At 43.0% G+C, this 72089-nt stretch overlaps 1 protein-coding gene across 1 annotated transcript; it reads left to right on the top strand.

Annotated features, from left to right (window-relative positions):
* The first annotated feature begins 16583 nt into the window (after positions 1-16583).
* Positions 16584-57577, top strand: LOC147462684 (cactus-binding carboxy-terminal, cactin). The gene is made up of 13 exons (XM_086484855.1): positions 16584-16940; positions 52424-52515; positions 52804-52903; positions 53450-53521; positions 53600-53662; positions 54765-54905; positions 55204-55299; positions 55377-55661; positions 55824-55965; positions 56046-56188; positions 56267-56461; positions 56585-56851; positions 56937-57577. The coding sequence occupies exons 1-13, from the start codon at positions 16626-16628 to the stop codon at positions 57054-57056; spliced, it is 2031 nt and encodes a 676-aa protein (XP_086340981.1). The 5' UTR covers positions 16584-16625; the 3' UTR covers positions 57057-57577.
* Positions 57578-72089: the final 14512 nt, after the last annotated feature.

The raw sequence follows: 72089 nt of genomic DNA, 5'->3' as shown, positions 1-72089 counted from the left end.
AAAATTGATTGGTCAAAGAATTTCAAACAATTTGTTAGCAATGAACATTAAATTTCAATGTAATCAAATGCATAAACAGATGTAAAGGTAAAAAATTAAACAAGTCTGGGGTCGCTAATTTGACGGTCGAAAGGCACTAGAGATCGAATATTAATACCATGGGTAAGCTTCTTAATTTTCTGTGGTCAATTAAGTTGTTTAATCGCGAGAGCCAAATATTCATGTTCGAGGGCTGACTAGAGGCTAGATCTAGAAAACCTTGTAGTTAAGCTACCATAAAAGGAATTTCTCATGAAATCATCGCCTGACTGATTACTTTTTCTTTGACCCCCCAAGGTCTTTTCACATTGATTCAATTATGATGTGTGTGCTTATTTTGTATGCCTTGGGTTTTTTGCTTTTCAAGGAAAAGCGCCCACACTGGGAACCTCTAGGGCTCTAGTACCATAGGCAATACATGTGAGTGAAGTACCAAATCAAGCTGAGATTTCTCTTCCAGCTTAAAATTTTACATTGTAGCACTTTGATTTTTTGTTTGTTCATTTTCAGCATTTAAATTTTGTAACTTTGGGGGGTCATATAACACTGATACACTCCCCAGGCTCATCACATTAGTAAACTCCCTTTATAATACTTAAGCTAAAGGTCAATAGGGTTAAGCCCACTAGAAAGCCCTAGTACATTTCACACAATGCTGCCTAAATCGGATTAAGAACCTAAGTAACCATTGCTTATTAGGAAGGCATTCCCCATGGTATTAAGAGAAGATCTCTAACACCTAGCTTGGTCAAACTAGCTTAGTCGGACTGCTTGATTTTTAAACCTAAACAAGTGATTATGACAAAACATTACATTGAATTAAATGTTTGATACTAAACAAATGCACTGAATATTATGCTACCAATCACAATCAAAGCAGACAATCATAGATGCAAAAAGATAACGGCAATGATAATGGACAAGAAACACCTGTTTGTGTTGATGGTCGTGCTTGATTTGAAGGTTCCATGAAGGTCCAAATCCTATCAATAGCAACGCGCTCCTGTACACACTAGGAAACAAAAGGAATACCTCCAGGAGGCACATCATTGGGAAAAATTAAAACTCCTAAAAAACAAACTCAAAACACAATCTAGACCCCTAACCTACCTATCTGTCACCCCTTTTAGAATCAAGGACAGAGGATATTATATAAACCGGGTGGCCACCCTAAGGCTAGGCCTCTATCCTCATCATCTAGATAAATAAAATCGTTGTCCGTGAGGCCATAGTCTTCCTCGGTCTCTATTAGTTCCTCTTCATCATCCTCTTGTGCAAGCATGCTAATCAAGAACCTCGTGATGCGTGGATACTCATCTTGTGCAAAAGAATAAGCATGTGCCATTGGAGACACATTCGCTACTGGGTAGGGATCACTAGTTAGCCATAGACGTATCAGCCATTCTAACTCCTCAAAATTTCTCTCACATGCAAGGCTCTCTATCAAATCCCATTCGCAAGAAAGTATAGGGTAGCATGCGTAGAACACTTGAGGAAAAGACAAAGGGTACCTTTCATCAAAAATAGAAGTGCATGCCTCTGGTGAAGTAGCCATTTCTGACAAGACAGATAGATTTGGTTAGGCCTTTAAAACATAAGAGTTGTTTTTGTGTGTTGCTTGAATTGACACGGTGAATTTGGACTTATATGTAAGATCTGATAGGGTGCTCTCTCATTGCTAGGCGCTCTTGCTCTTTACTATTTTTGTCTTTTTGTGAGTATAAGGCTATATATATACATTCCCTAAGATCGGAGATTGAGAGGTCGGGGAAAAAGGTTGAGAGGGAAACAAATGAATGATGACTGTCAGCCAACACTCCCCCCTTCCTTGGGTAGATCATACCGTTTGAAATGAGCTTGTCACCCTTTGAAACCAATTGTTCCAGTTGGTAATAGGTGAGGATTTTTAACCAATAGTTTTCTATTACCCTATGCGTTTCATCTAGTTGCAAGGGTGGTAAGGTACTCTCCCAGGATCGAACTTGAAGTGGTTCATCAGGTGATTCTTGAACACTGGGAGGTGTGGATTCTTTGGTAGCTTCATGGAGGTCCACTACTATAGATGGAGGCTGTGTAGAAGCTTTTACCTCTATGGATGTATTACATGATGAGCTAGAATCTTCATGGGACTCCCCCCTTCCTGAGCTAGGTGGAACAAATCGTTCTTTCTTTGGTACCCAAACTAGCTCTAGAACGGGTGTGTAACATTCCATGATTTTTTCCTTTCCGCGATTTTTAATTTGTTTTGGAGCCACAGGATTGGGTTTACATGGGCCAGGTGACAGGTAAGAGTACAATCTACGTTTTGGCACCCAGATTTGATCATTTCCTTCATAGTAGCCTTGGGCTTCCAATAGTCGTTTAGGGATCCATCGCAACATTTTCTTACTTTTCTTGGAGCGAGTGGTACGTTTCTTACAAGGCTTCTGTTTTTTAGCACTAGCTATGGTCACTAAAGAAGCTTTAGGGACCCACTTGTATGTTTTCTTCGTTACATTAGGATGAGTCTTGTCGGAAGCGATATGCATTGCTTGTAGCATATTTAAGGGTATATGCATTTCATCCCCCTCAGGTGTTACCCAGGTCGTCCCCCTATTTCCCCAAGTGTCTATGGTTGATGCTAGGTGGACCCAATCCACATTGTCTGATTCCGTCATACCCGGTAACACATCCATGTAAGGAGAATCTTGGCCAATGTCTGTATCCTTCTTACAAGTGTAACAATATTGTAGTGGGGCCGAGTGAACTGTGGTGTCAGAGCGATGATCAATAATGGTTTTACTCCCTAAGGGGTGTACCTTACCAGTCACCAAATCCACTCTAAGGACAGAGTCTTGGAATTGCAAATAGACATGATTTTTAGACCAATCATGAACCATTTGTGCTTCCCTCATGAATGGTCGTCCTAAAATCATTTCATATGACATAAGGTGTTTAGAGAAATCCATTACAATGAACGTATGTCGTACCTTGTGTCCTAGAACTTTGATCTTAAGATCCTTGAGCATGCCCATAGGTTTGGCTATGGTACCATTTGCCATCTTTACCACAATGTTAGTAACACTGAGGCGGGGTTTTCCCATGGATTCCCAACAATCTTTTGTAACGATGCTAACTCCCGCACCACCATCAAGAATTCCCTTTATAGTTAATCCCTTGGTAGTGATGGGTAGGGTCGCATTAGACTCGTCGCCTTCAAAATACTGCCCTAATTCGTTAATAGGTACCTCGATCACAGACTCGTGTCCATCTAAGTCAAGTGATTGCACATGATTTTCCTCATCAATCATAATCGAGTCAGGCCTATTTGGTTGCGCAAACTGCGGTAATCCCGTTCGTAGCTCTCCGTTAAGGAATGCTCGAAGTGCAAGGAATAACTCAGGATCTCCATACAGCTTTGCTATGATCGTGGTTCGGACCTCAGAAGACATGAAGTCCACTAGTTTGGCAACATTCATTGGCGTTTTGCAGGGTGTAGGTCCTTGACTAGGAACTGGTGAGGATGGAATCTCATATTCCTCAATGGGATCAGGTATTCCTTCGTTAAACATCCTTTCCAACAAGAAGGGTGTATGCTCACTTTCTGATGTCCCGTCCTCACTCCCTTCTTGGATGATACTAGATATGGCTAACGGTCTATGGTTCCTGTGGGGTGGATGAACTTGCATGGGAAACACTATGTCATGAATTTTGACATGCATGGGTTCTGGTTCTAGTTTCCTTTGAGTCTTCTCCACTAAACCTCTTAGAAGTTTCACCTGCTCAATCTCATCTACTGGGTTTGGGTACGTCCCAATCTTCTTTTTACGATTCTTCCCTTTTTGCCCCTGCGGTTTATCTTGGGGGTCTTGGATTGGATTTGGAAACACTTGTGGTGTTTTCAGAGGCTCTTTATGGTTTTCTCTTATTCGGTTTTCATTTGGTTCCATGTTACGGTTTTCTTTGTCGGTCTTTCTCTTTGTGGTATTGGTTCTAGTCTCCATTGTCTCGATTGAATCTGAATCATCCTCGAGGTCATTCATATACACGGGGTCATCTCCTGTTCCTATGTTTGTTTTGGAACTTGGCTTTGAATTTTCCGCATTCTGCGACTTCTTCCTTCGTGTCTTCTTTTTCTTTGCTTGGATAACTGACGCGGTATCTCTCTCTTCGAGGATATGGCCTGGCCCTTGAAGCATGGACCGTGTAATCGCATAAGCGGGTGCGACGGGTGGTATTGGCGATGTCACACTAGCAATTTCGACCAAATTTAGGGGTGTGATTTTAGGCGCATTTGGGTTATAGGGGCATTGGGCAATCAAGTGATCTATGCCACAACGATTACATGTGAGTATTGGCATTGCAGACGTGCTCCCTTGATTCATTTGCATATGTGCAGCATTCTTTTGCAGCCTAATAGGGCACTCCGCTGCTCGATGTGGTCCACCACACTCGTAGCATTGAAGAGGTGGCCTCCTAGCCTGGGTGTTGATATTTTGACCTCTGGATGCGAGAGCAACAGCTTGATAAACTGGCTTGACTTGCCCCCAACAATCTTCCATGTAGTATATAGGACACTCTTCCAATGTATCAAGTCCGTAGGCAATACTAGTGTCTATTTCCTCCTCACAGCCATCTGGATAAGCATTTGATGGCTCGCAACCCACTTGATTCATAGGGGCGACTCTTGGATGCGGGGGCTGCGGTCCTAGCACAGGAGGTGGTAGCGGTGTAGCTTGTACAACATTTTGAGATCTAGGGACCATGTGTTGCGGTAGTTGCTCAACAGGTGGAGTAGAAATCAATACAGGAGCTCGAGGCGCATCCGTCCAGGCTACAGGTGGTCTATTTGCCATCATACGTTTGATCATTAAACAATCCTTAGCTTGGTGACCATACCTACCACATGCGTTGCAAGTTCCATTAAATTTTACTCTAAACGTAGGGCACTCACTAGTGCTATGTGGACCTAAGCAAATGGAACACCATTGTTGCTCCCTTCTTGGATACATGTGACTATTTTGAGGGGGTCGATTATCCTTAAGAAACTCTTGGATTGCCTTGGTGAGGTCTGTCAAGAATGTCTCAAATACCTTTGGCTCATTGGCAATGGGCTTTGCAGTCATGGGTTCATACTCAATGGCTTGTGAGCTAGTGGATCTCGTGTCAGTAGACACCCTCATGCCTGCTATCATCAAGTTGTCCTCTAATTGGATTGCATTGGCAGTGACATCTTCCCAGGTTGTGATACCTCTAATCACTAGTCCATTATAGATTCCTTCATTCCTCAACCCTCGAATGAATCGATCAAGCAGTTGGTTATTGTTGAAGCGCTCATTTACAGGGCAACAAGAGTTTAAGTGCTTTAGACGACTAATGAAGTCCCTTACTGACTCTCCTTCCTTACGTTCGGCCTTCTGTAGCTGAGATGCTACACCCCAAAGCACACCTTCTCGTATGTACTCCTTTAGAAACAACCTTCGAAGGGTAGGGTAGATTATTTTCTCGTCCACCCTTAGGGTTCTATACCAATCTCCAGCCTTGCCACTTAATGTCAAGCTTAAGGCATTGCACTTATGTAGTTCGTTGCGTTCCCCTAAGGAATCACATACTTGTTCAAACACTTCAATGTGTTTTCTAGCATTTTCATCCCCATTGAATTTTTGCGTGAGTTTGGCAATTTGTACTACCTTACTTCTAGGCTCTCTATCAGATGCGTGACGCATATTTTCCGCGATAGATCGACCTATGGTTTGAGCAAACGCTGCCAAGTCACCTATGTGAGGAGGCAGGGCCGGTGGAGGTACTCTTGGAATCATATGTGGGAGAGGGACGGGTGCCGGTCTTGGCATATGTGTGGATGATGCAGGATATGGAACATAACCGGGCATAGGTCCACTCGGATAAGGGCTAGGGAGCGGCACTCGAGGAGCATAAGCAAGTGGTACAATTGGAGGTGTGGGGGCCATGTGTGCATAAGGGGCTAGAGGCACATATGGTCGAGGCCCCATATTAGGTACTACGACACTAGGTAGTGGCTCTGCGCTAACCGTAGATGTCATCGGTACATTCTCTGTCAGGCTTATCCCTGGAGTGAGCACTGTGTTTTCCTTGATAGAGGGTTGAGCCAAGTTAGGGAAGCTAAAGTTTTCGCTCGGAGGCTCAGATTGCATAGAGACCCCAGGTGAAATGACGTAAGATGGGTCTATGGGGCTCATTAGAGGAGTCTCCATTTGTGATAGAGTAGGCTGTTGAGCCTTGCTCGTATCCAGAAATCTCATGGGGCCAGTTGAGAGTATATTTACCCCTCGATTTTGCCTTTCTGATTGAATAATGCCATGAATAACATTACAGATCATTTTCTGTTGATCTTCGATGCTCGTGGCACTAGAGGTGGATTGTACAATCTCTATCCATCCTACATGGTAGGCGTGGCCAGAGTGTAAATCCGTCAACACCTCAGTGTGGAGGTCGTATGTCCAATGATCATTAATGAACAATCCTTCTAGAGTCGACGTGTTAACGGTTTCTTGTGAGGTAGAAGCAATGTTGCTCCCCGTGGTTTTACTTGTCACCAACGGTACTCTAGAGGGAACTTCTGAAGGAGGCAGCTCAACAGGGCCTTCTTGGTAAGAAGTTGGCAGGATATCCACATGGACACACTTTGGGGGTGTGGGGTCCACGTGCGATGTGAAAGGAGAGTCCACTTCCCCATCCCCTTCGTGTGCTTCATTTGCATCAGGTTCCGAGCGAGTAGCTCTACTTAATGTTTCCATGAAATGGCTAAACATACTAGTACTAGGCTGTGGAGCTTCGGGAGGTGCATGGCCTTCTCTCTCAGTGTTTTGGGTAGGGTATGCTTCCATGATTTCTGAGTCGGAGGAGGAATCACTAGCGGCTATTTTAGGGTCTTGGGTGGTGCTACCTTGTGTCCCCGCTGAGGGTCTAGAGCTTATCGTGGATGGGTAATGGGTGTCCGTATGAATAGAGGCACCCTCAATATGCTCGTGTTCTAGCACCCGCCCAGAGCGTAAGTGCATGTGCTTTTGATACCCTAAGGTGTCAAAAAGCTACTCTAGGAGGCCTTGTGACTAGTTTTTAGCGTGTTTTTTGTTTGTTTTTTTGCTAGATTTTTTAGAGCGTATTGTGGAATGGGCTGTGTGATAGCTCAAAACGAGCGTATCGGTCAGAGGGTCGTGCCGTGCTTTACAGCCCTCCGTTTGGTCACTCTATGCCCTCGGAATCCCTAAAACTGTCAATTTCCAGTAGGGAACTAGGCCCAAACTAGAAAGTCTAAGGGTGCAAGTGGGAAGAGAAAGGAGGAGAGTGGAGGACTTGTCCCACATGCTCTCATTCTCTCTTGAGGGAGTAGGGTATATATATAAGAGTGAGTCCAGTGTATATCAAAAGACTGAGGACTGAGGCCTGGGCTTGGGCTTGGGGAACCGATCCCGATCTATCTTTTATGCAAACCAACCTGGGCTTGGGCTTGGGGAAATGATCCCGATCCCGATCTATCTTTTATGCAAACCAACCCGTCCGTTTTAAGAGTCCCGTTTCGAAAAATTTAGCCGCCCGCTCACTCGCGTTTTTATTTTTCGAATTTTTTTTTATTTTTTTATTTTTTTTAAATAATTTTTTTTTCAGTTTTTTTTTTCAAAAAAACTTTTTTTTTTGATGCAGAAAATATAGAAATTGAAAACGCAGAAATTGAAAATGCAGAAATGCAGAAAATTGAAAGAACGCAGAAATGCAGAAAATTGAAAAAACGCAGAAATGCAGAAAATTGCAGAAATTGAAAACGCCGAACTTGAAAATGCAAAAATTGCAGAAAATTGAAAAAACGCAAAAATGCAAAAAATTGCAGAAATTGAAAACGCCGAACTTGAAAATGCAGAAATTGAAAAAACGCAGACAATAGCAGAAATTGAAACTTGACAGCAAATGCAGAAAACGCAAAAAAACAGAAATCTCCACACACTCCTTCCTTGCCTTTCCTATGATAGAAATTGCACCACAAGGAAGCGTAAAGTGCTAACCGAGCTTAGTGTAGGGCATATCCCAGGCAGCGGCGCCAAAAATGTGCGCTCCTTGCCGCACTGTCGAAGCAAGGGACTTGCCAATACACCGTGTGTGAGCCACAAGCTCCAAGCACACAACAAGCCTAAACTAGCAAGCTCAAGAGAACAAAGGGTGTGTCACTCACCGCTCTACGCTCGCCTTCGTGGTGGATTCCTCGCCGCGATGAAGAAGAAGCTGCAGTCGTGCCGCGCTCAACCGCTTCGCCGCCGTCGTGCCTTCGTAATGCTCGATTGCACACACACTCTCCCTCTCTCTCTCTCTCTCACACACACACACACACAAGGAGGTGAAGAAGAAGAAGATGGAGATGGAGCAAGAGCACTCTTCTATTGCACAAATGAGAGAATGAGTAAAAATTAGGTTTAGTTGGCTTTTATAGGAGCTCACCCCATTCACACTTGGGCGCCCATGCTTAGCCAACTAACCCTAGCATGTTCGAGTTAGAGTGCGCCTCTCATCGGCGATCACTCTACCTTTCCCTATTGGTCCGACAAGCCCGGTACCTGACTCTAAATAATACAACGTTTATAGATCATAGGGTGTCCGTGTGCCGTGAGGGTTAACACATCCTTTATGTGGCCACTCGCAGCCGCATGCTGTTTCACTATGCCCTTTCTCATTCACCAAATTTTTTGCCTTGTGATTGTGTGTTTTGATAAACGTGGCAGGTTGAAGTTAGCGGAACAACTACATATATATGTTCCTCATACAACTTTGATTCAGAGTGGCATTGTGCAAGAGAATATTTTGTTCTATAAAAAAAACATGAGATGTTTTATGGCAGCCCTGACCGTAGCAGTGTTGGAGTATTCATCTGACAAGACAATGCAAATTAATAAAGTAGGAAAAAAAAAGAGTGACATACTGGAGGGACATACCTTGATGATATTCTGCATTGAAAAATGCGTGTACCTGTTTGTGCATGCATAGAGAGCTATAATTGAAAGAATGATAATTTGGATTAGTGGGTTGCACAAAAATAGAATGCTCGTACAAGCCGGAGAGGGTTGTAACTGTGTTGTTCTCTTTTTGAATGGGAGCAATAGACACATCCAGAGGTTCTCACAGTTGGAGACAAGAGAGTTAGCATACTTAACAAATGAAGTGTTGAGCAAGAGATTAGGTTAGATAGTGGATCGGTACACAAAGAATGCCAGTCGAGAATCTTTTAGAATAGTGTTAGTGGAATATCACCTGAATGTGATAAGTAATACTGTAAAAATAAAAGAAGGGGATTTACAGTGTGATTAGTGAGCTTCCTGACAAATTGTCCTACTTATTAGTGAAATATACATACTTAGGATGATCGACAAACTAGGAAATATAAAGGTTGTTTGAGCGGCAGCCAATGGAGATAGACTATTAAGTAAGTAGGTCATAGGAAAGTCTTGTGAGCAATGAGAACATTTTCAAAGAAAATGGGAAGCATCCTCTAATAAGTGAGGTGCACGAAGAGGGAGAGTTGGTATTCAATTAGTAACCAAAGTGAGAATTAGAGAAGTGTGATACAAAATCCATACCGTGAAGCTCTTTCGGTTCTTACATTGTTGGAGTTAGATTTTCTTACAGTGAATTTCTCAACATTTGAGACAAATTTATGTGTGATAGAAGCAAAGATTTACCTTTGATATGAGTTGATAATGTGAAAACAAAAATTGTATATAATAATTTAAACTAGGACGAGTAGTGGATATCACACAAATAGCCTCGTTATGGTGGTGTATGTAGAGAACAGTGAGGGCCATTTCTAAATATGATGATTTACCTACACAACCATCGTTAGAAGACCAAAAATGTAAGTGGAAAATTAGGGCACAAAGTCAATGGAGTACGTGAGTAAAGACACAGATATATGACGGTTAATGAGGATGTATTCAAACACGTTAAAATTAAGCACATAATGCAAAAGGGGTTGGCATCAAAATCATGCATAGGAACAAGTATCTTGCACTAAAAGGTAGCTATCCACAAAGGAGTAATAAAAGTAATAGGAGACAAGTTATACAGAAGCTAGATTAAGCAAGATGCAGTAATAACTTCAATACTATAACATGGAAGACAACTACAAAGTGCAAAATCCATTAGAGTACATCACTAAAAAGAGATAATTATAAAATCTTATTGCTTGTTGTCGGTAGGGAATTGCTCGAATAGCTACATGAGAATTCTAATAAAAATGGCAAGACTGTTAAGGTAAACTTGTATTAAAACACGGTTATCACGGGGTGTTTGGTATGTGTTGTGTGTTACCACATAAAAATAATTATGTTTATTGGTTGTAGGTGGGGGTCATATCAAATGTGTCGGGTTTCTACTTGTCTGAGCTATGCACGTTGGGTGTTACAACATGATAATCCTGAGTGGGATTTGATTTATAAAGACAATTTAGATCGTCTTAGTGCAACTTTCTGAAGTGAAACATTTAGGGGTATGTGTGTGTTTACAATGTGATGTGATTACGTATATGGCCTGGGCATGATGGCAAGCTACAAGCATACTGATTTGAGACAAACAAAATAAAGGAATTTGTAAAAAATAATAATTTATTTATCCCTTGTAAGTTAGCTTGTTATCGTAACCAAAATAAATTATTATTGTGACCAATTGTGTGTTGTTCCACTAAGTAATAGGGGAAGGGGGGGGGGGGGGGGGGGGGGGGGGGAGGAGAAGAGAGGGAGATAAATGAAAGGAAATGCTATATTAACAGTCTTCAAAATGCCAAAATGAAATATGAGGCCAAACTGATACAATCCTTGTGAATCTAGTCCAAAATCTGGGTACAAAAATAAAATGAAGTAAAGCGAAAGATTGACTAAAATTATCAGAGTAAACCATCATCATCATTGTCACATACCCGATGTTGTCGGAGGAAGTATTGCAATGGTTGCTGCAAAGCTTCGTCGATGTCTGCCGTGGTAAGGAGTCGAATTGGGAGGGGTAAGAGATAAAGAAATGAAATGACTGCTTCCAAAGGCCTATGGGACCAAGTGATACAATCCTTATGGAGCTAATACAATGTTTGGGTACAAAATAATAAACTCTAAAAATGAACATTAGCTGAGGATGGCGGGCTATTCTAGAAAGTGTTGCAGCGATCACTGCACAGAGAGAGAGAGAGAGAGAGAGAGAGAGAGAGAGAGAGAGAGAGAGAGAGAGAGAGAGAGAGAGAGAGAGAGAGAGAGAGAGAGAGAGAGAGAGAGAGAGAGAGAGAGAGATGGTTGGTGGCGCCTGTAGAGAGGGAGGGGGGTTTGTTGAATTGGATGGTGGTGGGCTTCAGTCTCGTTGGTGACCGAGTGAGAGCAGCGGGGGGGTTGCATGAGAACGCGGTAGAGGGAGAGTAGAGAGAGAAATGGGTTGTCTGCGCCGCCTGAGGCTTGTTAGTCCCACTGATCCTAAGAGAAATGGGTTGTCTGCCAGTGCATGGCAGTTGGTGGAAGAAGAGAGAGTTAAAACGAGGGAGAGAAACACACACACACACACACACACACACACACACACACACACACACACAGAGAGAGAGAGAGAGAGAGAGAGAGAGAGAGAGAGAGAGAGAGAGAGAGTTGGTTGACGGGGTTGGTGGGTGGTGAGAAGTGGGGAATTGCTGACCATACAAAATAACGGCTAGTGATCTACTCACCTTGATGTGCATGCGCCCGTTGGATTACATGGTTGTAGTTAGTTAAGCGCAGATTCTGTCGGCATCATAGACACATCTGATCTGGTGGCAAGTTGTACCGCGAATAATGTCCAAGGTGGTGCGGGTGGACCATGGCAAGGTGACCTTGTGCAGCAGATGAGTTACCAGTCAATGTTGTTGTGAGCCCCCCCCCCCCCCCCCCCCCCCCCCCCCCCCCCCCCCCCCCCCCCCCGAGCTCATTCCCACGACAGGCTCCAGATCACGTGAGACTGAGCCATAGGTTGTTGCCCTCAACAATTTGCTCTCTCGAACATCTACATCACAAGTTTTCTTGGGTGTGCTTGCTACAATGTAGGAAGAAATGAGAAAGAGATATGTACGTACGTTTATACATCGTCATCCTATTTAGATTCACACTCAAGTGCACATCTTTGATTCACCCGATGACATTAAAACATCCAATTCTTCTTCTAATTCTAAACTAGCTCAAAAGAGCGTTTTGCAACTCCTTCCCATCATTGTTTTGTGGCCACTCTGTCCTATGAAGTCTCTGCTAAACACTTGTTATGCGTAGTTAGGCTTTTACATCAATCATCTCAGATCTACTATACACGCAATGTCGATGATTCTCAGATATACCAATCATGCTCTACAATGTACACTAATTATGTAGCCATACAATCTTTCTTTATCGGAGAGAAAAAAAAACACGAGTAATTTTCTCTTAATAAGAAAACATTTGCACCATTTAGGAGTAAAATTATCACACAAAGAAAGAGAAAGTAACTTAGCTCAATCCCTTTGAACTCTCCATAAATGTACTTGTATCGTTTGGAACGTAAACCTGAGCTCTGATACCACTGCTACAATTGAAGGCACGGTTGCCTTGCCAAATACCAAAAGAACACGTTGCAATAAATCCATGAAAAGCCAAATCGAATACCTGGCAACCATCTTTGCACATATTCCAAGCAGTACACGATAAGAGAGAGACAGAGAGCGAGATAAAGCGAGAGAGCATGTGCAGATGCACCTCCTAGGGTGGAGTGCTACACCGGCATGACGAGAAAGAAGAGAGTAGGGGAGAGAAGAATAGACACAAGCACTGGGTGCAATCTCCCCCCGTGCAAGAGTCACCATTTTCCTCTTGCACGTATTTGATTTATAGATTTCTTGAATGGCCAAAGTGAGTACAAACTAGCCGGCCCGACATAAACGGCCAAAGCACGTAAAGAGCACTTGAATAATGAAATATACATAAATGTGATAATATCCTTTCGCATAGGCCATAGCTTGACCATGCTTTTTCCACCTATCAGCTACAGTAAATAATAAAATATCAATTTCCATAACATATACCTTCGGGCTAGATAGGTATAAAGTTATCTAGAAGAGGCAAATATTGATATCATGCCTTTAGTCATGTGTTTATGAAGATAAATTAGTGTATGACCTTATTTTGTTCTAAAAAACAATGCTATAATATTATCAATCCTTTCTTGATTTTTTCATGTTCTTGATATGCAGTTATGTCCATGGCATTGTGCAAGGCATACTGCATTCACTTATGACAAGGAGATGTGATTGTGGGATTAGTTTTCAATAGTAGAAAACCCTCTTGTACTTCTGCAATTTGCTCTTAGTAATAAAGAATGACTGAAGGGACTTGCTCGATTATTTCTTTGCTCAAAAATACCCGCTCGTCAATTTGTATAACCCCAATTCTCGATTCTACAGATATAAAAAAAAGTCCAGCGTTGCTTCTTTCGGATCCTGGCCAATTTGGTGAGGTTTCCAAAGCTTTTCCAAAAGGTAAGGTTTTGTAGCTTGATTAAATCAAGCCTTTGATCCCCAGCCACACAAGCTCTAAGGCTAAAGAGATCCAAGATCCATGTTGAATTGGGAGCTCAAGCTCCACCATAGACATGAAGCCACATAGCGGATCTCCTTCACTGGTGGCTCATCAAGAAGGTCATGCATACGTGAGAGGGGGAGGGACCGACCGCAACAGTTCTGATACAAGTTACGAGTACGCGATGTGTGAGTTGAGATGGGAAGGAGAATATGAAGAATAACACACTGTGTGGGGTGGAGTAGAGTGGCAAGAAGCCCTCTCATTTTTCCTTTATGTATATAAAGAATAAGTGAGTAGGTCAGTGAGGTGAGTGGACGACGGGCACTGGACGTCCATCCTAGGGCAAGGCACATTCCGCCTTTACCCCAACTATTATCACTATTACTACTTTTGGACAATTATCAATTTTGCATATGTTTTATTCTCAAAAAACATTCAAAAGAAGCAATGTAAATAGAACTCTCCTTTATCTACTATTCTTAGAGTTAAAGTGAAAAGCAACCACTTTTATTCTTGGATGCATGCATGAAGTATCCCAAAAGTGTGCCTTCACGCACACCACACTTTTTCAGCAAGAATTAGCTTCTTGACTCTTCACAAGGAACACAAGTGCCTCTGAGAGAAAGAGAAATTTGAAATCGTGTCTTCACGTGCACTGCACTTTTTCAGTAGGAATTAGCTTCTTGACTCTTCACGAGGAAGACGAGCACTTCGAGAGCATTCGCAAGTAGGCGACTTGTTGTTTTACTCCCCTTTCAAAGCCAACGGAGCTATAAAAAAATCCATCAAAGCAAAGCTACAGAAGATACTCTTTTTTCCTCTTCTATACTAGTTTTCTCTCTTAATCATGGCATACACTCTCTTGATTGTGTAGCTTTTGCTCTCTTACCTTTCATATGTTTACACTATTATAATTCATGATCCATGAGATAATAAAGAAGTAGAAGGCAATGATTCAATCATCTTGATTGAGGGGGATGGTTGGCACCCAGTGTGGTGTCTGTGTTTTAATTCTTGTTTTTGTTGCTCTCTTTATGTGTTGTGATTATCCAATCAATTGTTCAGCTGAATTTATTTTGATTTAATCAATCAAAGTTGTGTTGAAGATTTCAAAAAGCCGACAGTGGTATCAGAGCTTTGAAAACACTCGATGACAGTGTGTAGAAGAAAAGAAGAATGCTTCTTATGGGCAAATCAAATAAATTTTCGCATGAAGACTCTTAATAAGATTGCTTTTAGAAGGCTCTCTCTTTGCTAAAGATGCAAGAACAACAAGCTTCCTCATCTCAATAGTTCCAATCACAACTACGAGCAACTTACTTTGAAGAAAACGATGCAAGCAAGTGATGAAAAGCAACAAAGACAATTCATGCATCACTTACACTCTCGAGGAGCAATCACAAAATGTTAAAAAATTTGCTTTAAAGTCAATCAAAGTGCTTGCGATCATCAATGAAACAAGAAAATGCTCTCTCAAGTGCTTATATCTGCCGTTTTGAAATGTTCAAAGGCTTTGCATATTCACTGGAGGTCTTCTTGGATTTTTTCTAGCTCGTTCAACATACACAAATTACATTTTTTTAACTTTTTCTCTTTTTTTACACACACACACACACACACACACTTTCACACATCCACACTCTCACAAAGTGGAGCTTCAAAACACTACCTAAGAATTTACTATTGAAAATAGATAATTGTGGAGAAAAATAAATATCATTATTTTGTTGTGTTTTTGTCAATATTGATTGCATGAGTGACATACAAAATGGTTGAATTATATTTTCTTATGGTAGGTCATACAAGTGAAGACATTGATAGACAATGCTTAGCTAAAGGCTCTCTTAGAAGAAATAGGAAGAAAAAAATTGCCATCATGAACTTGCCATGTGGCACTAATGGACAAGCCTTATATGAGGGTCCATATGTTCCCAAAAGTTCATGCTTAAATAAGTCTCTATGCAAGACAAAGAACAATAAAACATTCGATTGTACTCGTATCTCTTTTCTTCACCATGGCTTGGTTTAGAAAGCCAAAAGGAGGGCTACTTTTGAGTGGGTGTGAGCCTTTACTGGAGAAGAGACATAAATATTTCAAAATATAAAGGTGAACCCTTTCAAACCATGCATATGAGGACAGATTATGCAACAATTACCCTTACCAGCCACTTGGTGTCTAAATAAGAATTTTTACTTGCCTCAACCTCTAGAAGAGAATTGCAATGCAAGCACCACACATGGAAAAGGGCTTGAAGTGCAAGAAGTTTGCATAATGTTATTAGTCTCTTCAACTTGTCCTATTGCGATCCTTTAATGTGTAAACATCAAAATATGAGTGCTTGGCCACCAAATCATGAGCACTTTGATGGAATCAATCACCCACTAAGATGTTAGTTGATCTTTAAATAAGAAGCTTTAAGAAAAGTTGAGCAATAATACGACTCGTGTGTATTGTATTTACCAAGAAACTTTAAGAACTAGGAAATAGTACCTAGTATAGCTCCACTCATTTCCACGTGGGCATGCTTGGTGATTTAATCACTTGTTTACATTGGTCTTTTAATAAGTCGGCTTCCAATAGGGCACCCAAATCTAGCTCAAGGGTGTTGGATTTATGGAATTCCAATGGTGACAACCAAACCACATTAGAGAGCTCCCCCATAGACCCTCTATAGGTACTTTTGGAGGGCCCTCCAATCAAGAAAAATTTGTCCCATAGAGTTTTCCCAACGTTTTAGAAGCATCCCTACAAATGTGGCACCTCTAAGGTAGGGGGGCCCTCAATCGACCCCTAGGCCTGAGGTCATCTATACTTTTGACCGTCTATAACAAGTCTGCTTTTGGCTTCAATTGAAAATGCTAGCAGCTGTGTATGCTTTGTAGGTGGTGTACGAGGCCCCTTTACCATCATAAGAGGGCCCCTCCAATTTAGAAGGCCCTCTAATTTAGAGGGCCTATTTGGGGGTGCACATCAAATTCTACTAAAGGTTTAGCTTTTAATTAGTTCCTGCCTAACAGCTTTTATCTGTGAGAATGGCAAAAGAGAGTAAGCGCAAGTCGCGAGAGGAATCAGATACCGATAGGAGAAGTAGACGCAGAAAGAGTAGGAGACACAGCAGCAGCGATGACGATGACGATGACGATGTCGATGACGAAAGCAAACACCGCCGGCATCCGAAGAGATCTAGCTCACACAGGAGCAGTCACCATGGCAAGGGAAGCAGAGATAGTAGTGATGACGAGCCCTCAAATGAGAGTGATGAGGACTCTGAACCTGCAAATCGAGGTCACCGCACACCTGAAGATCACGAAATTATGGAATATCTTGCTAAAAAGGCATACAAGAAGGTGAGAGAGAGAGAGAGAGAGAGAGAGAGAGAGAGAGAGAGAGAGAGAGAGAGATTTTCATTAACGTTTTACACAGTCTGAATTCGGCCTGTTTTAGCAAAGAAAGAGGCTGATTTTTATAAGATCTTTCAGAACCCCTAATGATGCCGATTCTAAGGGCAAGTGCATAACTGTTTACAAAGCGGGATTGAAGGCAACAAACTGGAAACTGGAAAGATTGGATATAACCAGCCACACGGACAAACTGTAAAAACTGAAAGCCAAGGAAAAAAACCTCTCCTAAAGAGAGTAAAAAGTGCCATCGCTAGCGAAGTTGAGAGGATGACAACAGCCTTTGAAAGATAGGCGCTTCCATCAAAACCACGCTCTGCAATTGTGTATTGAAAAATGAAACCACCAAAGGCCACCAACGGTGAAAAGAACAAAGGAGCATGGCAGAGGACATCGGGCGTATGGCCAACTGGTATATATCTGATAGCAAAAGGTAATGGATAAACAGAGACAAAGAGGAGGGAGAAGAAAGAGCTGGCCTCACCAAGAGATTGTACAAGAAAGCCACAAGGGGAGCAACAAAGTGCTACATTGGAGCACACAAGAAGCTGTCTTCCAATATAGAGACGAGTCCACTTGTTGAAGCTGGCTCATGAAGACCAAAGCAATTTCATTAAATAGAAATTACTCAAAATAAGAAAATAGCCCATTTCGTAACCTCATTCTGGCTTCTAAACAGTTATCTACAATTGTAGTGCTTGTACATATCTTTCCAGTATCTTGGGATAAGATGCTAATATCTGCTTGGTCATCCATTGTGTGTCCAAGGTAGAGTAGTTCTTGAACTTCACCTAGTACTGTCATGAGTGCATCAAGAGTTTGCGAGGGATGAGATGGCCACATAGCTAGAAGTGAATGATTGAAACTCTCTGTTCAGTATGAACTAAGTGTTTGATTGATGGATTTGAATTCCCGAAAATGATTACTCACACTGTACTGTGTTTAAGTGTAGATGGAATGATTGACGAAATGACTACGGCAATTCGGTCTCGAGAAATCTATGGACATGATCGCTATATGGGATTAGTTAATCCGACATCAGTGAGGTCCGGCGCGGATCTAGATGCAATTGCTAAATATGTTGCCAGGAATCATGGTCTTAGATCAGAATGGATTCTATGTGATACGATCTGAATGTCATGTGAATGTAATGTGACTGTCGTCTTTGTACAAGTGCAGGATTTGGGTCGTCTAGTGCGTCGGTACTTAGAGTTACTGTCTAGTGAACTAGTTTAAAACTTATGTCTGATTTTGTAGGCGTGATCGAGGGCGGTTACAATTCTTTCAAGAGGAAGGTATGCCACAAAATGATGACGTGGCAATACTGCCCGAACAGAGAAGCAATGACGTGGCAGCAAGTGGTACGAACATGCTCAGAATTTGCGTTGACAAGCTGACGTGGCAAACAATACCGATATCCGCATTATGCGTTGACAGCAACTGACGTGGCAAACTGTATGAAATTCCATAATTTTTAGCGATTGCTTTTGATGACAGATTTTAGACTAGATGCGTCTGGAACAAGTTGCTTTTGAGTTTAATTGCTTCTTGGGCATCCCTTGTAAGAATAAATAGACCCTTTGGGGCCTCACTTTGTACATCTGGACGTTAAGTTTGAGAGTAGAGGTCCCTTGGGTGTTGTACTTTGCTCAAGCATTAATATAAAAATAAATACCGAAAGGGACGCCAGATTTTGGGGCCAATACCTCTGCGCATGGAACTACGCCGGGCCATGTTGACTCTAATTTTAAAATTGTGAAGTAAAGCGATTCTCTCGTCTGTCGTGTCAAATTTTCGACTTGGGTGCCCAAGTCTGTAACATGGTCTGCTCTGTTGTTGCGCAGAGAAGCACCTAAGAAGTGGGTAAAATTTAAGAGAGTTTTCACTTATGTCTTGATAACGGAAGAATATGAAGAAGATGTCATCACGGCTTGACATTATTTGAGAATGACTAAGGATACTTTGGATGACTACTGCCAGAGGTGTTGGGATACCTATTTGCCAGCGTGTTTGTGTGGTGGAAATCTGCTAACGCGGGGAATCTATTGTCTTCTGGGGTCGCCGCGCTGATCTGCTGTACAAAACGCCAGGGCTGATCTGTCTTGCAAAAACGCTAACTTCTTAGTTGGGCTGAAAACGCTAGGTCAGTTGCAGGGGTTGGTCTTGCTGAGAAGTTACCTGTTGAGCAAGTGCTCCTACTGCCTCTTCTGCCAGAAAGTGCTAGCGCTAGGTTTCTATATATACTTGGCTAGTCAAATTGCCCTACCGAGTTCCCAACAAAAATCACCTAAAAATAATAAGTGAAAAATGTCAAAAATAGGGGAAAAAGGTCTATGCAGTATAAAAATGCTCTTGATGGGTTCTGATGGAAATCTGATGATCATGCTGTGTGCAACTAGAGGATATGCATCTAATCTAAGTGTCTGGACATGCACGGTTTGCGAACAGACTCACAAAAGTGCTAGATCACTTCCTAATCTAACTGAACTGAACCCATGTCATGAAGTAGCTTGTCCACGTGCACATAGGGTTAGATGTACACGTGACTTAATTGCTTTTGAGTTAAATGCTTTTGGGGCTCTGCTTTTAGCAACCCTTGTAAACCTTTATAAGTGACCCAAGGGGGCTTACTTCTCAGAGCATCTGCGTCCTCAAAATCTTGACTTGGAGTGTCCAAGTTTGTTACAATGGTATCAGAGCACGATCCCTTTTCTCACGACACCTATGGATTCTAAAAAGAAGCAATTGACCTCTTCTGTAATTGCAGAGGCAGAAGGAGGCAATACGGCGAATTCAAGCGATTTAGACTACTTTGGCCTACACATATGAACTTTTGGAGATGTAACGTCCGCAACAGGTTGATGAGTGCACAAAGCAAATGCTTCAGTTTGCTAAAGATTCCCAATTTGTTGACCCAGCAGTCCATGGCTTGAGTGCATATTCAGTGGCAGAAAGCCATGGAACCACCAATCAAACCGGCAATCAAGAAACCTCCTACTCCGAGTATGTTTACAGAAAGAACTTCAAGAGATGGTTCAGACCCAGACCAGTCAGCTTTTGGACATGAAGAATCAATCGAAAAAGCATTTGAAGAAGCGCAAGAAGGGAACTGACTACTCTAGTTACTTGGGCCCTCAGTCTTCTTTTGCATCTGCAAGGAAGCAAAAGAAGCATGTGCATTTTGAAGGACTATCGAGTTCTTCTTCCTCTTCTTCTGATAGTTCTTCTAGCTCTTCTGACTCGAGCGAGGAGGACAGAAAGGGCAAGAAGCAAAGCAAAAAGCAAAGCTTTGGAAAGAACAAGAAAAAGGCATAGAAACTCATATTCCGACCAATTTGTGATAGCTCTACAGAGGAGTCATTCTATGACAGTTTGGACTTCGACGACTACATGTTTTATGTGAGGAAGAAGCACTTTACAGAGCCAACCAATACGACTTCCTCGAAGATAAGAGCAAGAAGACAAAGGAATTCAAAGAGGGTGGATAGTCAATAAAATTTGAATCCTTTTCTGGATTCCAAGACGCTCCGAGGGCTTTGGCCTTCATCTAGCAGTTTGACATAGCCTTCTCTGGAGGGCATTACTCAGAGCACTCCAAGATCGGAGGGCTACATCATTTTAAAAGGAAATGCTCGAACATGGTGGTCCACTCTTCTTCTGACGAAAGAAGCCCCAGTCATGTGGTTGAAATTCAAACGGCTTTTTATTTCTTCTTGGTTGACTCGGGAGTACGAACGAGATGTAAGAACCGCTTGGAACCATCTTCGAATGACCAAGGGAGATTCTTTGGATGCATATTGCGAGAAGTGTTGGGGTTCTTTTCTACTGACCTCTTCGTTTAAGAAGGTCACCTTTAAGGAACAGATTAAGTAGTTTTGCTGCGGACTCCCTACAGAGATCCGAGATTATTGCTTTGAACAAAAGTCGGACTCTATTCAAGAACTAATGGGTAATGCGAAACGGGGGTTCTCGATACATTCGGGGAATTTGACTTACCCGACTGATGAAATCTTGACTCAGAGAGAGAGAGAGAGAGAGAGAGAGAGAGAGAGAGAGAGAGAGAGAGAGAGAGAGAGAGAGAGAGAGAGAGAGAGAGAGAGAGAGAGAGAGAGAGAGAGAGAGAGAGAGAGAGAGAGAGAGAAATGAAATGTTATATCAACAAAAGGCCATAGTGACCTATGAGACCAGAAAGTTACAAGGTGGTGGATCTGATACAAAGTCAGAGTAACAAAATAACCTAATCAACAGTACAAAACAAAGATATATATATTATGTAATTCTAGATTGGTCGATGTGAGCTAAGCCGAAAACTAAGCAAAAATGGGCGGCTAGTTGGGATAGCTGAATCACAAAAGATCTAGCATCGGTCGCTGGCGAATCTCATCAATTTCCTCCATGGTTAGTAGTCTGACCGGGCGTCGTGCATGCCTGGCCAGCGTGCTCTGAATCTTTTGACGTAGCCTCCGTCGATGCTGTGTAGTCTTGCGCAGTCGTGGGCGCCTGGATTTCCCCAGTTCAGTTGCTCGGTCAATCAATGTGCCTCTGGTGTGAGACGGGGGGGAGCTCTGCTGTGGGAGTGGCTCTTGCGGCTGTCCCGTGTCTGCTCTGAAGAAGTCTGTAATCCGTCTTTGAGACTGGTTAGCCTTGCCATTCATCAGGCTTTCTCTGTGTCTGCGCAGCTCGAGCAAGAACAAACCCAAGCATCTTTGATCTTCGTATCCCATTACTCTTGAGAGTGGTCCAAAACCCTCTCTGAACAAGCAATGGAAGCGGCCTCGTATCTCGTAGTAGACGGGGCAGCGGCATGTATAATGCAACTCTGTCTTAGGTTCCAGGTCACACAAGGGGCATGTCCTGGCCTCTGCTGGTACTCCGCTGTATCTCCCGGTTTCAATCCGCAGCTGGTGAGACGATGTGCGTAACTGGCCAATAGCACACCGTATCCCATGAGACAGGTGGGTATCCATGTATCTGGGTCTCATCACAAAACCATCTTCCGTAAGCTGGAGAAGGTGGTCTCTGTAGAAAGCCATCTACGTGCCCAGTTCTTGTGCTGGTTGTATCCATGTCCTCCTGGTGTCTAGCTGGGTCAGGTCTTGGCGGATGAGCTTGGTGATCTCCGACTGTGTAAGAATGAGAGATGGTGCATCCAATGAGTACTGGAATGGTGGCAGCCAGTCTATGCTGAACCCATGCGCCTGAAACCATGATGTCATCTCCCCATACCAGCATGTTGTATCTCCTTGTATGGCTAACTGTCGGGAGGACTCAAGTGCTATGCAAGCATATCTGTCTCTGGGGAGTTCCCATGTGCGGTTTTTGAAGGAGACTAATTTGGTGAGCGCCTCTACCACTAGTGGGGGGGCCGCCAGCTCTGCTCGGATAATGGCCCGTGGTACTGATGCCTTGGCTCTAATGAGCCGCGAGATCATAGAGACGAGAGGCTTCTCCATGTTCCCCCATCCGTCTGTGCGACCCGGCCTCCCTTGGTGATCCAATGAAGGTCCCCATATCTCAGCCCCATAGAGCAATGCTGAGGCCACCAAGGTGTCAAAGAGCCAAAGCTTCGTCCGGGGTTCCTGAAACTGAACCTGCGAACACATCCTCTCCAATCTACCCAATGCTGCGTCAGTCTGGTCTCTTCTGCTCTTCTGAGAGAGAGAGAGAGAGAGAGAGAGAGAGAGAGAGAGAGAGAGAGAGAGAGAGAGAGAGAGAGGAGAGAGAGAGAGAGAGAGAGAGAGAGAGAGAGAGAGAGAGAGAGAGAGAGAGAGAGAGAGAGAGAGAGAGAGAGAGAGAGAGAGAGAGAGAGAGAGAGAGAGAGAGAGAGAGAGAGAGAGAGAGAGAAATGAAATGAAATGAAATGTTATATTAACGTCTTCAAAAGGCCAAAGTGACCTATGAGACCAGAAAGTTACAATGTGGTGGATCTGATACAAAGTCATAGTCAAAGTAACAAGATGACAACAAAGACAAAAATGAAATGACAAATGCCACAATAAAATACTATGGAATCCTAAACTACTAGGTGTGAACAGCAGCTAGCTGGGATATCTAGATCACAAGAGATCCAGCATCGGTCGCTGGCGGATCTCATCAATCTCCTCCATGGTCAGTAGTCTGACCGGGCGTCGTGCATGTCGAGCCAAAGTGATCCGAATCCTCTGATGCAGCCTCCGTCGATGCTGTGTAGTCCTCCGCAGTCGTGGACGTCTGGATCTTCCAAGCTCAGTCGCTCGGTCGATCAGTGTGCCTCCGTTGTGAGACGACAAGCTCTGCTGTGGTAGTAACTCCTCCGGGTGTCTAGTGACAGCTCTAAAGAAATCTGTGATCTGTCTCTGGGACTGGCTAGCCTCTCCTCTCATCAGGCTCTCTTTGTGTCTGCGTAGCTCGAGCAAAAACAAGCCCAAGGATCTCTGATCCTCGTACTGCATGACTCTGGAGAATGGTCCAAAGCACTCTCTGAACAAGCAATGGAAGCGGCCTCGTATCTCATAGTAGACGGGGCAGTGGCATGTGTAGTGCAACTCTGTCTCTGGCTCGATGTCACACAGGGGGCATGTCCTGGCCTCTGCTGTATCTCCCAGTCTCGATCCGCAGCTGGTGTGAAGATGTACGTATCTGGCCGATAGCACATCGTATCCCATGAGACAAGTGGGTGTCCATGTATCTCGGCCTCGTCACAAAGCCATCAACCGTAAGCTGGAGGAGATGCTCTCTGTAGAAAGCCATCTTCGTGTCCAGCTCCTGTGCTGGCTGTATCCATGTCCTCCTGGTGTCTAGCTGAGTCAAGTTGTCACAAAGTGATGACGTGGCGGACATCAGAAACCCTAATTTCTGCCAGAAACCCTAAAATTCCTGCAAACCCTAATTTTTGCCAGAAACCCTAATTTCCGGAAATCGCAGAGGCTGAAATTATTATTATTATTTTTTTTTGGAAAATGATGAGCGACGCAAATTTCGCTTTTTCTCTACTTAAATGAGAAAGAGAGAGAGAATGCTTTTGCTTTCATGTTTTGACTCTCTGTGAGAGAGAGAGAGCAATTGCTTTTGATTTGAAGCTTTTGGGGCTCTGCTTTTGGGCATCCCTTGTAACCTTTAAATTAGTGGTGAGGGCCTCACTTCTGAGGGCATCTGGACGCAGAGTCTGAGAGTGAAACCCTAACCGCTCTTTTGTACTTTGATGATTGATTAATATAAAAAGAAATACCGAAAGGGGCGCCAGTCTTTGGGGCCAATATCTCTAGGCACGGAACTCCGCCGGGCTAGTACAAATCTATTGTGATCTGTGAATTGTTTTGAAGTGGTTATTTGGTGCTATCGCGGTTGATTCTTGACTTGGAGTGTCCAAGTTTGTTACAGTGGTATCAGAGCACGGCCGATTTCTCTTCTACGAGAAATCCGATCCCCGAATTTTTTTTCCGCGGCACCTATGGCTTCAGGCAATGATCAGTCGACTCCCTTTGCATCTGGAGATGCGGGCTGGGATCACAACGAAGATTCAGGCAGAGAGTATGGCCCGCCTTGGCCTACTTAGGCGGAGCGGCGAGAGATAGAGCGTCGCCAGTTGATCGGCGATGCAACAAAGATGATGCTCAATTTTGCCAAGGACCCGAAGATGGCAAAATATATGAACCAGACCTCTTTGGAAGAGGTACAGATGGAGTGGCAGAGAACCACAACACCACTCCCGAAACCCGCTCTCAAGAAACCTTCTGCCTCCAAGAAATATACGGAGAAGGAACTGGAGAACGTGGTTGATGCACGGATTGCTCAGCTTTTTGACACGCAAAAGAAAGCCAAAAAGCACGGCAAAAAGCAGAAGAAAGGCACTGACTTCCCGGGATATTTGGGTCGTCGGTCGACATTTGACAAGGCAAAGAAATTGAAGAAGCGCGTCAAGTTTGAAGACCTACCCAGTTCTTCTTCTTCTTACAGTTCTTCTAGCTCCTCGGATTCGAGCGAAGAAGACAGAAAAGGTAAAAAGCGAAGCAAGAAGCAACGCTTTGGAAAGGGCAAGAGAAAGGCAAAGAAGGCTAAATCTCGCCCAGAGACTGACAGTTCTACTGAGGACTCGTCTATAGACAGCTCAGATTCCGATGACGGAAAGTTTTATGCGAACAAGAAGAATTTTTACAAAGCCAACCAGTATGACTTTCTCGAAGATAAAAGCAAGAAAGTCCGAGAGTTTAAGGAAGGTGGCCACTCGATCAAGTTTGATACTTTTCAGGATACTCAGATGCTTCGAAGGCTTTGTCTTTTATACAGCAGTTTGACATCGCTTTCGCGGGAGGACGCTATTCAGAGCACTCCAAGATTCGGAGAGCTGCCTCTTACTTTAAGGGGAATGCTCGTACTTGGTGGTCCACGCTTTTATTAAGCAAGACTGTGCCAGTTACATGGCTGAAATTCAAGAGGCTTTTTATTTCTTCTTGGTTGACTTAAGAGTTTGAGCGAGATATACGAGCTGCTTGGAACCATCTCCGGATGACCAAGAGCGATACAGTGAATTCTTATTGTGAAAGATTCTGGAGCTCTTTTCTACCCGCCTCTTCATTCAAGAAGATCTCGTTCCGAGAACAGATTGAGCGGTTTACCTTGGGTCTACCTATAGAGATCCGAAATCACTGCTTGGAACAGAAGTCAGCTTCTGTTCAGGAGTTGATGAGTCATGCGAAGCGGGGCTTTGCCATTCACTCTGGCAGTCTGACCTACCCCACAGATGAGGCGATGGCACAACGAGCAGAACATACTTCTGGGAATGAAAGTAGAAAGAAAAAGAGCAACCCAGAGAAAAAAGATGCACGACCCAAGCTTACTCCTGAGAAGAGAGCTCGCTTCATTAGAGAGGGGAAGTGCTTTGGATGCGGGGAACATGGACATATTTCCGCAAAGTGCACTGATAAGGCACAGAAAGAACAGAATGATAAAGACGACGACAGGTCTGAGAGTTCGAGAGCAGCTAAGGAATGTGGCAGAAAAGGCAGATAGAAAAGCAGAACTCGTACCACATGGCGTGGGACCTGCACCGAATCTAATGAATGAAAGTACAAACTTTGCCGCTTTCGGGGCAAAGTGAAGGATCAGGAAGCTCTTTTGAAGGAGCCAAGGCCAACTTCTTTTTGGCGGCTCGATTTGGAACTACGCCTGACAGACTGACGCCACAGGCGGAGGTAGTTCGACTGGCACCCGGATGGGATGTTGCCATTACACCGAGCATTGGCAAACTTTGTTTGCAATGACAGGGGTGTTCAGGGCACGCGAGTGACGTTCTACTCGGGATCCCTTGGTACCACAAGAACTACGCCGTGGTTGACTACCGGGCCGAGAAAGCGACTTTGATAAATGAAGGGCTTAGAGATTGTACTTGATGAACTTCAGTTTTCTTACTCATTCTTTTGGGAGAACTGAACCATGGATAAAAGTTGAATATGTTTTGACCTGAAGAAAAGAATGCCAATATTTTTTTCTCCACGCTCATGCCGATTGCTTTTGAGAGGGCCTGAAGATCATACCATTGATCTGATATCTGGAAGCACGCCACCGAATCGGCCACCTTATCGTGTGAGCCGAGTACAGAATGAAAAGATTATGAACCCAGTGAAAGACCTCTTGGAAAAGGGTCTTGTCCAGCCTAGTACTTCACCGTATTGCTCTCTAGTGTTGTTGGTTTTGAAGAAAGACGGATCTTGGAGAATGTGCATCGATTATAGTACTCTCAACGAAATCACCATCAAGAACAGATTTTCGATTCCTAGGATCGATGATATACTCGACAGGTTACAGGGATCCTCGTGCTTTAGCAGGATTGACTTGAAGAGTGGATATCATCAGATCAGGATAGCGCCAGGAGATGTCTACAAGACAGCTTTTCGGACGACTTTTGGGTTATTTGAGTTTTTGGTGATGCCTTTTGGCTTAACCAATGCTCCTGCGACATTTAACCGGATGATGGATAGGATTTTTCGAGAGTACAGGCTATTTGTTGGCACTTTCTTTGACGACATCATTGTTTTCTCCAAGAATGAGACAGAACACAGAGATCATCTGCTTCAAGTCTTTCAGGCATTACGAGATCACACATTAGTGATTAATGCTACGAAAAGTGATTTTTTCCTACCAGAGATACATTTTTTGGGACATATTGTGTCAACAGCAGGAGTGCAAATGAACCCGGCCAAGATAGAGACTATCCGTGATTGGCCCGATTTGAGGAATGTCCATGAAGTTAGAAGCTTCTTGGGACTGTGTTCGTACTACAGGCGGTTCATACGAAAGTTTGCAGAGGTTGCTTCCCCTTTGCATACCTTGACACAGAAAGGAGTACCTTTTTCGTGGGGACCCACAGAGGTGACTGTCTTTCAGACATTGAAAGAGAAATTCACTACAGGACCAGATTTGACTTTGCCGGACTTGCAGAAGTCATTTGAAGTATTTTGTGATGCTTGTGGTCGTAGTCTGGGTACGGTCTTGATGCAAGAAGGCCATGTCATAGCTTACGAGAGCCGTTTGTTCTCTAGGCCGGAGATGACAGCACAGATGTATGGGAAAGAGCTTTTGGCGGTTATCCACGCTCTTACTCAGTGGCGGCATTACCTACTCGGAGCGGATTTTACTGTCTTTACAGATTATCAGAGTTTGCGCTACTTCTTGTCACAGAAGCAGCTTTCGGAAAAGTAGATGCGGTGGGTGAACATCTTGTCACAGTTCCACTTCCAGATTGTCCATGTGCAGGGACAGAAGAATGTGGTGGCAGATGCTTTGTCTCGAAAACCGTTGGTTCTGGCTATTTCCGCGATACATCATAGGAGCTTCGAGGATATGGTCGATCAGTGTGCCACAGATACAGATTTTGCAGATATTTTCACACGGATACGGGATGGGGAGACAGTAGCTGGATACTCCCTTCGGGAAGGCTACTTGATGAAAAAGACTATGTTGTGCGTTACACAGCCGTTGAGGGAAAAGGTTATGACTGATTGCCACTGTCCACCTTTTACGGGTCACCGCGGCATTGCTACCACCATGAAAGGGGTAGAGAGAGATTTCTTTTGGCGGAGACTGAAGAAGGATGTGGAAGAGTTTGTGGGCAGTTGCTTGGTATGCCAGAAGGTCAAGTTTGACAGGCATAAGGCACAGGGATTGTTACAGCCTTTACCCATACCCACCCGCCCCTGGGAAAATATTGAAATGGATTTCATTTTTTTTGATCTCCCGAGAATACAGAATGATCACGATGATTTTCCGATTACATGGCACGCCTGAGACGATTGTCTCCGACAGAGACCCCAGATTTATGAGTTTGTTTTGGAAGGCAATTTGGGAGAACATTGGCACGCGGTTGCAGTTCTCGTCATCGTTCCACTTGCAGACTGACGGGCAATCTGAGATTGCCAATTCAATGATTTTAGATTTATTGAAGTCTTGTATCTCGCATCAAAAGACTCAATGGGAAAAGAACTTACCTTTGGTGGAATTTGCCTACAATAACACGATACACTCTTCGACGGGGAAGACGCCATGTGAGATTGTTGAAAGTGCTGCGAAGGTTCCATCCTTCCTGAGCACGAAAGATTAGATATTGGAAGCGGATGAATATTCGTGAGACTTGGATACGGCTTTTGCCAAGGTTCGCGAGACTTTGCAGCGGATCGCCATCGTCGCGACTGGAAACTGAAGGAGGATGATTGGGTGCTCTTACTTTTGAGAAGGCACGCCTGCGAAAGAAAAAGGGAAAGGAGAGGCTTTTTCCAAAGCTTAGTATGTGATACTACGGACCTTTCCAGATCACTGACAAGATAAATGATGTCTCCTTCCGATTGGAACTGCAAGATACTTGGAGGATTCACAATGCATTGCATGTGAGTCTCTTGAAACCTGTTAAGGGTCATGTGCCTGATGATGGGGAGCCTGATGAGCAACCCAAAGTGGAAGAAAACGAGGAGATCCTTGTTCCTGAACAATTTTGGCACATAATGATACGAAGAAAGGTAAAGTTCGAAGGCGGTTCTTGGTTAAGTTCAAGAACTTTCCTGCATTTGATGCGAAGTGGATGGAGGAGGAGGACCTAGCAGATACTCCTCGGATTGTGAAACTTTACCTCGATGTTTTGGTTTAGCATAGTCTACTCCAAATGGAACCCAGAATTCAGCTTGGCCGGAGATCTGGTGCAGTGGGATGCACAAGAGGGGAGTCACTCCACTCCTTTGTCAACAGATGCCTCGATTTTGATACTAAAGTCATTGATGTCTCTTTGAGCTTCAGGGATACTGAGAGCTGACAGTATTCTGCTGGATGACTTTATGAAATGGAATTCCTGATAATGATACTGATTTGTTTCTTCACTTCTTTTGAGTGCAGGAACTGATAGCCGAAATGACTGCAGCATTTTGGTCTGATTGATCTCGAATAGACATGGTTGCAATAGGGGTTAGTCAATCGGACATCGATGAGGTCCCGATTGGACCTAGATGTGATTGCTAGCTACATTGCCGATAAATCATGGTCTAAGATCCGAATGAATGTTGAATGTCATGTGATGTCCTGTGATGTTTGGTGATGTCCTGTGATGTCGTGTGATGTGACTGTCGATTTTGTACATGTGCTAGATGTGTGTTCCTAGTACGTAGGTACTAACAGTCAGTGTCTGCTAAGACTGTTTATGGCTTTTGTCGGTTTTGCAGGTGTAATCGCGGTCGATTACAATGCTTTCAAGAGGGGGATATGTCACAAAGTGATGACGTGGCGGACAGCAGAAACCCTAATTTCTGCTAGAAACCCTAAAATTCCTGCAAATCCTAATTTTTGCCAGAAACCCTAATTCTGGAAATCGCGGAGGCTGAAATTTATTTATTTATTTATTTTTTTTTGGAAAATGATGAGCGACGCAAATTTCGCTTTTTCTCTACTTAAATGAGAAAGAGAGAGAGAATGCTTTTGCTTTCATGTTTTGACTCTCTGTGAGAGAGAGAGAGCAATTGCTTTTGATTTGAAGCTTTTGGGGCTCTGCTTTTGGGCATCCCTTGTAACCTTTAAATTAGTGGTGAGGGCCTCACTTCTCAGGGCATCTGGACGCAGAGTCTGAGAGTGAAACCCTAACCGCTCTTTTGTACTTTGATGATTGATTAATATAAAAAGAAATACCGAAAGGGGCGCCAGTCTTTGGGGCCAATATCTCTAGGCACGGAACTCCGCCGGGCCAGTGCAAATCTATTGTGATCTGTGAATTGTTTTGAAGTGGTTATTTGGTGCTGTCGCTGTTGATTCTTGACTTGGAGTGTCCAAGTTTGTTACACAAGTCCTGGCGGATGAGCCTGGTGATCTCGGACTGTGTAAGAGTCAGAGAGGGTGCATCCAGTGAGTACTGGAAGGGAGGGAATCTGTCTATGCTGAACCCATGCGCCTGAAACCATGATGTCATCTCCCCATACCGGCATGCTGTATCTCCCTGCATGGCTAACTGTCGAGAGGACTCAAGTGCAAGGCGAGCATATCTGTCTCTAGGAAGTTCCCACACGCGGTGTATGAAGGAGACCGATCTGATGAGCGCCTCCACCACTAGTGGGGGGGCAGCTAGCTCTGCTCGAACAATAGCACGTGGTACTGAGGCCTTGGCTCTAATGAGCCGCGAGATCATAGAGACCAGAGGCTTCTCCATGTCCCCCCATCCATCACTGCGGCCTGTCCTCCCGTGATGATCTAATGAAGGTCCCCAGATCTCAGCTCCATAAAGTAATGCAGAAGCCACCACAGTGTCAAAGAGCCAGAGCTTCGTCCTAGGCTCCTGAAACTGAACCTGTGAACACATCCTTTCCAATCTACCCAATGCTGCATGGGCTCTGGTCAGTCTAGTCTCTGCTGCCCTCCTCAATGAAAATGTTGGCCCACTAAAAACCACTCCGAGGTAAGTGTACGCATCTGTATACTCCACAGTCGCCTGGCCGTATATGAATGTTGGTGCTGACCTCTTGATCCACTGTGGGGTGGTATTAAATACCATGACCTTGGTTTTACCAAGGTTGACGGACAAACCACTTTCTTGAGCAAACCTATTCAAAGCATCCAAGTGACGTTGCATCCCCTCCGGAGAGTCGGAGATCAACACAATATCATCAACATATAACAATAATGGAATCCATGTCCCTGCCATCTGTGCACCTCTATCACCATCTCTCTCAATGTAGTCAGAAACCTCATCCACATACATACCAAATAGAGTAGGAGAAAGCGGACAGCCCTGCTTCACCCCAATAGTGGAGTGAATCTGGGTGGATAGACCCTCTGAGGTGCGTACCTGCCCCACTACTGACCTGTATAATGCCATGACCCCCCATATGCGCTCTGTGGGTACTCCCATCTGCTGTAATCTGCGCATCAATCTAGCTCTAGGCACTGTGTCAAAAGCTTTGCGGAAATCCACAAAGCTACAATAGATCCGTTTCCCACGCGATCTACCCTCCTCAATGATGGCTATGGGTGTCAAGATATGGTCAAGAGTAGAAAAACCCCTCCTGAACCCTGCCTGCCCGGCTGCGCGTATCCCCTCCCTCTCTGCCCATCTACTCAGCTGCTGCTCAAGAATGGATGCGTACAACCATGCCAATGTGTGTCCAATCATGATAGTGCGATAATTCCCAGGTTCCATAGGGTCTCCCGACTTGAAGATAGGTACAATAGTAGATAGGCTCCAAGTATCAGGCAAGCCCTCACACATGGCACGGTTAAACATCACTGCTAGAAGCTCTGCTAGTAGATCTCTGGTATGTGTGAAATGCTCAGCCACTAAACCATCATGATCATAAGCTCTCCCAGTCCTCATCCTGTCAATGGCCTTCCTCACCATCTCTGCGGTGAAAAAAGCACATGTGTGTGGGCATGGATCGGGGGGGTCGGGAAGGGGGGGCTGCTCAGGAACTGTGTACAGAGATGATGCATACTGGCCCGAGTCCTCTGTAGAAGTGATGGCGGGGGGGGGGGGGGGGGGGGGGGAGAGTGCTCCTGAAAGAGCCGCCATGCCTCACGTGAATCCTGACTCAAGAACAGTTGATATAGATCCTGCTCTAGCCGAGCCAAAAATGCCCTCTTCTTCCGCCGCACTAGGCGCCGGAAGTCAGTCTGTGACTGTCTGTGAGTGATGTCCCCCAAAAGCACCTCCCTCTGAAGTCTAGCTCTAGTGTCCCGGCATTCCTCATCATACCAACTGTTCTGGGGCATGCTCCCCGAACGGCGTCTCTGCTCAGGCTGGGTATGTGGGTATGCCTCTGCTGCTGCATCATGTAGTGTCTGTGTCAATATAGTAGTAAGCTCCTCCAGAGGTCGCCCTGGCTCCTCTGTGCATAGGCGTCTATAGATCCCATCTATGTATACAGAGTTTGTCTCCCGCGTGAAGGTGTAGTGAGTAGGGGCTGCTGTCCGTAGCCTGTGTGCTACACTAAACTGAAAGGAGATGGTCATTGACACAAGAGCATGATCCACTGCCACACCAACAAGTCTGGGTCCAATCGTGAGATCCTGGATACTAGAGATGAGGCTCGGCTGTGCCATGACATAGTCCACTGTGCTGGCTCCATGTCTGTGTGGAAAGCATGTAAAACCCCCTGAGGCGGGAAATCTCTCTAGGTCATTCAAGATGGCCAATCCATGTGCAGTCCCCATGTCTATCAAGTGTCGTCCATACTCAGTGTGTTCTCCATCTTGTGATACTCTGGATAGGCCTATCTCTGCAGCATCCAGCTCTCTCAGCATCTCCTCTGAAGTATCATAAAATATTGTGTGATGATGGGCAGTCCTAGCATTGAAATCCCCTAGAATGATGATGTCACCATCTCTAGAGAACTCCCATATGTCATCATCCAAAATAGAGAAAGGGGACTGTCCTCTGGGTGGTGCATATACTGACGTGCTCGGGGGAAAGTAGCAAATAGCAATGTAAAGATATCTGTCTGTCTCTGCTCTCAGCCTCACCCACATGTACCTAGCTTGCTCATCTCTGCGGGCTATATGTATCAATGGCTGCAACTCCTCCCTGAATAACACTGCCACTCCTCCTGATCCCCGCCCTCTGTGCTCTGATCGTGTCTCCTGTCTATAGGCAGTCTCCCATATGTATCCACTGATGTGAGGCATAGACTGCCCATGGGCCTGATGTGTCTCAGAGTAGAAGACGATGTCTCTTCCCCTGAAACTATCCTCAAAGGCGCCCACATCATGCCCATGAGAGAGAGAGAGAGAGAGAGAGAGAGAGAGAGAGAGAGAGAGAGAGAGAGAGAGAGAGAGAGAGAGAGCGCACAAGTGCTCTGCAAATAATGCTCTCAATACACAATCTCAATCTGAATGACTACAAGACCCTAAGCATTCTATTTATAGAATCTTAGGTTAAGGTAAGGCAAAATGTGTAATTGGTGCAAAAAACATAAAAGCCCAAAAAATGGCTAAAAATGTGTGCACCCAGCCAGGCTAAAAAATGACCGGCGAGACACGTGCTAAAAGTGTCCACCCATGCAACCTACATGATGTGCGATAGGTGGCCAACCTGGGACAATCACTAGCCGTATAAATGGCGAAGTAACGGTGGTGTAACAAGAGCGTGGTCTGCCGTTGCGACAAGAGCGGTTCCTGCCGTCTCATGAGACGCTACAACTGCAGTTGAGGTTGTCTGTTTCTCCTTGTTGGCCTCGTCTCGCTTCTTCTTTTTGCATTCTGATTCTCTGTGCCCTTTCTTGTGGTAGTGGTAAAATTCGATGTCCTTGTTCTTCTTCTTCTTCTTACCTTTACCTTTCTTGTTGCCTTCTTGAGCTATCAAAGCTCCTTCTGCATCAACAGCACCTCCGGTTCCGAATGCGGAGTGCCCCTCATCTTTCTGAGGGAAGTGAGAATCTCGTCCTAGGTGGGAAAAGAGGTACGTCCAGATGTGAGCAAACTTTGAAGTAGGGATCAAAGCGTAGGGGAAGCTTGAATAGTAAGAGGCCGGCCATGCGTGCCGAGGCGACAGGCCATGCGTGCCGAGGTGATGTCGCCTCCGATAGAGACAAGGTTGCCCGAGAGTTTCCGCATGTGGCGAGTCACTCGGTGGCGGCGAGTCAACCCATCGAGTGAGTTGAAATCCTTTAATTGGACGTTGTATAATTCCTGTTTAAGTGTGATCTGCCTGGCAAACGAAGTCTCCTCAAACTGGTCAAGAATCCGTCTCCACAATGGATGTGCATGCTCCTCTTTGGAAACTTCCTTCGTGATGCGGTCCGAGAGGTTCATCATAACAAAGGTGAAGACTCATATGTCCCGATCCACCCACTCGTCGATCTGGTCCCGAGTGGCGGTGGGAAGGGAAGGCTTCGTAGCCGAATGGGTGAAATCATTCAAGCATTACCAAAGTCGATCGTAGGCAATGATTGTGCGGACTTGTGTCCTCTGCACAGGATGGTTGTGTAAATCCAACTTCTTCTCCTCAACAAACTGGGTGAGGGCAAGTAATAAGTACCAAAATGGTGCTGATTGGGTGTAGATACCTGTCCAGTGTCCAAGGTGTAGATCTGCAAGTGCCAAGCAGTAGAAGGGTCTCCTGTACACGTTCTGGCCACTCCCAATCGTGCAAGAGGCTTAGATTTATTGAAAACACAGCAACCTCAGAAAACGCAGCATGTGCGCAAAAACGCAGGTATGCTTGGAAAAACACGGGGCTTATCTGGTGCATGTTGGTGCGATACTCTGCAAGGATGGGGCACCAAGAGAGGGAAAGGGAGGAGGATGCCTTCAGAGGCATAAAACGCAAGGTTGATATCCGAAAACGCTGGCTTTTCACTGCAAAAACCACTAGGGCTGAAAACACTGGGCTGTGTTTTGCAGTTTTCCCGCGACGGAGGGGCTCAAAACTGCTACCGCTAGCTTCTGGAAGGGAGATCGCAAAGGAATCTCCGGGTTTTGGCGATTGATACCATGTGAGATTGAGCAGCGGAGAGGGTGTGAGCCACGCGCGCCGAAAACGTTGGGGAGAGAGAGAGAGAGAGAGAGAGAGAGAGAGAGAGAGAGAGAGAGAGAGAGAGAGAGAGAGAACACAAGTGCTCTGCAAATGATGCTCTCAATACACAATCTCAATCTGAATGACTACAAGACCCTAAGCATTCTATTTATAGACTCTTAGGTTGAGGTAGGGTAAAATGTGTAACTGGTGCAAAAAACATAAGCCCAAAAATGGCTAAACATGTGTGCACCCAGTCAGGCTCAAAAAATGACCGGCCGGACACGTGCTAAAAGTGTCCGCCCATTCAATTTACATGATGTGCAATGGGTGGCCAACCCGGGACAATCACTAGCCGTACAAAATGGCGAAGCAACAGTGGTGTAACTCTAACAGAAACTTCGTTTGCATTGTCAGGGATATTTAGGGCACGAGGACTTTTACATCATGCCTTTGGAAGGGTGTGACGTTCTCCTAGAAATCCCCTGGTACCATAAGAAGGACGACGTGGTCGACATTGTGCCAAGAAAGCGACTTTGACAAACGAGAAGGGCAGAAAAATTGTACTATATGTAAAATTGAAGAGCGAGTCTGTCCCTATTGTATCGGCTTCGGCCATTTCAAAATTTATGAAATCCAGTCTTTTTGTTTACTCAATCTTTTTGAAAGAATTGAATGATGAACATCGAATGAACATGTCTGAACTAAACAAAGAACGCCAAGATTTTCTGCACACACATGCTGATTGTTTCTCTGAAGGCCTGCCAAGTGAGTTACCCGCATCTCGTCTTGAGGACCATACTATTGATCTGATTCATGGAAACACACCATCGAACCGGCCATCTTACCGTGTTAGCCGAGCCCAGAATGAAGAAATCATGAACCAAGTGAAAGACGACCTTGAAAAGGGTTTCACGTGTTAGCCGAGCCCAGAATGAAGAAATCATGAACAAGTGAAAGACGACCTTGAAAAGGGTCTCATCCAGCCGAGTACTTCACCCTATTGCTCTTCGGTTTTACTAGTACTAGAGAACGACGGATCTTGGAGGATGTGCATCGTCTATAGAGCTCTCAATAAAATCACTATCAAGAACAAATTTCTGATTCCAAGGATCGATGATATTCTTGACCGACTACAAGGATTCTCTTGTTTCAGCAGGATTGATTTGAAAAGCGGGTATCATCATATCAGAATCTCTCCGGGAGATGTCTACAAGAGAGCCTTTTGGACAAGCTTTGGTTTATACGAATTTTTGGTGATGCCTTTTGGACTTACCAATGCTCCAGCCACTTTCAACCGAATGATGGATAGGATTTTTCAAGAGCATCGATCTTTTGTGGGCACTTTCTTTGATGCTATTATAGTTTCCTCCAAGGATGAAGCAGAACATCGACACCATCTGCTACAAGTCTTTCAGGCATTGCGTGATCATAGATTAGTTATCAATGCCAAACAGAGCGAGTTTTCTTGCCGAAGATACATTTTCTGGGACACATCGTCTCAGCAGCAGGAGTACAGATGGACCCGGCCAAGATTGAGACTATCCGCGATTGGCTAGACTTGAAGAATGTTCATGAAGTTAGAAGCTTCTTAGGCTTGTGCTCTTACTACCGGCGGTTCATTTGGAAGTTTGCAGAGCTAGCTTCCCCTTTGCACATATTGGCGTAGAAAGGAGTCCCTTTCTTGTGGGAACCGACAGAGGTGGCTGCCTTTCAGACACTTATGGAAAATCTGACAACTAGACCAATGTTGGCTTTGCCAGACTTGCAAAAGCCATTTGAAGTTTATTGTGATGCTTGTGTCGTAGTCTGGGAGCGGTCTTAATGCAAGAAGGCCATGTGATTGCTTATGAAAGTAGAATGTTTTCAAGGCCAGAATTGGTAGCACAGATTTATAAGAAAGAGCTATTGACAGTGATCTATGCTCTTAGTGGCGACATTACCTACTTGGAGCCGATTTCATGGTCTTCATTTATCATAAGAGTTTACGCTACTTCCTGTCACAGAAGCAGCTTTCAGAAAAGCAGATGTGGTGGGCTAACATCTTGTCACAGTTTCACTTCCAGATTTCCATGTTCAGGGAGATAAAAACTTAGTGGCAGATGCTTTGTCTTGGAAGCCCCTCGTCTTGGCTATTTCCGCGATCCATCATAGAAGCTTTGAGGATATGGTTGATCAGTACGCCACCTATCCGAATTTTCCTAATGTTTTTACTAGGATACATAATGGGGAGATAGTACCAGGGTATTCCATACTGGATGGCTACTGAAGAAAACGATGTTGTGTGTTACACAGCCGTTGAGGGAAAAAGTTTTGACTGAGTGCCATTGTCCACCTTTTACGGTTCACCGCGGTGTTGTGTAGCTCCGCTCCCCGCTCCCATGTTAAGAAAGATGCCAGAAAAATGCACATCAAGCTTATTTGAAGCTTACTTGATTAATGGTTAGTGATCAGGGCTTGTTAACAGGCCAAGTTTAATTATAAACGTATGCCAGATGCGGCTTAAAAGGGCCAGCTGATGCTTTAATGATGCTAAAATGGACTATGCTTGAAGTGAGCACAGATGAGGGATTATGATTTAGAACTGTAGGGCTTGAAGGGCTCTATTGGCCTGTCTTTACGGCTCGTCGATTGGAGCTACGGTGCAAAAGTTATGGCAGTTTGAAATTTAAGTCGATTGCAGATCCATACCGGATTGGGCAACTGCAACTGGGGTAACAAAAATGAAATGAATGCACAGGCCTGAAGTGCTCACTTTGTTGAGCACGTGGGTCTTTTCAGATCAGTGATTAGAGTTTCGATCTCGCCGATGAATCAAACGTTGGAAGACATGTTGAGGGCTTATGTCTCTCACAGACAGTCTGATTGGAAAAGGTACCTTCCACAATTAGAGTTCGCCTCAATAGTAGCAAGCATTCTGCTATTGGATTTAGCCCATTCATGCTGATGTATGGATTTGAGCCTAAATCCCCTATTGCTATTGGCTTAGAGAAAGTCAAAGATCACCAAGCTCGTGAGTTCTTGTATGATATGCAAGAAATGCTTGAATTGGCTAAAGATGGTATAAGGGCAGCTCATGACCGAGTTACTACTTATACTAATCAAAAGAGATCGCCAAGGACGCTAGACGTGGGACAATGGGTTTATCTGAAGATACCCAAAGATTCCAAGACTATGCGAACTGGAAAGCATTATAAGCTTTAGCTAGATATTGTGGACCATTCTTGATCACAAAGAAAATTGGCCAAAGTTGCATATAAACTAGCTCTTCCTTCGGATGTTAGTGTACATCCAATGTTTCATGTCAGCTGCGTTAAAGAAAAATTAGGTGAAATCGACAGAGTTATGCCTATCGAGGAAAATGTATGGCAAGACATGCAAACTGAGTTTATTCCTCGAGAACCAGAGGCTATTCTAGATCATTGTACTTGTCATTCGCGCCAAAAAGCTTATAATGAGTACTTAATTAAATGGAAGGTCCAATCTCAAAGGTTTGCTACTTGGGAATCAATTAGAGCTTTGAAACCTTGAAACCGGCCCGTGGTGGGGCGGTAGGCTTTGGCTTTCACCCGAAATTCTTTACTTTAGACACACACAGAGCACTTTGCAAAATGAACCTGCGACAGGAATCAACACTCGAATACACACACGGTTCGGAAGCTAGAATGCCCCGAGCAGACGCCGACAACCTGTAGGCCCCAAAATTGGCGCCCCTTTCGACATTTCTTTATTCTTTGAGAGGGTAAATTACAAAGTAAGGTCCTGGGAATCCTTTATCTATATCCAACTAGATACCACTTGATTTGGCCAAATTTCGGCAGCATAACAGCCCCAAAACTTACGTGAAACCAATTCCCCTGCTGGAACTCACTTCCATTGGCATAAACCCTCTGATTCCTGCCCAAAAACAGTAAATTAAGCACGCTGTATTTACTGGTTTTTGCCCTGTTTTCAGCCCCAAACAGTCCCCTAATTGTCCTCTGCCAGTGGGGCACTATTCCCAATGGTTCTAGCGTCCGTATGGCTGAAAAACAATCAATTTACAGCGCATACACATCACTGAAAACGCACCTGTACGGTGAGGGTCTGCTTTGGAGTAGCAGTTAGCTACCCTTGTTCTTGCTCAAGGAGGCTGTTGCCTCAGTACAAAAGCATGAACCCACACAGCTGTACATCAGTCAAATGAAGAGCCCTCTTGTGGGGCATCACATAACTGCACGAAGGGGAGAGAGAGAGAGAGCAGTGTGTAGTGTGCAGGGCATCACTCCTAGCACCACACTGTACATGGGAGGAAAAGAAAGCACTCCATAGCTCTTAACCTGTGACAGGTTCTCAATGAAGCATCCCCCAAGCATAAATCGAGCGGCCCCTCTTCTGCCCTTGAGCTGTAATGCATCTGTGAACGAATAGATGCAAAAAGGGGAAGATTACCATGGCTGCCCAAAACCTGCGTATCGCTGAAAACGCAGCAAAACAGCCCTGTAAACACGCATTTGATGCCTTCCAATGCTGAAAATGAGCTCCTTGGACCTAGGCAAAGTCATGGGAAGCTAAAAAATGGAGAGAAATGGCTGAAAATCAGAGTTATCAGCCTCCAAAACTGCTCCAAAGAGTCAATTACGAGTTCTCTTCTTCCAGACTTGGTAAATTGACCAAATTGTGCCACTTGGCACTCATACATGCAATTTTTCCGCATTGGGCTTCCTGCTTAAAAATCTCTCAACTGGTGCATCAATTGACTTTGCAGCAGAGTAATAAAATGTTTCCTCGTCATACCGAAGGTAATGACGTGAACACATTTCACGGCCCAAAATAGCAGATCCCTAATTTTGAGGAGATGCTTCCGTTGGGCTCCCACTGGTCATCTGACCATCTATCCTCATTGGGGCCGCATCCAAAAGTGCAATGTGGCCCAACTGTCGGATACTTTCTGTTGGTGATCCCACCTTGACTTTATGTCTTTATTGAGTTCACTTGCTAGTATCCACCAACTTGCTAGTGCAACGGAGGGACTTACATGATCTTGAACTGAGCCTAGACATCCTTTTACTTTACGAGTTATCAGTGCCGACCAACTTCCCGTGTGCGGGTGAAACTACCGTTCACAATGGCCATACAATGTCCGACCATTTGCAACTTCAAAAAGAGGGTCGCAAAAATTAAACAAAAATCATTGGAAAGAAACCAACAACTAAGGTTAGTAGTTGCCACGTCCTCGTGACAAAAGCTCAATATTCCTACTTCATTGATGTAAGGTGTAGCGGAATGAATGTTTGAACTTTGCTCAAGATGAGTGCTCCGAACTGTGCTCAAGGTTCCTTTTCGTTCTTATGGAAGGTAGAGCCTTCCGTTCTTAATGAGAGAGTGCTATGATGACAAACAAGTGAATGGACATTGTGCGTGCATGTGTATGAGACTGAGAGATAGAGAGAGAAGAGAGATACGACACCAGAGACGTAAAACCCTCCTCCGAAGGCCCCACTCTCGTCGGCGAGAGTGGTCTACTTATGATTGCACAAACTGGTACAATGCGGATGCATGTGACTGATGCAAGTCTAGGCTATGTCGACGATGACGACGGGGATGACGACACCGACCTAAGGGCTGAAATCTGCAATCTTTTATCTGCTGTCCAAAAACGCTATGGGCTGAAATTTGCGGCTAATCCAAAAACGCTGATTTTGGGGGCTGTTTCTGTAGGTCTTTGTCGCTGAAATTCTGCTGGTTTTAGGGCTGAAAACGGAGGTTCTTATGGGTTGAAACTGCTAGTCTTTCCAGGCTGAATCTGCTAGTCTTTCCAGGCTGAATCTGCAGGTTTTTCATGGCTGAAAAACGCTGGATGCTGAGGTTGTACCTTTTGAAAACGCTAGGTCAGGGATCTCCAAAAACGCTAGGTATGCTGGGATAAAAAACGCTAGGCATGGGACTGTGGATGGCGATGGCAAGGCTGAAAACGCTGATGTTGCAGATTTGCCGGCGATGAAGCTAGTGTTGAAAAACGCTATGCATGAGACTCTTGCGGTGAAGATCTGCTTGCGGTGACTACTTGTTGCAAAAACGCCAGGGCTGGGACTTGCTTGGCGATGATGCAAATGGAAAACGCTAGGGATGAGTCCTTCTTGCTTGGAGGGGAGACCACCAAGTTCTTGCTTGAGAAGTTACCTACTGAGCTTTGCTCCTGTTGCCTCTTCTGCCAAATAGTGCTAGTCTAGGTTTGCTTATATACAAACTTACTCATTTTGCCCTACCTACTTTCCAACAAAAGTCACTTAAAAATAATAAGTTAAAAATGTCAAAAATAGGTAAAATAGGCTAAATGCACTGGAAAATTCCCCTGAAGGATTCTGATGGATTCTGATGGGAATGCTTATGATCATGCTGTGTGCAACCAGAGGATATGCATCTACACTAAGTGATCGGTCATGCACGGTCTGCGAACAGACTCACAAAAGTGCTAGCTCACTTCTAAATCTAGACCGACGGGACTGACCGAACCCTGTTATGTTGTAGCTTGTCCACGGACACATAGGGTTGGATGTGTCGCGTGACAATTGATGAGAGGGGAGAAGTATCTCATGTTACGCTTACAGGAGGGGGATCTAGTCTAAGACACCATCGGGATGGGTGTCCGATTTTCGAGCAGACGTAGTGTGAACCCGGCCACTGCGGTTGACCACTTTTATAGATGGAGGCCGAGGCCTCATTTGTAGTTATCGACCCCACTGATAGAGTGCCAGTGGTTAACCCAGGAGGCTAGGAGTGCGCGAGGTCACCTCGAGGAGGTGAGGCTAGGCGGTATGGGATGCTCGGTCTTACAGGTGCACGCTATGTCCTCGGACGCTGGCCCAGCATGGGGGTCCGGATGGTGGCTATGGTTGGGTGGTTCGTTAGACGAGTGTCTGTAGGCGGTCTGTGTAGCCGGGAGATCCTCTCTGAGTATTCGTTTCATATGTGATATCATCTTGGGAATGCCATGGCACTACCGTATGCAACCGGTCCCAAATTATGTGGAAAAGATCCTCGCTTTTGAGTACGAGGGCAAGAACATTAAATTTTTGTTGAAGCTAGGGATTGTCTATTCCCTATTTTAAGCCATATCTCCATTAAAAAGGAAATAAAGAAGTGCATTTCCGCTTACTTGATTTTGCATGCGAAAAGGATAAACTAATGAGGATTCGCTCTCTAGTTTGGAAACTAAACGTTTTCAATTTAGTGAAAGGTATAAGGACTGTTTCACAGACACTCTTTCGGATAAGCTACCTTCAGAACGTTCGGAAGATTATCACATTGATCTCATACTGGGTAGCTCTCCTCGTAACCAACCCCTTTACAGGGAAGTCTTGCTCAGCAGAGGCCATCCTTGCAAGCATCTAGGACTCCTCGCAAAATCTTAGGCAAATAAAATTCTAGCCATATCATTCTGTGAACATAAGTTCAAACTCGGCCCACTTAAGGGCGAACACGCTTTAGATCTCAATGATGTTCTCCCATATGTGGTTAAGGTAATTCTTACCATTTTTAAAACGGTTGGTAAATTTTACTCTTACGAACATAATAGTTCGAATTTATTCCAGCAGCGTGTAAATGCTACTTGACCTGCTCACGAAGAAACATATACTGCAACCAAAAGTTGCTACTGTAATGGTAAAAGCACATAGCGTACTCAATGATCAACGACCATTAGAAAACCTCTTCTCCGTAGAGAAACTCAAATTCCTTCTACCAAACACATCTCAAATAGAGATTCTCGTGTCGGAATATCCTTGCGCGCAAAAAGACGCTCAAGAGAGTATAACAAACTCTCTTCCAGTTCCTTGGCATAGGTCTGCATCTTCGTGTGTTATCAATGTACTCAAAAGTGTACATAATTCTTACGCTGTGTTAGAGTTTCAATGAACCTCGGAAATTACCTTCCCTTCGTAAGATCCTTAGAGCGAAGACGCTCAACCTGACAATCTCTAGGCTCAATCTTAGAGCAAAACCCGCTCATCAAATAATCTAGGATTTTAATCCTTGGATTCCTCAAGCACAGGCCGTGGTCGTCGCTTATTCCTTCCCTCGTAAAGAGAGTCTTCATTTACTTTTGCAAAAAGCACTACCATATCTTCCCTTACCGGGTAGGGGGTGTGGGCTTAAAGAGTACTCAAGCTTCATGAAAGCTTTTCTTTGCTTGAAAACTCAGAATGGTTTCTTCATAATTTTCTACCCGCAATAACAGGTAATTTGTTGGAGAACTACCGGATACCAGATCAATCATGGACCTTCCGGATGGTTAAGCAAAGCAGTTCATCGTATAAACAATGTTCTGACTCAACCTTACTCTCATAAACACTCGAGAGTGATTGTCCTGGTTAGACACAACCATACCTCGTGCAAAAGAGCAAACAAGCATAATGCACTTTATGATTTCCTCAAAGATGTAACTTTGATTAAAAACCTGCCCTCTCACTTAAAGTTCACGGGTCTTCTATTCAAGAACTCAGGAGTTAGATTTAATTCCCTTACTCCAAACTTTCTGTGTTCAATGTTTCCCGTCTCACCACGGGGATTGGATTCTATGTACACTAAGGTGTACACTTTCAGCTTTATATTGGTGACTCCACCATCTGCTGCAAAGTATCTTGCAGATACATTTACAAAATTCGGGCAAAAGTCCTTTGTTGAATTTGTTCATCTTTCCTTCCTTAGAGAGGATCAAGAATGGAGCTACCTTAGCAAGAGTGAACCACTACTTGCTTTTACTCGCTCGTGTTCCTATTGGGCAAACCAATCCCAATCTTCTTGAATGCCTTCCTCAAAACGTAGAGGAAAAAAATTTGTCCGCTGAATTGAATCCAAGTCTTGTTGTAAGTTCCTTGTAAAGCTTTGGTATACCACCAAGTACTTGCAATCCCCTTCAGGTGTTTGGTCACATGCCTCACCTTCGACCCTTCTCAGAAATTGCCGTTTGCAAAGGCAACTTCAAACTATCGAATAAAAGCAGTAGCTTTCAGGATATCTTCCCTTCTGTCAAAAGTATCAAACTTGACTGGAGTGTTTCTAGGTCTAGAGACCTTCTTCATATCCTTCCCGATATGACGGTTCTAGATTGATGTTCATGGATATCTTCTGGGTTCTGAAGTATCTTGAGCATTCCGCTCCTGAGATTCTCTAGGTTCTTGAGCATCATGCTCTTGTCGCCTTCTCAGAGAATCCCAAGCCTTGTATCAACTTCTTGTAGAGAGAATTTTTTTTTTTTTTCCAACTCTGCGAGCTTTTCCTTGCAGGACTTAGGGTTCCGCCTGCTTACTTCTCTCTTGGCTTGTCATGGCTTCTTCCCGTATCTTCCCAGAGTCGTCCTCCTTTACAGAGAAAGAGAGGAGACCATGCTCTGATACCTTTGTCACAAACGGGAGCGCATAGCAATATAAAATATACTCGGATACATAAAATTTATCACTTAATATTGAAGCCAGAGGATATAGAGAGAAATAGATAGAGAGAGAGAGATAGAGTGAGAAGATCGACACAGTACTGGGGACCAGAAGATGGGCTGGTCCCCCCCCCATAAAGTATCTTTATTACTGAGGAGAAGTCTATACAAGCACTTGAACCGAACGTATTACCACGTTCGTTCTAGAATAAGACTTGATGGTTCCCGGAAGCCTCAGCTTCCGATTCCTAGGGCAAAACCCTATTCCAAGGAACTTCCGTTCCTTATTCCAATTCCTTGAGAATCAAGGTTCTCGCCTCTGGATCTCACCTTCCAGACTCAGGGCATGGCATCCCTGCAACTCTTTTCCAACTCTCTTTCGAGAGTCCTCTTCCCGCAGAACAACTCTGCTTTCCCGGACACGAAGTCCTTACTTGGGAATCCCAACTTCCGGATCCCAACTTGAGAGACTACCTCTCTCCGATCCGTGGATCTACTTCCCAAACTCGGGTACGAAACCCTTGGGCTGATCTGGCTCTAGTTCCTCAGAGCGCTTTTCTCCTATAGAGGCTCATACCTTCCTCTGCTCCTACTCCCTCACTAAGAGGAAGTACACCTGCAAACAAATACTCAGAGTTCATAACATGAAAACCGTTACCTTCAAAGTCTCGACGCTCGAAACGCAACTCTGTTCTCGAAAAGCAATTCCCCGGAAGAGATCTCTCCATAGAAAATCCTCTCTTCCAATCCTACACACAAAAGAGGTGTGTTCTCGGGTTCCTTCTTGTAAATCAGCCCTGTCTACGACGTTTATGGGCTGAAAACAGAGAAAAACAGCAACTTGTCGCGATGGAAACACGCTTCGTAGGCACTTCTTTGTGAGGGAACTCGTGCACTGGGTCTTGGCGACATCTAGTACACTTGGGGTAGCCATGGGCATCACCGGCAACGTCTTCTTTACGGCTGGAATCTACAGCAGCATCTCCTCCTTGCAAAGATTGGTCCTCCTCTTTGAGTGAGGGCATGTGATGCTTTTATAGCTCCTAGCCACGGGCACAAATAGCTGCTCGCGTAGAGATCGCGGCCGTGTTTTTTTTTTTATAAATAAATTTTTTTAATAAATAATTTTAATTAATTTTTTTTTCCCGCTGTTCTGCCAGAAAAATAGAAAGAGAAAACTCTGGCTGATCTGTTGCCTTATTTATCAGATGGCTGCCCACTTATTAAGTGGGCGGCCGGCGTATTTTAAAATAGTCTGAACCTGCCCAAAAACTCAATAAAACCTTATAAGTTAAAAACAATGCTTTCACATCACTTCCCAGGCGTCCCTGGATGCAGTCACATGCACAGTTGCAATGCAGACATAGACTTCCTCGCGAGAAAGCATCTGCTTTCCCGAAAAGCAATCCCGCTTTCTTAGAAAGCATCTGTTTTTCCTCAAAGTTTCCTCTGAACCCATCTTCATTCAAGTGCTTGCTTTTCCTTGTGCACAATTCCAACACAGTTCGGAATTTCCTCCCGACTATGGATATTCCCTTTCAAATGCACCCGTCACCCACCTTGAGACGCATCAGGAATACCCATCACCTAGTCCTTTTCTACCGAACTTACGGTACAATCTCCTTCACGATGCTCTATGTCACCCATCCTATGACGCATCAGAGATATCCGTTCCCGGATGGTCGGATACTTCTTCCCGATGCTCCCTGTCACCCATTCGATGTGACGCATCACAAGTACCCGTTCCTGGTGGCCTTACATATATTCCCTTTCACAATGCTCCCGTCATTACTCTGAATGACGCACTAGGAATAGTCTGTACTCGGATGTCTCCAGTGAGAAAAACCCTCTCACTTAAAATTCCAATAATTCATTTAGAATTATTTTTCCTTGGTGTTCCAAGCGAGAAAACCCTCTCACTTATAAATCTAATAATTCATTTAGAATTATTCTTCTGTCAGATAAAGCCAATTTCGCAACCACAAGCTTTTGGAAAAAGGTCTGGTACAATCGAGTACTTTGCTCTACTGCTCTCCAGTTTTACTGCTACAGAAGAAAGATGGCACATTTTGAACGTGCATAGACTCGTATTGATCTCGTATTGGGTAGTTCTCCTCCTAACCAACCCCCTTACAGGGTACGTCTTGCTCAACAAGAGGAAATTTTGAAGCAACTTAACGAGCTTTTAGAAAAAAGGTCTAGTAGACTAGTACAACCGTGTACTTCGCCCTACTGCTTTCCAGTCTTACTGCTGCAGAAGAAAGATGACACATTTCAAATGTGCATAGACTACCTATCTCTAAACAAGATCACTATCAAGAATTGCTTTTCAATCCCTTGGATTGATGATATTCTCGATCAGTTGGCAGGGTGCAAGCATCGCATAGACTTAAAGAGCGGGTATCATCATATACGAATCGCTCTTGAGGATGTCCATAAGACTGCTGTTCGCACTATCTTGGACTTTATGAATTTTTGGTAATGCCTTTCTCCTGCCACATTCAACTGAATAATGGATCGAATTTTCAGCCCATGCTGAGCTTTTACAAGAGTGTTCTTTGATGACATACTCGATTTTTCAAAAACCGAAGAGGAAATGTAATGCTATCTCAGTCATATGTCTCTCACAACTAAGTGAGTATGGATCCAACAAAGATCTAGGTGGTACAAGACTGGCCAACTCCCTCTATGGTACATGATGTATGTAGCTTTTTGGGATTGTATTCCTATTATCGAAGGTGTATCCAAGGCTTTGCTCATGTAGCGGGACCACTTCATGACCTAACAAGGAAGAAGATTCCCTTTCGATGGACAACAAGGAGCCTTTGACAGACTCAAGTATTTATTAAGCCATGGTCCTATTTTGATAGTGCAAAAGACTTAAGGAAACCATTCGAAGTTCACTGTGATGCTTCGGGTGACTGCATCGGCGCAGTGCTTAACGAGGAAGCCCATGTAGTGGCTTATGAAAGTAGACGGCTTAAGGATGCAGAATTGCATACCTTGATCTACGAGAAGGTACTTATGACTGTGATTCACGCCTTGTCTACCTGGAAGCATCATCTTCTAGGAGCAAATTTTGTGATCAAAATCGATCATTAGAGTTTATGGTATTTTTTCATGCAACGGAAATGATCTGAGAAGCAAATGCGATGGGCCAACTTCTTGTCTATGTTTCACTTCCAGACCCTTCATGTGGATGGGAGTAAGAATGTGGCTCGGACGCACTGTCTAGACGGCCAAGGATGAATGGAATTACTTTTGTATATCATCGAGAACTGGAATTACTTCTGGATTTGTACCTGAACGACCCAGACTTCTCCCTTATTTGGAGCAAGTTATCGAACGGAGAGAATGAATATCCCTATTCAATTTGGGATGGTTACCACTACCACGACCAAGCAATTTGCGTGGCGGTGCCATTGAGGAAAAAAATAATGGATGAAGCACATGCTTCGCCTTATGCAGGTCACGGGGGTATTCTCCCTATGACCCTAGCATTGGAAAGGTACGTAATTTGACCAAGCCTTAAGCAAACATCGATTAGTATGTCACAAAATGTTTGGTTTGCCAAAAAGTCAAGTACGATCGGCATAAAACGTCTGGGTTACTCCAACCTTTGTTTGTGCTTGATCAACCCTGGGAGAATCTTGCCATGGATTTTATCATAGACCTCTCAAAGACTCAGATTGGAAATGATGCGATCTGGACCATTCTGGACAGATTTAGCAAGCAAGCTCACTTTAAAGTTTATTCCAGTCCGGAAAACAATCAAAGTGGATTATATGGCTAAGATTTTTCTAGCACAGATTCTCAAGCATCATGGGATGCCCAAGTCTATTGTGAGTGATCGAGATCCTTGCATGACAGGAAATTTTTGGCGTGCTTTGTTTGATATCCTTGACACAAAGTTGGATTTTTCCTCTACATACCATCCCCAAATGGATGGGCATAGTGAGATCGCCAATACCACAATATTGGATATGTTTAAATCCTATCGAGTACGCGTATAACAATACCGTACGAGGAAGGCACCCTTTGAGATTCTTTACGGTAAGCCTTTGCTTCAACCGATCATTTTAACTAAGGATAAGATATTTGCAACGGGTGAGTTTGTTCGGCATATCGACACGCCCTACGTGCAAGTTAAAAGAGCATTTTTATGCTCTTAGGAAAAGCATAAGAAAGCTGCCAGACAAGCACAAAAGGAATTTGGACTTAATAGTCGATCAACTGGTCTTGCTTAAGTTTCGAAGGCAAGACTAAAGAAACAAGCGACTCACAAGGAGAAAGTGGTAAAACTTTCCAATCGTTATTATGGGCCGTTTTAAGATAATTGACCAAGTGAATGGCGTGACATTCTGATTAGAACTACCGCTTAATTGGAGGATCCAAAATGTTTTCCATGCTGGTTTACTCGGGCCATATGTGGGACCACCTCCAAGTCACCCTATTGCTAAGGAACCTCCTGAGGTTGAGGAAACAAAAGAAATATTCCAACCGGAGTAGATCATTCATCATCGGGAGCGGCCACTAAATTCCGGAAAGATTACACGGAAGTATTTGGTATAAAGTTCAAGAACTATTCTACTTTAGATACTCATTGGATGACCAAGCAAGAATTGGCATCTTATCTTGAGATTTTGGAAGGATATGTTCAAGCACTATAGTTTAGGACAAATGTTTAGAAGCCATAGGGAGGTTGCTAAATGAACTATTTTCTTATTTTTTTGAGTAATTTCAATTTATTGAAATTAGGATATTTAAGTGTGTATACTTGAATTGTAAAAGTTAGGAACTGTAGATCAACTGGAATTGATAAAAGCCATCAGGAAACAAGAATAAAGATGGGTTCTGATGAGAAGGTTTTTTCTTAAAAAATGGGGATATATATTTAAGTGCTTGCTGGAAAAGTAGATGCTTTCCCGCGAGGAAATGTACGTCCACATTGCACCTGCATATGTGGTTGCATCTAGGAATGCCTGGGAAGTGCAGTGTAGCATCAATTTTCAGCTCACAAGTCAGTTTTTAAACAGGTTCACATTATTTTTAAAAGGTGACCGGCTGTCCACTTAATAAGTGGACAGCCAATCATTAAAATAAAGCAAGGCAAGAAGGGGGCGCCCCAAATCTCTCTCTCTCTCTCTCTCAATCCGCTACCAAGCTCCAGCTCCTTGTGTCACAAATTGCTGACGTGTCAAGCCACCGAAGAACGGAGCCGACTTGCAGATCCCGACCGAGGGGCCTAAACCCTAAGTGAAGAAGTAGAAGTAGTAGATGTAGGGAATTCCGCAATTCACACTGGTTTGCTGACGTGGCAGATTGTACAGATAATCGCAATTCACGTTGGCTTGTTGATGTGGCAAATTTTCGGATTTCGCGCTGGCTTGCTGACGTGGCAGTTGTACAGATTTTTGTAAATTGCACTGGTTGCTTTTGGGGCTAGATGCTTTTTGGACCAATTGCTTTTGAGTTTAAGGCTTTTCATGTAAACTGCTTATGGGCCTAGGGCCTTTAAATATGAGGCTAGGGCTCATTCTCTGGCACTCTTTATTGAGAAGGTGCAGAGCGTGGAGTAGCGGCTTGTATTGTGTTGATGCAATATAAAGAAATACTGAAAGGGTGCCAAGGTTTGGGGCCAATACTCTCTGGGGTGGAATTCCGCCACTCCGTGTCGCGTGTGCTCTCTCTCTCTCTCTCTCTTTTAGTTTAGTTGTTATTGAAGTGCTAAAAGTCTATTCAATCTGTTCTTTTCTATTGGCACCTGGTGCCCGTCTTGTGACACCTTGCTATTCAAGCGTACTTATCCATCTCTATTGTTTTGGGAGCGGTGCCAACTATTGCCCCCCTCTAGAGCGTATAAAAGCAACCTAACGCTCCACTCTCAGGCCAGATTTGCCAGTGCTATATCAAGGAGACTCTGCCACCGAGAGGTCGCAAGTGATCGCTAGAAGTCGACGTACGGAGGTCGCTTCTCCGTACTTGGAGCCACAGGTGAAGCTTGTAAATACGTTGGTGTTTGTGCTTTTTTGCAGGTACTCCATTGTGAAGAAGGAGCAAGGAGGCTTCGACCTATGCTTGGGGATTCTGGGAACGGAATTAGAACGTTTTACATGTTACAGGCTTGGACAATCCAAGCGAGAAATCAATAGCAACGCACGAACAAAAACTACAAAATCAGTGAACTTTACTAGAGAGAGAGAGAGAGAGTCGACACGACGGAGTTCTGCGCCCAGAAGCACTGTCTCCAAAGACTGGCGTCCCTTCCGGTATTTCTTGATTATTACGAGTCGCAAAGTACAACTTCCGAGGGTCCTCTGCTCTCAGACTTTGCGTCCTGATGCTCTGTAGAGTGAGGTCAGGGGCACTTATAAACAGTACAAGGGATGCCTAAAAGGAGAGCCCCAAAAGCACTAATCCCCAAAAGCATATGCTCCCAAAAGCTAGTGCTGAAATTAGCCAGCATATGCCCCAAGGGCGCTTATAAATAGTACAAGGGATGCCGTACAGGGGAGCCCCAAAAGCACTAATCTTCAAAAGCATATGCTCTCAAAAGCTAGCGCAAAAATAGCCAGCGTAATTTGCGGCGGAAATCTGTAGAGTTTGCCACGTGGCATCCTCATCCCAAAACATGGGAAAATCCGTATAATCCTGCCATTTCATTGTTCGTACAGACTGCCACGTAAACTTGCCAGCACGTTTTACGGAAATCCTCCTCAAAATTCAAGCTTTGGGATTTTTAGGGTTAGGCCCCTCGACCGGTGCTTAGAAGTTCTTTAGGTTAGTTGGTTCAGCTTCTCTTGTCCACTTGGCCATTTCTCTTCCAGATGGGCGTGCCACGTCATCACTTTGTGACTACGGAGCTTTTTGGCTCCGAGTAAAGACAAGAAAAGGATTGAGAGCTCACCTCTCGAATTTCCCTAATGGGAAGAAAACGACCATCGAGTCTAAGTTCTTGTGCTTGTAACTGAATAAAGATTTTCTTGGGGGCGGGGGGGTTTACATGGACCAGCTATCTTCTGGTCCCCAATACTGAGTCGATCTTCTCCTCATCTCTTTTGGTCAATATTCCATTTATTTTCAGCTTATTCCTGTGCAGCTTCCTCCCGTTTGTGACACTCCCAAGGTAATCTGCTGAGGCAGAGGCCCTGGCTTTGTATTTAAACGTGCAAGGGCCCCCAAAAACAGGGTGCCCCCAAAAGCTGTTGCTGTCAAAAGCTGTGGCCCGAAAAACTGTGCACCCAAAAGCTCCCGCTCCCAAAAGCTAGCGCCCCACAGGGTTGTCTATAAATTGTGGAAATCTGTACAACTGCCATGTCAGCAGCCTCAGTGTTTTCTGGGTTTTCTGTACGGCAGCCAGGTCAGCAAAATTTGCGCCTTGGTTTATTTGAAGGGTTTAGGCCCCTCAGCCGGGCTCTATAAGATGGGTAAGGTTATGGTTTTTAAAGCCCTAGCCCTCGGGTCCTCTCGGCCTGGCCTTAAAAAGCAAGACTTCTGCTTATAGGCCCCTCAGCCGGGCTCTATAAGTTGGGTAAGGTTATGGTTTTTAAAGCCCTAGCCCTCAGGTCTTCTCGGCCTGGCCTTAAAAAGCAAGTCTTCTGCTAATTACAACAGGACCTAAAAGCATTCAAACATATGTTATTTTAATAACTGGCGCCCAAAAGCAGGACTGACCCGGCATAGGAGTTGCCACATCGGCATCTGGCCGTACGGGGTGACACACAACGCCGCATGGATGCTACATTATCAAGCGGTACAGACGGCCCTACAGCTGCCATGAGTCCTCACAAGCTTTTGGGGGGCTGCCGATTGTGTTTTGTGTAATTTTCATGTGGTAGAGAATTTAGCTTGTGTTTAAGTAGTCCAGCCTTCGACATTGTGCTCGATGCCCAATTTGTTTTGAGTGGTGTGGTATCTATGATATGAAGTTTACTAGCACAAGGAGGATGAAAGTAGGTCTTTATGTTGTCAAGATGAAACAGAAAAATTCATATAATTTTTTTGAACTACTTTTTTCATGCTGAGAAATTTGTAGATCAGCCCTTTTGAAGCATCGTCCATGGTGTGCAGGCACTCAAAGTTTCAAGAAAGTTGAAGTCCCAAGCTCCTGAGGGTTACTCAAACGATAGCAATCCTTTTGGTGATTCCAATCTGACCGAGAAGTATGTTTTGAAGCCTCATATGTACACATTCTGTTGCTAGGTTTTGGAGATTTAACTGGAAATACATGGGCAACAGTTTAAAATGTTAAGTTGCATTGTAATAAAATGGCTTAATATACTTATGAAATTTTGAAGGCTTGTTGTGTGACCACGTCCCATTTCCCCCCACGGCCCCCTTCTTGACCTCAATCCTTTGTTTTCCGCTTGTCTTTTCCCTGTGTGTTCTCATACTGATGCATAATTAGCTTTCCCCTTACCTTCATGCTAATATCATTATCTTGTTTACAGATTCATATGGAAAAAAAAGATTGAACGTGACCTTGCTCAGAATGTGACACCTACTGAAGTATCCCTAAAAGCTGAGAAGAAACGTCAGAAGGAACGTCTGGTATGTGGCATATTTATGTTGCATTCCTCTTTGTTCTGTGATTTTCGTAATGAGGTTATTAGAAGAGTGTGGCTTTGTAAAGGCCTTGCTTGTCATGCCAGTTTTCATTTTGAGTTTCTTTAGAAGCATAGTGAACTTTATTGAACTAGCTGTTGGGTTAAGAGCAACCACATCATCATAGTAGAATGTGTTGTGTGCTTACCTGGTTTAGTTTCAATGATAGTTTTCCTCAAATTACTGGAGGAAGCGTCCTGGTTTACATGGAATATTGTCCTTGAAGATTATTTTTTAGTTTCAATGATAGTTTTCCTCAAGTTACTGGAGGAAGCGTCCTGGTTTACATGGAATCTTGTTCTTGGAGATTATTTACGTGGCCAGACATTTTTTGTGTGCCTAATCTTTTAGAGTTTTAATCCACCTCCCTAGGAAAAAAAATAGCATGGAATCAAATTTGACAAATCAACAGGAAGAGTAATCTTAAAAAAAAGAAGTGTTTGGCACTTGAGATTGTTTATATTTTTATGCTTATTCATGCTTATTATATAGGCAGAGATTGAAAAGGTCAAAAAAAGAAGAGAGGAGAGAGCAATTGAGAAGGCTCGCCATGAAGAGGAGATGGTAAGTATGCTTTTGTGCAAATTTTACAGTTTGGTATTGTAGCTACTCTCTTGTGAACTGAAGTTTTTACCTTAACAGGCGATGCTTGCAAGAGAGCGGGCAAGAGCTGAGTATCAAGACTGGGAGAAAAAGGAGGAGGAGGTGTGCTTTTCTTGCAAAATCCATTTAAATGATAACATATTGTACATGCTCAGTTTGAGGTTTCCCACTTGTAAATTTACACACTCATGGATCGATGATGGAGCTCTTTTTCTAGGGGCTCAAAATGCAGTACTCTACGCATCATATGTACAAGCATGCTATGCATTTAACTAGCTCTATTTAGTACTGTATTTTGGGAAAGAAAGGTGTACATCAAATAAGGAGCTCTTGAAAAGATTAGAACAGAACTATGCCAGCCTCTTCTAACATATTACTGGTATTGAGTGACAAGTCCAAATTTGTGTGCTCTCTGTATGATGGGGTGAACTGGTTGCTTGGTGCTTTGTGACTCTGCCTAGCTTATAGATGCTCAGCTCGCAGTAATTTGACCCCTTGTGGACCTGTGGTCGGGTTCAATGTTTTTCCACACGTCAACTACACGTCTGATGTACATGGGTACGGAAGTACGGAATAAGTACGGGTGAGACCCCCGGAAATTCCATACATCGGATAGCCTACATATGATACTTAAAACTCAAAAGTTAAAAGCCTACATACTACACCACCATGTTTAAAACTTCATACAGGAACATGAAACCATAAAAATTCTAGAAATTAGCATTTAAAGACTAGCTCACTACTCAAATCTGTACACGGTACACCAATCAGTCAATGACCATCATAACTAAACAAATGTGAATGGCCAAACGCATGTAGACAAAGAAAAAAAAGTGGAAGATGGAGCCTCAAAGTAATGATGTAGGCTCCAAGCAAAAGGGACCATAGAAGCAAGCCAAAAACCTGGAGGATTGTAGGCTTCTGAATCCAAAACATGAGTAGAGACTAGAGTCTAGAGGTGGGAGGCAAAAAACGTAAGTAGATACTGGAGGTGAACACCATAGCTCAACTCATTCGTTAGTGTTGTCATCACCACCACCACCACCACCACCACCACCACCACCACCATCACCATCACCATCATCCTCATCCTCACCACCACCAACTGAGCATGTAAGAAAGGTGGTTTTTGAAACTGTGTGCCAGAGTGGAGGGAGGCAGAGAAATTGAATAATTAATTGATTTTGTTGTTTTTGGCTCTCAGTTTCACTTCCAGCAGAGCAAAGTCCGATCTGAGATACGGCTCAAAGATGGCAGGGCAAAGCCTATTGATATTCTTTCAAAAAATCTAAACCTTTCAGATGATTTTGATGTGGAGATTAATGAGCCATACAAGATATATAAGGTCTGCAAATATTCATGTTGAGAAGTGTACAATTGGAGTTTGTGTTCAAGATACTGCTCTGAGCTTGTCAGAGATCAGTCTGTGCTTTTTTTAATTAAGGGACTGCTCTTTTGCTTCTGCACATTTGTTAGACTTCACAATTTTCATACTTCGGCCTTGAGTTCATCAGTCTTTCTGGTGTCTGTTTATGCATTTTGGGAAGGTGGTTTCTGATAATCAGAAAGTGTAGATAGCTCAAAGAATATTACAATTTCTCTGAGAGCTGGGCAAGAACTGATTTGTCAAGTGGGGGTTCCAGGGTCTTACAGTGAAAGAGATGGAAGAACTGAGGCATGATATCAAAATGCACTTGGACCTCGACAGAGCAACTCCAACACATATTGAATTCTGGGAGGTAATGTTTGTTTAGATTGTTCTCCTTGCATCATACTCGTGATTCGTGATTCACTAAAAGCTTTTTTCTTAATTCAGGCCATGATGGTGGTTTGTGACTGGGAAATTTCAGAAGCTCGGAAAAGAGATGCTCTTGACCGTGCTCGTGTACGAGGAGAGGAGCCCCCTCCAGAGTTGGTTGCAGAAGAAAGGGGCCTGCATGACAGTGTTGAAGGCGAAGTGAAAACATTATTGCACGGGAAGACCTATAATGAGTTGAGAGCTCTGCAGGACAGCATAGAGCTTGAAATGAAGTCTGGCAGAGCGAAGGTTGTGGAGTATTGGGAGGCTGTCTTAAAGAGACTGCATATATATAAAGCAAAGGTATGCTTCAACACAAAGAATCTACACATTTGTTTTATTAGAGAATCTTGGTGGGAGAGGGGCATCTTGTATAACTGACGAACTTGTATCGATTATGCTTATTATGTGTTGAAGGATGTGTTTACAGCGAAGGCATTAAGGAACCTCTTATGTTTCATGCAGGCTCGGCTTAAAGAGATACATGCAGATTTGTTGCGGCAACATTTGAATAGGGTTGAAGAAATGGAGGAAGAGGAAGCACAATCACCATATGTAGACGATATGGCTAATCGTGAGGTGGATGAAGTTTTGGAAGAGTCTGAAGGTAAATTACATTCAAAGATTTATGTCAAAACTCAGCTGTACAATGTGCTTGTTTTAAATGCTACTTGCTTTTATTTTTAGAATTGCCTCCACACTCGCCAGAAGTTGCTGCTGTGGAAGATGGCAAGGATTTTGAGGACGAGCCTGGTTCCTTCTCTCCGGAGCTGGTACATACTTTTGAAGGAGATGAAGTTGTTGATCCAGAGGCTGATAAAGCAGATTTGGTAAGGAAAACAAATGCTTATGGTCAAGGTTTCTGTTTTTTTAAGGAGACGTTGATCCAACAAATACATTTGAAACAGGATCGCAAGCGAGCAGAGGTACTGGAAGAGCAGCAACGTAGGTTGCAAGAGGCTGCAGCAGGTTCTGTTGTGGGGGATGACGACAGTGCAGAGCTGACAATGCATGAAAGGGAACTTGCCATGAAAGCTATGGGTGGTATGGATGAAGGTGATGCTATCCTTGGCTCGGGTGCGGAGGTTAATCTGGAGTCGCAGGTAGTGCTTGCAGTTCATGGTTCCTTTTAGTGTTTGAGGATGCCTGAGCCAAAGTTCTTTTTTTCTTTGTTTTTGAATAGGTGCACGTCTCTCTAACTGATTAGGATATTTTCACCCATGCAGGTTTACTGGTGGCATGACAAATATCGACCCAGGAAACCCAAGTACTTCAATCGTGTCCACACTGGCTATGAATGGAACAAGTATAATCAAACCCATTACGACCATGATAACCCGCCGCCGAAAATTGTTCAGGGTTATAAGTTCAACATATTCTATCCTGACCTTGTGGATAAGACAAGAGCTCCAGTATATCACATTGAGAAAGATGGAAGCAATGGAGAGACTTGTCTGATTCGCTTTAATGCTGGGCCGCCCTATGAAGATATAGTGAGTATTTTGCTTTACTGCTTTGTCATTGTGCATACTTTTTGTACCTGTACGAGACTAAAATTCTACATGAAACTTGGTGCAGGCCTTTCGCATTGTCAACAAGGAATGGGAATACTCTCACAAGAAAGGCTTTAAATGCACGTTTGAAAGGGGTATTTTACATGTCTACTTCAATTTCAAGCGATACAGGTACCGGCGATAACGAGGAATCTTGCTTCAGATTATATATATTGTGCCAGATATCGTTGGATCTCTCTTATTACCGATTTAAGCAATGCCATTTTTACCTCAACTCTTGGTAAACATGGCTTGCTAATAGAGTCTTGACAAGGGGATATCTGAGACCGAAGGGTGACATGGTTATGGGACAACATTGCATGCATAATGATTTGTCGATTCAGATCAAGCCCAAGAATGTGTAGAATGCTTCAAGACTCATGAACTTCAGCACTGCCTAACAAATGAATGCCCTAAGGTTCTGTTGTCATAGCTGCCCTTGATTTTACCATGGGAAATGGGCTTTGTTTCACTGAAGTCCACAAGAGTGGGAGGTTGTATGTTATAGATACTGAACGAGGAGCTGGTCTATAATGGTTTTTTTTATCGCCTGACGACGAATGTAGGAATGTTGTTTTATCTTTAGAACAAATGCTAGGGGGGTCACCTCCAAAAATGCAACTGTACCATGAGAGTTCAAATGGAAGGATAATGCGTTGAAGAGAATTTTTGAACTTCTAGAAAATTACATTACAAAAGTGTTTTTTTATTGCAATTTAGAAAAAAAGCACCAAGGTGTTATTTTCCCCCCCTTCATAACATGTTAGTAGAGGGGTTTCTTTACTACCCTTCGAACTCATGTTCTATGGACAATTTCTTGAAGCCTTGCATACGATTCTCTCTCTTTGCATAGAGATGCATATCAAATTTTGAAGCAAGAGTTTGACCATTCAATTGTTGAATCAACTTGCTTTTAGGACATTTTGTCTTTTGTTTATAGCTTGACAGCTTTTAGTTTTATCTATCTATGCTGATTATTAAAGAGTTCACCTAATTTATACAAATCAATAAAATGGGCATTGATGCTTAAAGTTAGTCTTAAAATAAAATAAATAGATAGAAGTTTGTAAAAAATATGAGTGCATTTTATACCCTCAGTGCTTTCTTAGCTACTATGGGAAATTTAAAATAATTAATAATGTAATGTAAGTGTAGTAGCTATTATCTACATACGCTTTAGTATCACGTAAAAGTGTTTGAGATCAAGCAATAAAGGATCATGATGTAAGTCTGGCTTATGGGTATACCTAAAACCCTAGGTTGTGAGAAAATCTAAAACTCACGGTTTACGAGTACACCAAAACTCGTGGTTATGAGTAAACTTAAACTTTTGTGTGTCATGAGAGTAGTAGTCTAGTTTGAGGGGCCGAATAATGATGAAAACGTAGAAGCGTCAAGTTTGGTTGAAGAGGATCAACTTTGGTGTCCATTTTGTGTACCGTGAGGCAATAGACTTCCCCTCCATGCTCACAAGTTTTGCTAAGTGCATTGTGTTGCTCTCCTCTTGCTCTATTTTTTGAATTTTTTTGTTGTAGTTTCATGAAGGTTTGTGTTTACGTGTGTGAGTCTTAATTTGTTGTTTTGGTGATATTTTTAAAATAATTGCCAATCTTTTGATAGGAGGTTGCTCTTAAATCTTAGGAGGTATTATTAGATCACTTTTGTTCATGTTTTATTGATCTGTAAATCAATGAATTATGATTTATGTACCTTCCAAAATTGAGATTAGGGTTTAAATAGGTTTTATGAGTTCTTGCCTATAGTCTTAGAGTTTTGTAGTGTTTTGAGCTCGTTAAGTTGAGAAACCATCGAGTGATACGTTGATGTGAGGATTGACGGTATACTTGTCAAAACAAACTATTGATTGTTGTTTGTTGATTCATGGTTGCTAGTGTATCTTTGTACGTAAGGTCACTAAACCCAATGCGTTTCCATGTTCCATCCAAGTCGGTTCCCTGAGTATTGAAGTACAGTGTGCCAGTGCAAGATAGGTATGCGTCGCAACGATCTATTAACATTGGCACCTTTGTTGGAAATTTGATCTTATGATGGTCGAGTGACCTTGTAGCCGTACAAGTTCATCTACACTTAAAACCCATTCTATTTTCACTAGCAATATAGTGAGAAAACGGGGTTTTGTCACTGGATAGAGTTTAGGAGTCAAGGAGTGTTGGGATTAATAAGAGAACCATTCATGGTGTTAGCATACTAATGACAATATATGTTGATTACACAAGAGTGATAAGTTGAGTAGAGTGTATACAACAAAAGTAGATAGTTTGATCGTATATTGATAAAGTGTGTATACAAAAGCTCATTATCAGAGCTACTACAAGTTGCTTATTTAGCATGATTGATTATTTCATACCTTGGGTCCTTTTCCACATGTGCCCACATGTTTCTATGCCACCTATGAACACACGTTTATATGCCACCTTTGCATTTCAGTAGGATAGAGGTGTATCATGTGGGTGATGATCATTTCGTTCTTAAAGAGATGTTTACACAGAAGGCTAGGATCATAGGACGAAATCTGTTCCCAACAACCCTCCCCTTAGGCTTAGGACTAGGACAATACATTGAATATTCTTTATCCACTAAGGATGACACAATATCCACACAGGAGGTCAATACATATCCACTAAGGATGACAAAAAGTTCTCCCCTTGAAGAGAGGCTACAATCTTCACAGTATATCGTCACAGTAGACGAGGTTGTTCTCGCCTTGGTCTTAGTCTTCTTCTTTGTCCTCCACTACATGAGTTGATCCTTCTCCCCTTGAAGTTAAATCTCGCGTCTTGTTTATCTCCTCACCATGCACTGTGCTTTGGAGTGGTCTTTGCACTTAGAGACTCTCCAAGGCTAGTGTCAAAACTCCGTACAAGAGCACAAACTCACTATGACATACATGTCACTTTGGTGCACAATTTTCCCTTTAGGCGATGATAGAAAGGTGTGTTGCAATTGGTTGTGCTAGGATGCGATTTTTAATTCAATTAAAAAATAAAATAGTGCAAAGTGGGAAAGTGAGAGAGTTTTTTTTTTGATTTTCTATGCAGAGCACCTCTTCACTCGAACGTGAAGTCAGTAGTGATGACTTTGCCTTTGCTTGAATCTCGAAGTTGAAATACCTTTGGAAACTTTGAAGTACGGCGGTTACCCTTTGCTTTGTGTGTGTGAAGTAGCTCTTCACTATAAAAGTGAATTGCCCTCTTTTGACTTGCTTGAGGTTTGAAGTGCTTGAAAACTCTTTCAATGCTCACGGTGGGAATGTGCCCCTGAAGGGGATTTGGAGGCAAGGCCCTTTTTGGAGTTGCTCTATGCTTCCCATCTTACGCTAAAACCTTAAGTGGTGTAATAATTTTACAACAATGCACAAATGTTTTTCAATGAAAACGTTCTAGTGGAATTCAAGACATATGCTTGAAAAAGTGTAAACAACCCAATTGAATGTGGCTTTCCAAAAGTTAACAAAACCTGTGAAATATGGATTTTTTCCAATTCATGGACCTTTGAAGACTTCCAAGCTTTTTAATTCCACCAAAAAAGTGCCTTCAGTATTGCTCCCACACACACACACATACACACACACACACACACAATTTCTTGAGCTGTTGTAGGGAAAATTAGAGGACAAATATTACACTATCCTCGTGAAATTAATTGAGCAATTAGCTGCACTAGTGGAGTCTGATTGGGGAGCTTTATAGCTTGTTGGAAAGAGCTCACGGAGCACTAATGCCACACATTGTCAATGCGACGGTTTGGAGCTCAAATAGAGAGTAATTAAAGGAGAAAAGATAATGCAAAAGCAACATCAAAAGCGACCTAAATGAAAGTGGAAATATATATACATATACTAGTCAATGACAATTTTCCCAGGAGGGTAGTGGCCCTATGGATTTTCATGAACTTGCCCACACTTTGCTAATTGCACATGGATTAATAATAGGCTTATTTTTGATTTAGATTAAAAGCTTAATGCGAGGATTAAGGATTAGGAGATCCCTCACATGCTCTGATACCAGTTGTTGGGTTTAGGAAGGATTAATAAGAGAACCATTCAAAGTGTTAGCATACTAATGACAATGAATGTTGATTACACAAGGGAGATAAATTGACTAGAGTGTAGACAAGAAAAGTAGATAGTTTGATCGTATATTGATAAAGTGTGCATACAAAGGCTTATTATATAGAGCTACTGCAAGTTGCTTATTTAGAATCATTGATTACTTCATACCTTGGGTCCTTTTCCACATGTACCCACATAGGTGGCATAGAAACATGTGCCCACATGTTTCTATGCCACCTATAAACACATACCTTTGCATTCCAGTAGGATAGAGGTGTATCATTGGGTGATGATCATTTTGTTTTTAAAGAGAGGTTCACACAGAAGGTTAGGATCCTAGGACGAAGCCTATTCCCAACAAGGATTAGCTAGATCTTTCATTTTGTAGAAAAAAATATTTTAGATGGAAGGTAAAATAAAACATTTACAGTTTTCAAATTTTAATCATAACACAAGGAAACTTTGAATTTTTCTTTTTCAAAACAACTTTTTTGCTGGTAAAGCAAATGTAAATGACCTCCTCTACAAGTGGTATAAATCTTAAAGCCAAATCATGCAAAAGTTCAATCACAATTCATATACCTTGGAGAGATTTTTGGTTAGAAAGATAACCATTGCACAAGGCTAGCATAGAGAAACATAGCTAGGGTGCTTTGTCACCAAGAAAAGTTGAAAAATTAAGAGAACATTGCCAAAAACAAGCAACAAAACAAAAATCACAATTTAGACCAAAGAATTAAGATTTGACCCATCGAAAAGAGTTCAAATTGAAAGATTGTGTGGATATAGCTTGTAGACATAGTGTGTGACAAGTTGCCAAGATATTAAGTCCAGATGTTGAGAAACTTGAATCGCGATTCGTGTATCTCAGAACCAAAAATTGAGAAATTGAGTATACATTGAAACACTAGGGATTGCTGAAACAAGTACCAACATTTTAAGTCAAAAAAGATTATGATTTTTTTTTCAAATTAAAGAAATTGGGAAGATAATTTGAAAACTTTAAAATACAAAAGGAAACTAGAATTTGGTTATCCAAATCTGCCACAAACATGAGTAATAGCTTACAAATTACTTCTTCTAATTGGTGCCAAGATTTGGAGATTAAATGCTGCTGACCATGGATCGGAATCCGTGTACCTTTTTGTGATTCTAAACGAGAAAGTTACCCACTATGTAGGGCTAGCATAAAGAGGCAAAGCTAGAGGGTTTGGTCATCAAAGAAATCCAAAAAGCTAGAAAAATGGATCTAAAACCAAACAAAATGTCAAAAATCATTTGGCACACGTGGGTCATTGATTTTGATCCACCAACCCAAAGTCAAAACTTGGGAAATACCTATGAAAATCATCAAAACACATAAGGAGTAAGCATTTGATAAAGTCTCAGAGTATGTTGACAAGGAACATGGATTGCAATTCATGTACCCTAGCAACGTGAAGAAATTGAAAACTTGATAATACCATTAGTGTCTATACACAGAGGATAGTCACCTGGTAAAATATCAATTCAAATATAAGACATAGGGTAACTGAACCTGGGATCTTCCTCCCTACCGCCCCTTATATAGGCTAGCTCCTAGCACTTGCCCTAAGCGGATCCCCAGTCTGCACTGGTCTAGCCGGCCCTTGGCCTAGGTCCCTGACCCCCTAGGTTGGGCCTTGCCCCGTAGGACCCTTGTCCTGACATTACTCCCCCCTTAAGGAAGAGTTTTCGTCCTCGAAAACACAAGTAGTAATATCTTCTTAAGAATACTGGTGTTCTCTTTATTGACGGCCCATAAATGAGCCAGTTGTCTGTATGGCCGTTAATTGGTGCAGTGAGGAGGTTCAATAAAACCAAGAGCAATATCTTGATTTTCAACATTGTTGTCGTTTGAAACCACTTGGGTCGAAATCGTAACTCCATTTATAACTCACTTGAGTACTGTAAAGGAGAAACCATAACGAAGAGTTTCCCAAAGGCATAACCAGTGTTCAGATCTTCTGAAGGTACAATTCAAGGAAACCTTGGTGCAACTATCCCTGAAGTTGAGAGCCAGATTTCCAACTTGGGTGAGTATCTTAAAAAGCTTCATAGCTACGAAGAAGTATAGTAGGGTGTGTCCTTATGGCAGACTTTTGAACATATTGGAACACATAGAACTACAGGTTCTTCCCTAATGAAGGTTACTTGCCAACCTACTTTGTCGGCACACCTGGTAAGTCCTTGACGTATGAAAGTATTGACACAATCTCCAACCCCACCACAAGAGGTGTTCGAAGTCGAAAATCGTACTTAAGCAAATTCTAGAATAGGGCAAAATAGCTGCAAAATCTTCTATTCAAAAATGCGTTGTGTTAATGTATGCTCTTAGCAGATCCTTTAGCACAAGATTACTCTTTGTAATCTGCCTATCCCCTTGGATAACTGACTGTACTGAGGTGTGTTTTCCTCACGGTTTACAGACAGTCGTCTCAGATGACTGGTAAACGGGGAATCACAGTAGTGTACAACCATCGTGGTTAACTTGAGAAAATCTACAAACGCCCAAACCGAGCCATGATCTCTGTTGGTGATTAGTAGACCCAAAAGTTATCTCATAGAGATAGTGCACATAGAGTGCAAAATGCTTCATAAGCAACAACCTAAGGAATGTGCATGCCGTTCCAAATCAGCCTTTGCTAAACACTAGGGCCCATAACACCTAGTGTGCATGCATTTAGCAAAAACTAACCCGAACCTGTATATCCATAATGAGCCTTGCCAATACTTATGGCAAAATGTGATACGCGTAGCACACATTAAAAAAGAATGTAAATAGTTATGAAAAGAAACTAAATACTTTCAGTTGCAATCTTTTGCAAGCCTTGCTGAAACGTCTGAATGACAATAGAAGGTAAAACATTGATCACTTCTAAGTACAGACAATGAAACTTTTTCATTAACAACTTATAGCCTTGCTATAAGTATAAACAACCATCTGTAATGTTGTTTAGCAGTACTTGTATCTTAACAAGTCATTCTAAGTATGCGACAATTTTTGCCCACGAAATTGCTCCTGATACGTCGTGCTAAAAATGGTCTAGAAAACAGATGTGACCAGCACCTAGGGACTTTGTCGTGACACGTATTGAAATAATGGCGCCAGTGTCAGTCCAGAGACGCATATTCACCACATGTGGAATATGTCTCAAGTAAGGATGTGTAAAAAAGAACATCCTTCAAGTACAAGATGTACTTGTGCGTGGAGGTAACGGCAAACACTCTACGACGGGAGTGAGAGGGACCCTCATTAGTCTTGCTCCACTGGCTAAACCGAACTCCTTGAGTTCCTAGACCTTGTTGTATCCCATGTGACAACATGTGCCCAATTGAACCCTACAAGTATCTTCGTAACAACATAAGATAGAAAGATAGATTGGACACTTTGCCCAAAATACTTTGTGTTGACATGCCCTTGGCATGGCTCTGTAGCATTCAATCGTACTTAGACGTCCTGGAAAACCAAGCAAAGCATACTAAAAATGGAATAACACCAAATCAATAGATGCATACCTGGAGATTCGAACGTAATGTACACTTACCTGTATTCAAATGGAGAGGAGCACGTCCCCTACTTGAAAGAAACAAACAGCATTTCACTGGGAACCCTGGGTGTTGCCTTTGCAATCTCACGTCCCCTACCTGAGAGAAACAAACAACATTGCACTGGGAACCCTGGGTGTTGCCTTTGCAATCCAAGCCCTTGGATTAGAATCTACGTAGTCAAACCCCTTGGTAAGACTCTTTGTAGAAACTGCTCCACTAGCAGATCACGGTAACTAACATAGTCAACCGTGTACAAAATGATTGGCATCAACTGGAAAAGTGCTTCCGTCTGCTACCGTGTGTGGTAGATTGCAGAATTATTTCCTTGAAAGTATAACTGGGAGAGATCAACTATGATCCTCACTGCAGATCAAGCTGTGATCCTTAATGTTTATGGGTGATGTAACAATCATCCGCCGGGTCTTACCCCAAAAAAGTATGTCCATAGACACACCGTAGTGCTATAGTTAGAGCAAGAAATCCACAGAAGTCAAATGTCTAGCGCGTATGAACACCCATGCTGTCTCAACTGTTTGCTGCATGTAGACTCCATGGTATAGATCAGCTGATGTAAGTGCAAGAGTATCAAAAACTCAACTTGAGCATCGCACTAGAAACATATAGTGAAAAAATGACACCCTAAACATCTGTAATGACAGGACTCTTGCTTGTCCATTAACGTTGATGTGTACTTCCTTGGGTATATCTTGAAAACAATCACCCAAAGAATGCCAATAGTTGGGTCTTACCCTTCTCCTGACATCGGCTCTTAGCCTGTTTGGCTCATAGCCCTTATGCAAAATAGTCTTCAATCAACGAACCGATGAAGACTAATTTGAGTTGATCTTCCAAGGATAGCATGCAAGAATGGCTATTCTTCCTCTAGGAGAAAGTGTAGGCTTAGGCTTATGTTAATGGCTAAGTACAATTTGGCATTACTACTCTCTCCCTCATGAATCCTCTCATCAATGGCTTGAATGCTTGAGTGGTTTTCAAGGAAGAAAAGGTACCCTTTTATAGGTGAAGGGAACCCCCAAGGGTTTACACAAGAAGAGAGGAGCCAGTGTGAACAGAAATTGGAAAAGTTGGAAATGAGCTGTCTCTGCATGATGTGGGCAGACTGGGGTTCAGTATTTTGATCATATCTCCTCAACCGTGGCTTCAAATAAAAAAGTAAAAATATAGGCAGAAAATTCAGCTCATTAGCTAGGATTTTCATTTTAAAATCGTTTTCCAATTCGGATTGGAACCTTGTGTAAAAAAATCATCAAAATAGGGTCCATTTCTGGCAGTAAAAGTCTTCCTGTGGTCCCCTTAGCCTAGACTTTCATTTGATTCCAAAGGACACCTCATGCCATATGAAAGCATGACATTTCTCCTTGATTGACAAATTTTTGTTATCATGCTTGCAATAATGCATTAAAATAAGTGTATCTTTGAAATCATGCCACCTAGTGTCCCACTAGGATTTGATTCCCTCCTAGTAGCTATTTAAAAAGAAATATAAGAAAAATATGAAAAATAAATATTATATATATATATATATATATATATATATATATATATATTGGAGTTTACCCTAGATATAGGATCTAGCTAGGGTGTGAGATGATAATGAGATAGTAGAAATAAAGAATCAATGCTTTTTGCCCCAAGTTAAAGAGGCGGAGCTATTGATGCTTTTCCCTTAGTATTTTCTGATGGTAAAGTAAGAATAGGTTACCCTTGATAAAAATAATAGGATGAGATAGAAGGCTTATTATTATACTTAAATATGCATATGTACATTATAGGAAAGATAATTATGTATCTAAAAAATTACAAGATAGATCTTGTAGCATGCGTTCCCACTATGTACGTGTCACAGCACAATATCCACCCCCTCTAAACCTGCACATTCTCCGTATGTGCCACATTATTTCTTGGTAAGATCAGCCCTCTTGTACATCTTCCTTGCTTTCTTCTTCACTGAATGATTCCAAAGCTTCATCTTCACTTTGATCTTTACCTGTGGTTTGCTCTTCTTCCTCATCAACATCTTCTGGATCATTGTCTCCTCTTCTCTTAAACATTTTGATCCTTTTTCCTGCAATGGGAATCTTTACTTCTGTACCATCTAGTTCAGACAAGCTGTAAGTAGCATTTTCATTCACATGCTTTACAACATACAGTCCAAACCATCTTTTTGAGAACTTACGCATTGACTGTGTGCTGGTTATCAAGGCTACTATCATACACTAAAACCCAGTCACCTTTGTCAATTGCTTTGCTCCTGAGTCGATGTCGCTTATCAAAGTATTACTTGTTTTTCAACCTTGGATTTTTGAGTCGTTCTTTTGCAGCTTCATGTCTCCAGGTCTTCTCTCTAGCTGCCTTATACGGAGTGCAAGGAGATCTTCCTTGCTAAGCCCCTCTTGCCAAGGTAGTACATTCCATGTGGGAATTGTATCTTCAATCGGCATCACTGGCTTTTGACCATACATTAGCTCCGCAAGCATGTAGCCAGTTACTGAGCTATGTGTTGTACGATCAACCCATAAAGCATATGGTAACAGTTTTGGCCACTCACCAACTCTTCCTTCGCAAGCCTTGGCCAAAGCTTTGATGATAGGAGGATGCCCTCTTTCACTCTTTTCATTGCCTTCAGGGTTGTAAGCTGTGGTAAGAGAAAGTCTGATTCCTAATCTGGTAAAGAACTCCCTTGCTTCCTCAGCATCCAGCTCACCTCTATCTGTAGTGATCTTTCCCACACAACCATAGCGGCAAATCACCTCATCAAGAAGGAATTTGCACACAGCTTCTGTGGTTTTAGCTCTTAATGCTCTTCCTTTAACCTGGTTAGTTAGGTCCTCTCGTGCAAGAACCAAGTATCTCATCTGCCAGAGTCCTAAAGGCATTGTGACTAGATCCACAACCCATTTATAGTGCATAGCTAGTGGATATGTAGGGTGCAATCCATCACGATGTCGAACATTTGAATACATTTGACAAGTTACACATGACTCTACAAATTGAGATACATCTTTATACCCTTCCACCAGTATTTTTCTTTCAACTTGGAGAAGGTTACCCACACACCCCTGTGTCCAGCCCATAGACTCTCATGAAACTCTTGCATGAGATTTACTTGAGTCTCTTTTTTACATATAACCCGTTGTGGTGTAGCACCCTTTTGTTTAGGATGCTTCCACAAGTAACCATCCCTTAAAAAGTACCCATATGCTTTCCTGCGTATCCTCTTGAATTCTTGTTCAGACCAATCATCTTGTTTTGTTAGAGTACTCAAGTACCTTCCAATAAAAATCCAATCACCTTCATAAAGATCTTTCAAGAACAATTCAAGTGAATTAGTCATGCAGACATTGTTACCTTTGACATGAGAGATAGAATAGAACTTTGTGCCTACATCATCTCCCTCATCAATCATTTGTGACTCATCTTCATACCTTGCCCTTGATAGCATATCTGCCACTGGATTGTCTTTACCTGCAATGTGCTTAAACTCGGGATTTAAGGACTTAATGTAGGCAATCCACCGCAACATAGCAATGTCTGGTGTTGAGTAGCTTGTAATCATCCCAAGAAGTGATAGACAATCTGTTTCTACAACCACACATGCACCAACTAGGTACTCTTTCCCACTTTTCAAGGCTGTAACCATACCCCATAGCTCTCTCTTTATTTGTGGATAGTTTCTTTGGAGAGCACTTAGTACCTTTGCTCCAAATCTTACCACATACCTGTGTCCTTATTTGTCATCTTGCCCTATTGCCCATCCAATCCCTATAGGACTGGTGTCTACTGTCACAATTACTGGCCTTTGACACTCATAGTCTACCTTTCTCAAAGTTGTTGATGACTGGAGCAACTCCTTTAGCTTTTTCATGGATTTTACATATGCTTTTGTCCATTTAAACTTTTGACACCTCAGTGATGCTAGTGCATGTTTCTTTCATTCTTTGGATGGCATCTACCTTTGTTGGACAAGGTTTCCTACCATATGGCCCGCACATGTGCCCCACAATGAGCACTTCATTGACACCAAACATAGAATTTTTCCCATGACAATGTAAGATTGACTTCTTCCAACCCAGACAAAATTTTATTACAATCATTTATGTGATTTACCACAAACCTGCGACATCCCTTGAGATCCAAAGCTTCATCTTTGGCACTTTCTTCACATCCTTTGATAGGAAAATCATCAATGAAAGGCATTGTGATTTGAGGAATAAAGTCACGTAAGACCTTATTCATCCCATTCATCATATGTGCAACCGAGTTGGTTGCTCTCTGTGGCAAGGTACACATCCTTACCAAACCCAAATGTGTCCTCATGGTTGTCAAGTCTCTGCTTTCGATTGCAAGCTGAAATTGATCATACCTTGAGTAGAGATCTCTCATTGAGTAGATTGCCCTCCCTGCAAACGCCTCTGCAAACTCATCCACAATTGGACCTGTACCTACTTTTCTAATTGTCACCTTGTTCACTGGTTGCATATCTTGGATGAAGCGTAGAGAACCATTCTTCTTTGGAACTGTGAACCACCTATTTGAGTATGGAGCACAAGAAGGCTCCAAAATTCTCATTTTGATCTTCTCATTCAGTAGCTCTACTAACTTTGGCAAATGAGCCTTTGGAACTGGAATAGGCCGGAGATTCCAAGGCACATGAGGTATTGTGAAAATTACCATAGGAGCTACAATAGAAGGATCAACACATCCTATCTCATGTGGCTCAAATGCAAAAGCCTTACCATGCTTTGAAAGCATTTCTTTGAAGCACTTTGTCTCCTCCTGTGTTAGAAACTCCTCGCGACCAATCTGCAACTCTTGGAAAGACTTCTTTGTGAAGGTATGCCCAATCTTTTTAGGATTCCTCAAACTTGGTTGTAAAGAAGCCTGCTCAATCTTTTCCCTGTTGTTGGGTGGTAAGGGTGAAGCTACTGGTTTCACCTTCTTTGCTACACTCTTGTATTTAGTTTCAACATGGACTTCTGGGCCAACTGTTTGGTTTTATTTAAAGGCTTCTATTACTTGATATATTTCCATAGATCAAACTTCCACAACTTCATTTTCAAGTTGCAAACTAGACCTCATTATAGCATCAAGCTCACCCATAGTATCTACAAAAGAAACTTGTTCACACAAACCCAAAACATTTTCAGTAGGCTTTAGCAACCCACTCTTTTTCATGCCTATTTGTACATTATGCACATATTGCCTTTCACATCTCTTCAAATCTTCAAGTTTTGTAAAACATACTGATCCATTCCTTGTTACCAAGGAGCTCATTGAGAAAGTTTCACCTATTTTTGGATCAAGCGAGACCCTTTTTCTTTCTGTACCACTGCAATCCCGCTTTACAATGGTACTTGGCCAAAACCCATCATTTCTCTATGATCATGAAACTCTTTGCTTACCTTTGGTAGAGGATGTTCTTTGAGGTTGTCACGATTTCTTTCATGGTTTACACAAACTGTGAGAAATTGGACAGCTCGTTTACCATCTTTGCTGCGTATCCTAGCATATGCTGAACCATCGTCCATTACCTTTGTTTCCATTCGAACTCCCACAATGTAGGGCTGTCCAAGGATGAGATGATATGAAGATGTATCCTGTACAAAGAAGTTTTGGTCAATCTTTACATCACCTATAGTCACCTTCACACCTGGACATGCTGCATACAATTCACCGGATGAATTGTTTGCCACTTTTACCATCCAGCCATGATCTGTGTCCATCGGCCATTTGCACTTGTTGTAGAGACTCTTTGACATTATGTTTATTTTTGAACCATGGTCAATCAAGGCAACAAATGGCTCTTCAAGATCACCTACCTTGACCAAAGTTTCTGTAGTAGCCCTTGCCCAGTGACTTCGTGAATAGTAGCTCCTAGAAATATCTTCAACTTCTCATCATCATTTGAGAAATACACTTGCTTCACTCTCCCACTAGATTGGTAGCATCCTACCACAGCTCCATCATCCTTCTTATTTTGCAACTGCATCCCTTGTGTCTTCAAGGTTTCCCCTTCAACCTGTGGACGAGAAACTTCAACAAGGGTTTGCCTCTTCCTCTTGATGATGTCAATGATCTCCTCATGGAATTCATGCTTTGCAATGCCAAGAACTTCTCCCAGAGTAAAATCAATCTTGCTATTCAAGATCCTTTTCTCCAAGACTTTCTTTAAATCTGTAGCATCCTCAATATCAGATTGTAGTTTATAAGTTGGGCCTTTTGTCTTACCTTTGGTTGGCTCTTTCTTCTTTCCTGTTGTAGACTCCTCCATGAGTACTTCAGGTGGAGATGCTCCTTGTGTTGAGGGTGTTTGAGAAGGCATTGAGTCGCTTCTTCCCCCACTTCTAGAAGCTCTTTTTGATGGTCCTTCATCAGCATTCTCATGTCTGCGCTTCTCTTCTACAATTGCCTCATTTTGTTGGCATTTTGTAATGTAGGCATGCACTGACAATGAGTCCACTGGATCATTCCATCCTGTTTCTAGATGTATGCAATCACCTGCTTCATGTAGAATCTCTTTTGTAAGCTTTCCCTTTTTAGTTAATTGCATGACATTTGGCCAAATTTTGACCATGATGGTCAATCACCTCTTCATCACAAAAATGCCCAATTTTTACTCCATAAGTAGCTGCCTCAACTGAAGAGCTGGCACGGTTAGTTGCCATATCTTCAACTAAGGTTTTTATTCCCCCCTTCCCAAAGTTAGTTCTCAAGGGTAGACCTGTCTTTCTTAAGTGGATTTTACCATCCTTAAAAAAGACAACATCTTTTGACAAAGCATCACTAAAATCATCACAATCCCTTCTTACATGGTCTGTACTATCACACCAAATACATCTATTAACAAACCCTTCTTTGGGCTATTGTCTTTGCCTAGGAAGTGGCCCTGATGGTTGGCCTTTTTCTTCAAGCTTTGCAAGCTTCACCTTCAAGTCACGCATTCCCTTCACAAGCTCATCTAGCATGGACTCATCAAACTTAGGAGCGATAAAAGTAGGCTTTACCATTTTGTCAGAAGTTGAGGTGGAAGGACTTGTAGTGTTTACTATCATCTTGTCCCTTCTTCTTTGTTGTTTGGCAAGCAGTGAGACAACACCTTCAACCTCATTCCAGTCGGTCTTTAGTCCTTGCTAAGCATCTTTATCTTCAAGAAGAAGCTCCAAATTTTCTTGAAACTCTTTACCTGCAGCTTGTAAGAAAAGATCTTTCTTCTCTGCATCTAGTGTGGCCCTTTCTGTCTTTGTGAGTTGTGCATAGCGCCGCTCAAATTCCCTAAGTAGATCTGTTATTGATAGTCCTTGCTTTGGCTTGACTACCCATTCTAAGAATGTCCTTTTGGTCACTCTCTCAGAGTCCTCCATGAAATATTCCTCCTTTAAAGCTACTTTGAGTTCTTCCCAATTTCTCCCATGCCCATCTTTAATTCCCCTAACATGTTCTCTAATTTCTGGAGCAACAACTAGCTCAAAGCTTTGAATCATCTCACCTTCTGACACGCGATGCAGCTCCATCTCC

The sequence above is a fragment of the Adiantum capillus-veneris genome, chromosome 2, assembly GCF_014529385.1.
Source record: "Adiantum capillus-veneris isolate H3 chromosome 2, ASM1452938v2, whole genome shotgun sequence".
NCBI classification, from domain to species: Eukaryota; Viridiplantae; Streptophyta; class Polypodiopsida; order Polypodiales; family Pteridaceae; genus Adiantum; species Adiantum capillus-veneris.
This window is presented reverse-complemented; position numbering and strand designations above follow the sequence as displayed.

What these genes read in the sequence shown, in the direction of transcription:
- LOC147462684 (XM_086484855.1), top strand. Translation starts at nt 16,626, where the DNA reads ATGGCAAAAGAGAGTAAGCGCAAGTCGCGAGAGGAATCAGATACCGAT. An exon ending in AGCCATACAAGATATATAAG is followed by an intron (nt 54,906 to 55,203) that starts GTCTGCAAATAT and finishes TGGGGGTTCCAG; the next exon opens with GGTCTTACAGTGAAAGAGAT. An exon ending in AGGTTAATCTGGAGTCGCAG is followed by an intron (nt 56,462 to 56,584) that starts GTAGTGCTTGCA and finishes TCACCCATGCAG; the next exon opens with GTTTACTGGTGGCATGACAA.